At 40.4% G+C, this 72,089-nt stretch overlaps 2 protein-coding genes across 3 annotated transcripts; both read left to right on the top strand.

Moving 5' to 3' along the window:
* Window positions 1–16,636: 16,636 nt before the first annotated feature.
* LOC127374551 (shaker-related potassium channel tsha2) lies at window positions 16,637–35,333 on the top strand. Of its 2 annotated transcripts, XM_051420012.1 has the most exons (3): window positions 16,637–16,808; window positions 17,157–21,369; window positions 29,070–35,333. In XM_051420012.1, the coding sequence occupies exon 2, from the start codon at window positions 17,471–17,473 to the stop codon at window positions 18,911–18,913; it is 1,443 nt and encodes a 480-aa protein (XP_051275972.1). In that variant the 5' UTR covers window positions 16,637–16,808; window positions 17,157–17,470; the 3' UTR covers window positions 18,914–21,369; window positions 29,070–35,333. The 2 variants fall into 2 exon arrangements, with proteins under 2 accessions (XP_051275972.1, XP_051275971.1); XM_051420011.1 differs by lacking the exon at window positions 16,637–16,808 and having other exon boundaries at window positions 17,110–21,369.
* A 17,170-nt stretch (window positions 35,334–52,503) lies between these two features.
* On the top strand, window positions 52,504–57,017 carry LOC127374548 (potassium voltage-gated channel subfamily A member 1-like). Its single transcript, XM_051420002.1, has 2 exons — window positions 52,504–53,427; window positions 53,729–57,017. Exon 2 carries the CDS (start codon window positions 53,918–53,920, stop codon window positions 55,406–55,408), a length of 1,491 nt encoding a protein of 496 aa, XP_051275962.1. The 5' UTR covers window positions 52,504–53,427; window positions 53,729–53,917; the 3' UTR covers window positions 55,409–57,017.
* The last annotated feature ends 15,072 nt before the right edge of the window (window positions 57,018–72,089 follow it).

The following is a 72,089-nucleotide window of genomic DNA, read 5'->3' as shown; positions in this document are numbered from 1 at the left end:
AATAAATTAATAATAAAAGTTGTTAATAAAAGAAACTCTGCAGTTGAGGTGACATTAAAGTTTGTCAGGTAGAAACTCTAAAATCTTTTAACCTTGTTCAACTTCACTCTGCGATGTCCCGGCCGTACATTTCAGCTGATTTCATTATCCGTCCATTAATTAACATTACAGTAAGTCGTCCCGAGAGAACGCAGCTTTAGAGGTTCAGTGAAGTCCATCGCACACGCTGACTTACTGAATCTGGAGCCGTCATCTGTCCACTGCAGCACATCAGCAGCTTCCTCACAGGATACACACAGCAACAGTTTTTAAAGTTAAGTGGGATTGAACGCCAGTAACACTCCCTAAGAGTTGACACTAAAATCATTTCCACTGTCAGTTTTTATCCCAGACTTGTGAAACCGCACTCACCCAGAAACTGTTTCATTCCTATCACTCTCCACCAGACTCCAGAGACAAAAACGCAAATTTTACCTCACGTAACATCGTAACTTCATTCAAAGTGGCCAGAAACAGAATAAAACTCATTAAAAGTGTCTCTGTTAGTGTTTCCAACAATCACCAACTCTGGTTTGGTGGAAATAAATCCTTAATTCACCGACGTAGATGATAAAAACAGCAGTTTCAGTCGGAGCAGACCGGCTATGGAAACAAACCACAGAGAGGCTGCGATACAACACAGGCAGAGGGAGAGAGACACCATGTGACTCTCTATATATTAATGTTTAAAATCTCCTATATATAACCTTTAATTATATAGTTTATGTTTGATTAACTGACGTTCTCATTCCCGCACTGTCAGGTATTCATCAGGAAGACTAAATGACTTCATACTGACCAGTGAAAACATATTAGGGCCTTTTCTTTCTCCTTCCCTGCTGGCGGTCGGTCTCGCAGCCTCTCTGCTTTGCATAATGAGCAGCAGAGAATACAATTATTGCAATTACCCACAGTGAGATGACCCCAATCAAGCCATTCAAGAGAAGCAATTAAAATGAGCTGCCAGCCACATGAAACTGAAATTTCAACACCAGCGACACATGTGACTGCAAATACTGAGGAGGAGAGAGAAGGCGAGTTTAAGACCTTTATCAGTGTAATTTAAGACTCGTGTTCATACTGGCAAAAAAACGGAAGAAACGAAAGAATATGAAGGAAAATCATATTTTAAAGTTATAATATGTAACATTTCCTCATTAAAATGTCTATAACTGTTAACAATGGCGTCATATCCCCTTTGTGCCTGCGTCAGCGTTGTGGTTGTCTGCCAGAAGCTGTCATACATTGACTGTTGATCCAGTCTGAAGCCACATTGTTACCATCCACTGTTTAGATCTTGGTGCTTTTTAACTCTAGATTTGAACCGGATGAAGGATTTTAGTCATCGGACGTCTGGATCTTAAGTTATCAGAGAAACAAGCTGAGCTAACGTTAGCAGCAGCTCGGCTCGCAGCCCCTCCGGGACGTCCTTTGTCTGTCCAACAGCGTGGGAGAAGCAGTGATTGTTAAGGTGTTATTCACTATTTCTATTTAATATTGTATGTTTAATACATTTTAAGGCCTAAAATTCAGATTGATTCTCATCATGTTCCTGTTTGTGAAGCGCCTGCTGACTACAGGTGGACGTCTGTGTGATCAGACCGGAGAGCAGAAACACTCTGACGGACGGCCTGTGAGCTCTGTGCGAATGTATTCAGTGTGTGATGGGATGTGACAGGTCAGTCTCTGCATCCCGCTGCTGCTGGGAGGCAGAGAGGACCGTCCCAGGTTGCCACGGATACCAACAGTCTGGCATGGCAGGTGAGCACCCCCCCCCCCAACCCGGGGATGAGAAACTGAATTAATTCTGCTTTAGAGCCTGTTTCCTCCTCCACGGCGGCTGCAGATGGAGGCGATAAGGCGGCCTTAGTTCATTCAGACGAGGCGACATGCTGGGGCTCCGCAGGGTGGAGGTTTTTATTATCGGTGCCGTTTAACAGCCCTGTTAATGTTAATGTTAAAGTTATTATGCATTCATATGTGATTATTCGGTGGTATATGAGGCGAGGCTGGCGCCGCAGTGTCAGGCCCGTTCACCTCCATGTATGACCGCTGGGATGAGTAATGGCCACAAGCTTCATTTGTGTTCTTTATTTCAGCTCACCTTGCGGCGTCCTGCTCCACCTGGCTGAACCACGCGCAGATAAAACGCCTTCATTGTGTTCAACAAGGACACTCACGGATATTAAACGCCTGAATGTCATCCAACAGCCGCAGTTACTCGCCTGCAGTCTGCGGTTAGAACGCGGCACCCGCAGGCAGGAACAGTAACAGTTTGTATCGCCCACTCTCTGATCTGCTACGTCTGCTGTTAACATCTGGTTAAATTCAGACAGCTGATCTGTTTCCACTGCAGGAACTCCCTGAATCGTAATGTAAGTTGTAGCTATCGTTTGGTAGTTCCAAGTTCCTGGAAAACTAAATTTGGGCTCTGCTAAATCCAGGTCCAGGTACTTTCAGAGACTGAAGGTCGGTGGTCGACACTTCATTTACTCCAGAACTGTACTTAAGTACTAATTCGAGTTACTCGTACTTTACTTGGATATTTAATGCAACTTGAAATATTTACTCCATCATCTCACCAAAAGAGTTCCCTGGTAGCTACTGGGGTTACTGAACTAGCCTTATTTCTACAGTTAACATGATATTAATGAAGTATTTAATGAAGTAGTATTTTATTTTGAAGAAAGAAAAATCTCAGATATGTCTGAATCCTGCTTCCTGCTAAAATAAAGTCAAAGCACAGAACCAGACAGACTGTTTGAGAGGCAGGAGCCAGAAGCATAAAAAAGACAGCTTAGTCAGGGTTAGGATCAGCACCTTAGAGGGCACTTCCTTATGTTTTGTCCACTGGAAGGACACCATGGAGGGCATTTTATCATGTTTTATCTACTGTACGAGCATCCAGGCATCGATTAAGCTCCTGCAATAGAAACAGGGCTCTGAAATACTCTGAAATAATAATGGAGCACTGTACTACGTCTACGTATGAGTCTTCTGAGAGATGACGATGCAAATATAAAACCTCTCACTCTAACAAAAGTTCTAGTATATCCAGATATTTTCCAGTGAAATGCATCCACCCAAACACAGAATCCATTTTTTGTGTTTTTGATGAATAACAGAACTGTTTTTACGGAGGTGAGCTGGACTGAGTCAGTCCTGATTCAGCAGAGTCATCGTTCTGTCGCCAGTTACTTCCTGTACAGACCAGCCCGTCCTCGCCACATGGCCCGAAGCTGGCACAGGTCTGCAGGCCGCCACCGGGCACCGTGTGTTCGTCCAGCCGTTATGTAATCACCTCCATCACTGGGTCTGAGGTTTCACCACAACAATCTGCCTGCTGCCTCCTCTCATATTGTCACTGTACAGCCACTGACCCCCGCACGCCGCAGTCATGCTTAATACTCATTCAGCACTGTTTGTACATCCAGGACTTCAAATAGAAGCCAAACTATTAGACTAAGGAGTTCCCAGCGCTGTAAAATTAATTTTTTTTATGATGCAAAAGGTAAACAGTCACAAAGGTTTTTACCTTCCACAGTCTGACCTCTGTAAACCTGAGAGGATCGATCACGTCAACAACAGTTAAAGTCATAGAGACAAGAAAATAAACAGACGCAGAAGTACAGAAGATCAGCATCACGTGTGAGAATGAAAAGGGAAAAAACTGTAGAAAAACGTCCAGAAAATATTGTATAATTAAAGTAAAGTGTATTAAGTTAAAGCCTCTACGGAAGTCAAAAACGGCTCTGCTTGCAGTTATGTTTTATTACCTTTAGATCAGAAGTGAGATTTATTTTGTCGTCTTAAGAAAACAAAAGACCAATTTCTCGAGACGAGATATATTCCAGAGGTGTGGACTTGAGTCAGACTCGACTTGACAAAATTAATAAAAGACTTAACTTGAAAATACTCTACACCTTCTTCCCAAACCCAAAGATATGTTATTTGAAAAGTGCACCACAAATCATTTAATTTCCTGCATCAACTAACGATGACGCTATTTATCTCCAGCGGGTCAACACTAAATCCCTCAGATCCAGTTTGTTTGAGCCAATCAGGTTGCAGGAGGGAACCATAAAGAACCATCGTTACGTTACTGAGCGCCAGTTGGAAAAAACAATACCAAAGATAATTTAGTGTTTTTTGTTAAAGTGGCCATTACATTGGGCTGATGAGTGCATTGATTTATTAAATTTAGTTATTTTCCTGGCTCTGGGTTGATTTCAGTCAGTATAAAAATCAATATTAACTGTTTTAGAATATTTGTGTCCTTTGTTATTTATTCATTATTATGTTTTTCTCCTTGTCTTTAAATAATTACTTATTATATTTAATGTCACGTTTGTTTCTCTTTTCACTGAGAATATTGTGTTATTGGGGATTCTTTTAATAAACGTTTGTTTTGTTTATTCAAAATATAAGAATAAACATATTAAAAGATATTGAAAAAAAAGGAAACAACCTTTTGTTTCCTTGAGAAAACAAGATTAATTAACTTCCGATTTTAACAGCATTAAAAAATAACTGCAAGCACCTCCATTCTTGGCTTGCGTACTTATCTTGTGCATCGCAATAAAACTCATTATGTTATATTACTTTAATTAAAATAATTTACATATGATAAATTGAATGATTCATGAATTAATGAGCAGATAGATGAACCTGATAAGAATACCCAAGCAATGAGATTCAGGAACAATCCTGTTTTTCTTGCTGTAAATATAAAAATAATGGATGCAGTGTTGCTGATTGTTGTGTGAGTCTCTTACACCTGAGCTCATTAACTGCGGGAATAAAGAGCAACCTGCAGAGCGACCATTAACTGCAGAGGTGAAAATGAACTGGACCTTTGTTGCTCCGTGCAGAAAAATCAATAGACTCTCAGTGTTTGTGGATCCATCAGCGAGGAGGGAGGAGAGTGGAAATGTGGTCTGAGCAGAGAGCCGAGAGCCAAGAGGGACTCTGAGGACGAGACCGACCCACCGGCGTCGCTGCCAGGAAGAACAGCTCGCCTCCAAAATAAAAACATTACAGAATACCACAATGGAAAAATAATCATTCACACAAATAAAAGTCTTTTTTATGAGCAGTACGATCCAAAGTTAAAGTTCACTATTCAAGTATGTTTTATACGTTCATTAAAGGTAAATATTGTATCTCCAGTTTCAGGGATTTCAGGTAAAAAAGGAAAACAGGAACAAAGAAGGTGAGAAAGAAAGAAATATCAGAAAAGAGGAAAGAAGTGTGAATATGAAGACGTTTAAGGTGCCATATTTTATGTATTAATCACTTTTTATTGACAGTGAGTCAATAAACAGGTTGTAACTTACTCAAGTTAAATAATTAGGGACGGAATTCATCGTTAACCATCATAGTTCACAATGTTTTCATATTGTGAAGAACCACCATGACTTATTGTAAAATGTGTTTGAGACACAGCAAGTTTCTATCAGTGTTTTCTTCAAACTATAAAAAGGAAAGAAGGAATGCATGCTGGGAAGTCCGCCAACAACCTAATTTATTGAGTTGATTCAACTCTGTACAATACATTTACTCAGCTCATCGTATTATCTTGGAATTAAATGTTTTATTACTATTTGTTTGTGTTAATGAAGAAGGAAGGTGGATTGATTCATGCACTAGCATAAGTCAGTGCTAATGATGCTAATAAACAAACAAATAATTTCAAATTCTCAAAGTTGGTCTGAAAATAAAACTAGAAATGTTAAGTTTAATTAACCTGAAATAAGTTGATTCCACTAAATTCCTGTTTGAATAATACAGTAAATGTAGAGTCAGAGGCTACTGAGCTTTATAGCTTCACGTTTTTATTTAATTCTGTAGATTAAAGACTTTTTAATGTAAATTCTGCTCTATAAAACATCATATCTTCATAAAACTAACATAACTTAATCCCCCCAAAAACTGTGGAGTCACTCAAGCTGAAGAATTAAAGCCAAATCAAAAAACAGTTAAAGTAATAACTGAGTTGTTTGAGTGAACTTTGCTGATTTAATTCCAGTTATTTTCTTTAAGTTATTAAAGACATTATTATTTATTATATTATTGTACACATACATTTTTAATGATGTCCAAAGTGTAAAGATTGGATTTTTCTCATATAGAAAACAAGGAAGCTAACAACTTAATTAAATCAATAACAATTAGTTGATCCACACAAAATTAATTGGCTGCTGCTTTAATAATCAATTAATTGTTCATCACTCTGTTTTCACTCTTTAATGTTCTCTGCCTGCTGTCGTTGTGTCCCCACATACATTGATTGGTCCAGATTTCCCCACAGGGACAATAAAGTGTGTATCGATCTGAATCTAATGTAATAATAATGTAATAATTGGCTTTAGTGGAAGTAAAGAAACTGAGTAAATTCAACTCGGTGAAGATGCATTTAAGTGACTTTATTCAGATATTCACACATTTTAAATAAGTTTGGAGAAATGCTGCATATGAGAGTAACTTTAATGAACTAAATGTAATTAGTACAATCAGATTAATTTACCTCAACAATGAGTACTGCTTCATTTATTTGAGTTTGAGTTTCCTTTAGTGAGTTTGAGTTGAGCTAACATATCTGGTTTTACAGTGTGGAACTATAAAGTAACAACAGATTAATCACATTAATCACATTAATCACATTAATAGAGTGAAAAGTCTCCTGAAACTAAAATACTATAAAAGTAAAGTAAACTAGAACTAAGTACTCCTCTGGTATCCAGAACTTGAAGCGTTCTTTTGGACAGTCGAAGTGGAAACGTGGTCTTGGCCAGTCGGGCCTCTCTGGCACAATGAGCTGTTTTCTGATCCCAGCGTTCCCAGAACGTTTGGACGGCGCTGCCCCAGTGATTGATGGAGCTATTCTTATTACTGTGACCCGTTACGTAAAAACACAGTCAGGCCCTAAAAATACGAGCAGGCTTTTCAGGACAATCATTGTTTGCTTTAGTACAGGAGCAGGAATCTGGATCCATCCGTCAACCCCCCCCCCGACTGCCTCCAAATTAGTCACATTAGCGTCGGCCGCGTGCAGCTGTGGATAAAAGTTATTGATGAGCGTCTGCTGGCTGATGTGGGGAGAGAAGGGGGGGGGGGAGTTATCTGCTCTGAGTGAAATGTATGAGCAGAAATAGAAAGCGGGAGATTTCCAGTAGAAAGTAAATAAACGTGGTCGAGTTCACATCGCCTGCTGGAAGTGTCCCATATCTGGATTCTGCTCTCACATCTGATGGTTCAGATCACTAGATAATATTATAATGCTGGTTACTGTTAGCACTAAAACAACATTCGGGGACAAATTCATCTCTTCTTACTTGGACCCTTTTAAAGCTGCAGTAGGTCATTTTTTTATAAAAATAACTTTTGTAATATTTGCGGAAACTTTCACTTTATCCTGACAGTAGAACATGAGACAGATAATCTGTGAAAAAATCTGGTTCCTGTGGCTGGTTCTAGTGCCCCTAACGGTACTTGTAAGAATCCACTGGACCCGAACAAAAACAACCAGAGTTGAGACAGATAGTTGATTGTAGAGTGTTAAACACAAACACTTTTTGACCTGGGAATGAGACAAGCCTCCAACCCAAAGCATCGCTTTATTGTTCTCTGCTCAGATTGGCTGCTTTCGTTCGGGCCTGCTGGATTCTTGCAAATGCCATTAGGGGCACTAGAACCAGCCAGAGGAACCAGTTTTTTTCACAGATTATCTATTTTGTGTGCTACAGTAAGGATAAAGTGAAAGTGTCTGCAAGTATGACAAAAAGTTATTTTCATGCTGCAGCTTTAATGTTCGCTTCGACAATAGAACAACTGAACACCGACAACAAAAGAGATAACCTCATCACTTTAAGTCCTATCACTCCGCCAGTCTTAACCATGATTAACATTACGGGCAAGGTGCACCATGTAATGTAGTTTCTCGTCTCAATCAAACAACAGAATACAAATATATGTAGTTACTAATAATTAACGTTTGCTACACAGATTAACTGGCAGTCGGTCAAATTTACTTCACTTATTATTTAGTTTACTTTATTTATCTTTCATTTGGGCCTCAAAATCAATCAATTCTGATACAGGAAATATCTGTATGGGAGGTTTTTTAAAAAGTTGACAGAAAAAGTGCTCTGAATACACATTAATATTACATATATCATTTATTTACAATATGATTTGTCATGACAAGAAGGTATGGAGGCTGTATTCTCCACCTGGCCTCTACTGAGTTTCAATATTAAGTGCTTTACAATAAGAGAACAAAAACCAGTAAACAGTAAAAAATAAAGTGAGAAAAGGGAACGAGACTAATAAAATACCAGGAACAAAGATAATAATAAAACAACGGTTTGTACACTTGCACTTAACTTAAAAAATCTTTCAGTTCCCGAAGTTCACTTCCTTAACACGAAGCATTAAACTGTACAAGGATCTTTATTGCAGCTGTAAAACACTAAATATCATAAACTGATCCAGTGCGGCTGACGGGGCCCTCAAACATACAATATTCATTCAGAGTCTTAAATTTACTTCTACATTAACTTACATACTTGCATATTTAGATATTTACTCACATATTTACTTACATATTTTCACATTATACTTCAATACTTACATATTTATTATGTACTTGTGCATTAACTTACATATTTACATACACATCTACTTATGTACTTTAATATTATTTTCTATTATATTCACATAAAATGGACGTCCACAATCAGAGAGCGATGAGAGTAAATCATATAAACTAATGTGATGTGATGGATTCTGCATTGACTGTGTAATTACGTTCGTCTGTCCATGAGCTCTAATGTACTCGTCGTTATTCTCTGGCTGTATTTGTGTTGGTGTTGGGGGGCGAGGGGTTGTTATTCAGAGCCGTGTGTGTGTGTGTGTGATAGTTTCATCAACCATGCTAATAGAGTCTGGAGAGAGGTCACGGCTGCACATGCCTGCAGATGAAAATAACCGTGTGTGAAACTGCTGTTTGCTTTTTATAAGATCAGCACATAAAGTGAAACAACAAACCTGAGAGGAAGCGTCCCCACAGACCTGCTAACACGCCTGTTTACAGTAAATACAAGGACACTCTGCAGAAAACACATCTAAACATGTTGTTTTGTCTTTGTGTCAGTTAATGAGTCCAAACTGTCCTATTAATTAGGAAATTTTTTTCAAGAAAATAGGAAATAAAATCTGCAAATGTAGTTGTACGGAAGCCAAGAGCAGCCGAGGTTGCTGAGGAACAAAATGTTCATGTTCAGCAAATTTACCTTGAAAACCAGTAATTAATATAACAGTTAACCAGACCAAGAGGGCCAGACTACATAATGTTACGTTATTTATTCCATTATCTCAGTCGTTTTCTCCAAATAATAGTTAATTAATTACTGTATCTTGAGAAAAAAAGGCGGTTAGTATATTGTATAAGAGGAAGATATTTTGAGGTAATTAAATATTTATTCATAAGTTAATCTAAACGTCATCGGCACCAGAGGCAAATTAAACCTGCATTACTTTTTACAAAGAGAAAGTGTTGCTCATATTACTGAACTCACTGTGAATCACCACCTTTACACCTTTCTAACTAATCATGTTGATTATTTCCTCACTTTATTAATTACTTGTTTTGCCTAGAAAACCCAAAGATATTATGTTACATTACAAAGAAATTGCCTTATTTAGCAGTTGCTAACAGGTGGTGTGTGTGTGGCTTTACGATATAATGGCTGATGCAGTTTATCAGGGTGGAGTGGAAATATTACCTTCTGTATCCTGTTAGCAGCCAGCTGCCAGATGACTGAACATTAATCTTGACCTTTGGCAAATATTTGTGAAGCAGGAGGGTTTTATATATAACTTTACTATCGGCAGTGTTCCTATATTTTATTTGGACCATTAGCTTCATGCTACTAACTAGCTCGCAACCAAAGCCAGACCCACACCGGTGGACAACCCCAGCTTACAGTTAGTTAGCTGGATGCCCCTCCCTCGCATCACTCTTGGCTAATAGAAAGCTATCGTTAGCTTTGTACTGCTACATCAATTATTGTTGGCTAAAATCAGAATACGTAAGTTAGTATCACCAACTAACATATCCACTAAGATTGTATTTTCCGAGGGATAGCGAGCAAACAAGCTAAGGTTAGCCAGCCACATCTAGCTTTGACTTTGGGCTAGTTTTTACTGAAGAAGAAGTATTGTTTTATTGATATTCTGCTCTGCTGCAGGTGTGATTGTGCCGTACGACAGCTGACATTTAAGGCCCATCACCGTTAACCAAGTTCAGACTGCTGTGGTTTGTTGTGGAGGGGCGGACGCAGCAGGAAATGAATTCATCACTTTGCATGCTGAGACCCTGGTAGTGAACCATGTAATCTCCTAATGCATCCCCAGGAGACGAGTGGTTCCTGACATCAGTAATATCTGAAGACAGTCATGTCCTCTGCAGCCTGAGAGTCACTCACATTACCGGAGCAGCCACCTTGACCCTGCTGGCAGCTCTGCAGAGTAAACAAACAAACAAATATCGGGTTGTTTGTATCTGGATTCATACATTATATAGTAAGAAGTCAATACTGAATGTTTTCTGATTGTAGCTGATTGAATGTATGGATGTCAGCAAACTGAGAAACAAGCACATAACCCATCTATCTATTGCTGAGAGGTTTTATTATGAAGGGCTGTGTGACCTTTCATTGAAAGAGAAAGTGTTGCTCATACTGCTGAACCCACTGTAAATCAACACCTCTACAGGCTACAGCTAATCACATTAATCACTTCTGTTGATTAACTGATTCCTTGTTGGGCTTATAAAACCTGCAGAGTAAACAAACAAACAAATATCGGGTTGTTTGTTGAGAAACAAGCACACAACCCGTCTATCTTGTGCTGAGGGGTTTTATTTTGAAGGGCTGACCTTATGCATTATGCTCATACCTGTATACGCATCCTAACTGCATGTTATTATTTTATTTGTGGTGTGTGACAGTCGTTTTATTTTGTTTCTGTTATTTGTAACATTAATTGTTGAGGAGTTATTGAGTAACACTGAATGTAATCAAGTAAATTAGATAAAGCAGGAAGTAGACTAATACTTCCAAACAATAAGTCATCAGTCATAAGACGAAAACACTTTGTTCTCCTCCAACCTTTGCTCCTGAAACTGATAAGTGGAATTTTCTTTTTTTTTGACTCGTTAGTTTTATTGCAGTGCAGTTAATAATTATAACGAGGGTTACAAAGGTCCTTAACGAATCCAGACATTTCATTGACTTCCATTAAAGATTAATGTCAGGAGGAGACGGGGCTTTTCTCTCCTGCTGAGATAACGGCAAATCCTCCTGATGCACTGAACCAATTACTCTCCGCAGATACAAACGTCTTTAAACTGCGACTAAAGCCCCGCATTACACAGAAAATGGCACAAAGGAAGCCCAGAAATATGAGTAAAATGTCTGAAAATAGACCAGCATTTCTCTCTTGAAGTTGAAACCAGTTTGTTCGTCTGTGTGAGGTCTGACAGAGAAAGTCTTTCTGTGGATTCCCACATGGCAAAAGTTCCCCAGAGATTCCCATCAGCTCCCTGAAACATTAACCCAGTTTCTGTTGATTTCCCCATCAGGACCTGGAACCAGGATGACCTTCAGTATTCAATCAGTACTCGTTTCCGCTTTCAGAGCACACAGAGTTTAACTGTCGGGTTTGTTCCTGCGAGGCTGTTACAGGTTGAAGTCCAGTTTTATATACTTTACATTCTCATGAAACTATTTTAAATTAAAACCAAAGTGGACCCAGTCTCACTCCCTGTGCTACACCTCTCAAGGCTCGTTTGTAGTAACATTTTTGGCCTATATTCGTCCCTTTGGATAATAAAACAAGACCCCCCAGTGAGATTCTACTCTTGGAAAGCCACAAACAAATTTAGAATTAATCAAACTCCCAGACATGAAGTGAACATTGGGGCTTTTGGGGTTGTTGGGGCAGTGGACCAAAGCGACAAACACACCAACATTACCATCCATAAGCCATCTAATGTCCTATTGCTCTTAATACTTCAAACACATCAAATATAGTAAAACACTGTCAGGGAGCATTTTACTGAACAATGACTGCTTTTACTTTTCATACATTTTGCTGATAATATTTACATATTTTTACTTAAAGGACCAGTGAAGGGTTTAGTGGCATCTCGCAGCGAGATTGCAGATTTGCAACCAACTTGAAACCAAGCATGCAGGAGAAACTACGGTCTGGTCTGGTTTGGTTTGTCTGTTCTGGGCTACTGTAGAAACCTGGTTCGACATGGCGGACTCCGCCAGAAGAGTGACCCGCTCCGTCTGCAGATAAAAACGTTAACGGTAAACGGTAGTTCATGAATGTTTATGGCTGTTATGGCTTAGATGTGGCGTCTATTGCGTGCACAGTTACATTAATGCTGAAGGGAGATGACGAGTGCACTCAAAACCTGAAAGTGAAGCTTTGGGTTTAAGGGTGAAAGCGGCACCTGAACGGCCCCTAATGTAGCTAAAAGGCTAACACGGTCTGTTGTAGCATCTTTAAGTTTTATCCTGATTAAACACTTCCTCGCCGACTGAAGGACAGCAGCTGTCTCTCAGCCCACTTACCGCCATCAACACAGTCAGCTGTCACAACACAATGTAATTTCATCTAATAGATTCATTTAATTACACAGGACGTTAAAGGGAGAAGAGGCGCTGATCCTGGACCAGTTTATAGACACCCAGCAGATAAATACGATTAAATCACGGCTGCTTCCATGCGTCCATGACGAATAACCAGCCAACGTTTAATGTAAGTCGACACTGTTGGGACGTGTCCTACATTATGAGACTGTGTCGTGTGTTCATTTCATGCCCGAGGTAATCATCATCATCATCCTAATTCCACACCACCTTTCTAATCCGAAGCAGGTTTGGAGCAGCATGTATGTATGTATGTATGTATGTATGTATGTTATTAAGTTGTCTTCAATTAAGATTCTTCACACAGTTTCTCTCGAAAATATTTGAGCAGGGTACCTTGCACTTTTGGACATCCTTCACCCTCCTGTGTTTGTATGACGATCAGCTAACTGCATTGAGTGGGAACTATCCGCACAAAATCGAGTAAAGTACCTGGTAGCAAAAGTGAGCCGAGCCGAGCCGAGCCGTACCATGCAGTGGATCAATCAGCAGATAGAAGTTAATTCTGTGTCTCTTATATAACAGCTAACATGTTGCTCGGGCTCGTCAGACTCTACGTGACGTATTTCCCCTCTGATGTTCGGAGCGACCCGGCGGCCTCCAGGACTTCAGCCATTTTTCATGTCAGACTTTTGTAAGTTTTCCAGAACCGTATGTTCGCTGACATAAATTATAATGACAGCAAAAGGCTTCAGAGGGTGGGAAAAATCCTCCTTACACTTAGTGTATATTTAAAGTAGATGACAGAGTGTAATGGTCAGTGGTTGATGGGACTCAGTGTGTCCCAGCGGTGCTCACATGTCAGCTCTCAGTGAACCATTCATAAGCAACAAACACTGGTGTCCAAAAACAACCCGCTGCGCCAACATAATCCGAGAAGTCACAGAAAACCTGAACTACGACTCCCAGAGTGCATTTCTCCAACCGACCTGCTCTACCTCCTGAGCCACAGCCGCCACAAACAAATTAGCATGTTGTCCTCTGCTAATCGACTCTCTATCGATTACAATTAACACGTGCTGCCTGAGCGAGTGTACGGCCGCCACCCTGCGAGGAACACGACCTCCGAGTGGACGTCAGAAAGTATGTAGAATAAAAAGAAATACTACTGAACCGTTGTGTCTGCAGCGGTCCGTATGTTTGGGAGAATATTATTACATTTGTCCAAAACGGTAGAATCACATAATTTTACAATAACTGAGCACTGTGTCATCAAATTTGATATTGTTTCTTTTTAATTGAAATTATATGTTTATAAAGTTTAATAAGGTGACAAAGATCAAAAGATTAAGATGAATAAATAACTAATATAATATCTTGAGGTTCACAACATCACAAATTTCCATAAAATAAAAGCGACAAATTACTTAAAGTTGGTTTTAAATTAAATTTAAACAGTTTTATTTGTCCCTAAAGACAGAAGAACACACTTTCAGTTCACTTACACAATTACACTAACACACACTACACTAATGTATAAATACACAAAAACAAAGATTCTTGGCTTTCATAAACCTTTTTCACAACTTTATAAGTTTTCCATCATATAAATACAGAACTCTGAGTAATAATAACAGCAGTATAACCTCCTGTTTAATGTGTGTAAGAGCCACAGACTGATGTAATGTGTAAACCAATAGCACGGATTTATAGAGAAAAGAAAAATGGAGGCAGCGATGATTTCTACTTCAGACTTTAATCTGTGGTTTCATTAACCACAACTCTGCTTCATGTTGATTTATTTTAGGAATGAACGGAACATTTTGCAGATATATTAAATTTCAATTTGAACGTTAAACCAAATGTTTGCATATTTGTCTCCTGAAACCAGACGAGATTATTTTAGAGAAACAAAACTAAAAACTATAAACTTGCCCTTTCACTGATGATCTTTTGAAATCCAGACTTTGTCGCATTAATGTGACATTTAAGGTTTAACTGTGACTGCGTGAGGCGACCTCATCGCAGACATTATGGAGCGTCTCTGTGCTCGAGGCCAACAGGAAACAGAAACCTGGACAGAAACAGAGAATCCACCAGAGAACCGGAGTGACATTTAAGCAACATGTGGACGCCAGTGTGAGGCTAGCAACTTGTGTGTGTGTGTGTGTGTGTGTGTGTGTGTGTGTGTGTGATGAGCTCACATGATACAGGAAATGAGGTATTGCCAGACTGCAGAGGTCAGCTGCAGGCAGCTGAAGACAGATTTCAGCATGAGTCAGACCATCAGGGTGTGAGTAAGAGACGTTTTGGAAATGTTGCATCATTAAATGTTTCGAACTTGTCCTCCCGCTGCCCTCTGATTGGATAATAATCCTTCCGAACCAGGACATTTAACTACTTTATGCAACAGGTTTATTGGACAACATATGTCTTCTGTTCTGTTCACAAGAAGAATGAAGGTTTCTGAATCTGAAAGCTGGGTTTTAATCCGGCTGCAGTTCCTCTAAGGGCCACTAGAGACTGGCTCCAGCAGTGAGTCTCCATAAGGCTCCATATTAAAATGTTTCTTTGTTTACAGACTTTTGGTCTCTAGAGCTGATTTACCCGCTCATGACGACTAAGGTGACACAGATGAATGGACTTAATTAACAAACAAAAAAAAATCAAACAAAATGTGACGTTCTGAGGTTCACAACATTATGAATTTCCATAAAACAACAACAGAAACAAATGACTTAAAGTCTGATGCAATAATTTTGTTTCCACACCTTTATTTATAAGTTTTCCATCACAGAAAAACAGATTATGCATCCAAAAATCCCCAAAGTATATATATATATATATATATATATATATATATACAGTAAAATAGATTGTTAGATAGACAAATGTATACTACTAAAAGCAAAGAGATTACAAATAAATACATCTAATTTCTAAAAATGAAGCAATATTTTCAGTTAAATGTAAGTAAAGTGAAAAATGTACATGAATATTTTCAGGATGCAAACAAGACTATAAGGTTAACGCTGCAGGTGGCCGACCCTTTAAATTGTATGTAATTGAAATAAGTTAAGTAACTTCCAGACTGGGACTGAATGCAGCATCTGATGCTGACGGAGGACAGTTTGATTACATTAAAGTAGTAAACTAGTTACAGCTAACATTACTGTGTATAAAATATAAACCAGTTTCACCCAAATCACTGATAAAGTTGTGTTTTTGTAAATGTTTTCGTAATAAATAGTTAAATAAGGGAACAATATAACTGAGGATGTGATCTTAAAGGGTTAAAATGACGTTTTATCTGTTCAGGTTAAAAGTTGAGGTTCATAAGTTTATTTGAGTAAAATATTTTGGCCAGAATTCAAATGTAAATTTATATTTTGAGTTTTTATTGTGTTATAAATGTTTGTATTGTGCTTTGTGTGAACTTTCAGAGTGAATCCTCTCTATTGTAATTTCTGAATGACATTCTCATGCAAATCTGTTTTTTCCTTTTCATGTCATCTCTCTCTCTCTCTCTCTCTCTCTCTCTCTCTCTCTTCTTATTTTTTCCTCCATTTTCCCCCTCGCAGCTCCCTCGGGCCATTCCATGGGAAAAGAAACTTTTCCTGCAGGCCCTGGGAGAAATCCAGCTATTTTAGGAAAACACGTCATTGCTTTGAGCTGCAGCCCAGAAACTCTCCTTCTTCTCCTTCTTCTCCTTCTTTCCATCCAGCTTTGCCCCCCCCTTCCTCTGTCTCTTTTACTTGTTGCACAGCGCGGCGGTGTTTACCTTCCATCCTTTGCACTCTAACTCTCCCAGAGAAAGCGGGAGAGAAGCGGGAGAAAGGGAGAGGGAAGCTCTCGGTGTCGGTCTGGGTTTTGCGTGCACTGCAGCGCGCCCGCCGCAGACACCATGACGGATCCTGCAAGTCGTGCACAACTTGTGGAGCAGCTCGGCGGCGTTCAGGGCTGTTGTGGAAACCTCAGCGAGGTTTCGTGTTGAAGCGGCTGCGGCGTGACATTGCAGAGCCTCTTTCTGCCCCCCCCCCCCCCCCTCCATGTGTGTGGATGAGAGGATGGGTAGACGGAGGAGGACGGACCCCTGAGCCACAGGTATTCATTTAGACCAAAATCATGAATGAAAATCGCATGTTTATTTGCATGAAATCTGTTTCCAAAACGCGTCTTTTGCCCCATTAACCTGTCTGCGCTCACACGCATGCTCATATGTGCAAACATCACATCACATTTCACCATAAACAACAACTCCATGGTAACCTTGAGCCCGCGCCACGCTGGAGACAACAGGTTCATTACGCAGCGCACCCTCTGTCTCCAGATCCCTCTCTCTCTCTCTCTCTCACCAGCTCACTGTGCATGTTGGTTCCTGGGTCGCTGGATCACACTCATCACGAGCATATGTGCGTGCGTGTGTGTTTTTATTTCCCCCCTTTTTTTTAGTGAGAGAGCGTGCACACACACACGTCAGCTCGGGGAGGGTTTGCCTGTTTAAGATGCAGCGAATGTGACAGCAGCAGAGCCGAGAGTCCAGACTACAGCGGCGCGTGGACGGGAAAGGTGAGCGTGGTGGTTGGAGGGGGGGGGACCACAAAAATGCCAGCGGAACCAGCTCACCCGCAGACGTGACGCCGACACACGGAGGGGAGAAAGGGGGACACGCGGAGACGCTCAGCTGGTTTCCAAAATACGCGCAGGGGAGGGGGGTCAGAGAGGACTGAGGTGCGGGAAGCGTCGCCCTTGTCTGGGGGGGAAAGATGACAGTGGTGCCCGGAGAGAACCTGGATGAGACTGTGGCACTGGCCGCGCTGTCAGCCCAGGATGTGTACGACCCGGAGAGAGTCGAGAACCAGGAGTGCTGCGAGCGGGTCGTCATCAACATCTCCGGGCTGCGCTTCGAGACGCAGCTGAAGACGCTCGCCCAGTTTCCCGCCACCCTGCTGGGGGACCCGCGCAAGAGGATGCGCTTCTTCGACCCGCTGAGGAACGAGTACTTCTTCGACAGGAACAGACCCAGCTTCGATGCCATCCTCTACTACTACCAGTCCGGGGGGCGGCTCCGGAGACCCGTCAACGTGCCCGTGGACATTTTCATGGAGGAGATTAAATTCTACGAACTGGGGGAGGAGGTGATAGAGAATTTTAAGGAGGATGAGGGGTTCATTAAGGAGGAAGAGCGCCCGCTGCCTGACAACGAGTTCCAGCGGCAGGTCTGGCTCCTGTTCGAGTACCCGGAGAGTTCTGGACCCGCCAGGGGGATCGCGATAGTGTCCGTGCTCGTCATCCTCATCTCCATTGTGATCTTCTGCCTGGAGACTCTACCGGAGTTCCGGGAGGAGGCCCGGACGTTTGACGAGCAGCTCGGGGTGAACGGAACCGCGCGCGCCAAGAAGCCCAACCCGTTCACGGACCCGTTCTTCATCGTGGAGACCCTCTGCATCATCTGGTTCTCCTTCGAGCTGCTGGTCCGGTTCCTCGCCTGCCCGAGCAAACCCGCCTTCTTCAAGAACATCATGAACACCATCGACATCGTGGCCATCATGCCGTACTTCATCACGCTGGGGCTCGAACTCGCGGAGCACCAGGGCAACGGGCAGCAGGCCATGTCGCTGGCCATCCTCAGGGTCATCCGCCTGGTCCGGGTCTTCCGGATCTTCAAGCTCTCCAGGCACTCCAAGGGGCTCCAGATCCTCGGGAAGACCCTGCAGGCCAGCATGAGGGAGCTGGGACTGCTCATCTTCTTCCTCTTCATCGGGGTCATCCTCTTCTCCAGCGCGGTGTACTTCGCGGAGACCGACGACCCGGAGTCGGGCTTCAGCAGCATCCCGGACGCGTTCTGGTGGGCGGTGGTCTCCATGACGACGGTGGGCTACGGGGACATGTGTCCGGTCACCATCGGCGGGAAGATCGTGGGCTCGCTGTGCGCCATCGCCGGTGTGCTCACCATCGCGCTCCCGGTGCCGGTCATCGTCTCCAACTTCAACTACTTCTACCACCGCGAGACGGAGCACGAGGAGCAGTTCCAGTACACGCACGTGACCTGCGGGCAGCAGCAGTCGCAGTTCGGTGAGTTCAAGAAGAGCGACAGCAAACCGTCTCTGTCCAAGTCCGACTACCTGGACAGCGAGGACGCGGACTCCATCAAATACACCAACTGCAGCCCGCACAAAGCGTACAGCGGGAAACTCACCGACGTTTGATTCCCAAATTACGCAGCAGTGCGCGCGCTGAGGGAACCTTTCAGTGCCATCCACACAAACAACCCCGCGCTCCGGTTTGAGCTCCTTATTTCTGCCATCACAGGGATTCATTAACAGCGGGAGGATTATAACAGAGTTCACTTTAATCAAACTGTCTTCCATTACGCGCGTCGGGGACTCAGAATCGATCCTGTATCCGGTTGTAGCACTTTAATGTTCTTAGTAATTTATTACCACAATAATGCAGGTTGAAAGTTTACATTCTTTTTTTCTGTTCACCAGAAGCAGAGACACAACACAGGACCAATGTAGTCTAAATTTACAGAGTGATGCAGGAGGCACATGGTGACACACACACACACACACACACACACACACACACACACACACACACACACACACACACACACCTGTTATTTCACCCTCATGTATTTTCCATTCAGGCTGGTTGGAGCTCAGTGGTGGATCAGATCATGTGCAGCAGGCTGGAAGAATCAATTATCCTAAAATTAAACGACAGTGATTCCAACCTCTGTTCTGTAACCAGCCGCCTGTGAGACAACAATCAGGGCTCAGAGAGTTCTGGGTTTCACCTGCAGCTGTAAAATAAAAAAGGCTCCAGGAGGTTAAACCCTCAGCAGCCTGCCTGGAAAGATATTATAAAATCAGCTGCAGCTTTTTTTTTTCTCCCCCAAACCGAGAGCGCCACCGTGTGGATGAACCGCAGCGCTGCGTCTCCTCGGCGGATGCAGTTTCTATAGCAACCTTCCAGACTTTTCTGCATTGTCTGCCACAGGAAGGGAAGGATGCTGCTGAAGCTGAAGAGACGAGGCAATCGGCGAGGCCAGAAAACCACCATGTTGTGGAAGCCTCCATGTTGTTTGAATGTGACACATCGATTCAACCTTTAACAGGACAATTGATCCAACGTGACGTATTTACAGCCAGATGTTTCACCTGCTGTCCACACACCTCCGAGAGGATCCAACCTGAGCTGCAACCAACCTTTATTCACATTGTTTCATATTTTAGGATTAAAATGTGGTTGAAATAGTTCCCAGAGCCCAAACTGAGGTTGTGAAATTGTCTATATTTGTAGGCAGAAAACCACAAAAGAGATTCGATATGATTTGATCTTTATAATAGAAAAATATAATATTTTGGATGTTCTAGAGCTCGACTGACACTGACGTCTGAGGCTGATTTATAGTAGAGGGGAAAAAAGCCAAAAACATCCCTCCTGATATTATATATTATGTCCTAAAACAGGATATTTTAGCATTAACAAGCAAAACTGACAATAACAACAAACCTGGAATTAACTCATATTATATAAACAAAACACAATGTGTTTAAAAAAGATTAATATGTAAAAAAATATGTAAGAATTTGGCCAAAAACAAATTTTTTTCTGCCACTTTTTGTTGCATATCAGCCAAGTATGGAAGCACAAAAAGACCAAAATTGGAAAATGGCATTTAAATTGAATAAAAAACCAACAACAATGAAATATTGAAATTTTAAAACCATTTCTAGTTGTTGTGTTTTTTAGGTTTCACAGATTCAGATAAGAAATTTAATCCATGTGTTGATGTAGAATATTTAATATGGTTGAAAGCTCCAACAGCTGCTAGATGAGATTCAGAACTCTTTTAAATGGAAAAAGTCACATGATCCAAGAAAGAAAAGTTTAGGAGCGACCCTGAAACACTTTAATTTAAAATTTTAAATATGTAATTCAAACCTCATAAACTCAGATTTGTTTTTTCAAAATAAAATATTGTGGTTTTTAAAGTTACTTGTATAATTAAAATAATTTTGGCACTTTTTTTGCTTCCATATGAAATGTTACTTCTGTGATATCAGCTCACAGTATAATAATAATAATAATAATTAAAAAAATAAGAATGATAAAATGAATCAGCCTGCTGATGTATCAGTCGAGTTCTGACGTTTTAACTTGAAAAACTACTTAAAAATGCAACACAACAAACACAAGAATGTCCCCGATTATTCTCATTCAATCAATATTTTATATTTCAATATTTCAATATTTCCTGATATTTGGAAACAAACTGATCAGTCCTTGTCAGACGAATAGAACGAACAGGTCTCCTGCTGTATTTTAAGGTTTCCATAATTAGCATTTAGCCATTATAGCACCTTACTCATCTGGACTCCAGGGACGAATCTTTCCACCAAACCTAATGGAAAAAACGGGGAATTTAACAGACTGAGGGAATAAAAACGGTCCCAGCAGACGTTCTCGCAGTGAAGTTCACCGTGCTGTTGGTTGGATTATCAGCTGATTGATCGATGGATGGAGGCCTGATGGAGTTTAACTGCTGAATCATCAACACAGACGGACGGATGGACGGATAAATGGACGTATGGACGACTCTTCAACTCAGACGACCATTGGATTAATAACAGCGGAGGGCCGGTCGCACAGAGAGGTGAGTTAAACAAGTTTATTCATTGTGTTAATATGTCGTTTCTGCAGGTTTCTTTAAATCAAACTGATTAAAACCACTAAACACACTGAATAAAGCAGTTCCACCTTAAACACACTGAATAAAGCAGTTCCACCTTAACAATCACTGCTTCTCCCACGCTGTTGGACAGACAAAGGACGTCCCGGAGGGGCTGCGAGCCGAGCTGCTGCTAACGTTAGCTCAGCTTGTTTCTCTGATAACTTAAGATCCAGACGTCCGATGACTAAAATCCTTCATCCGGTTCAAATCTAGAGTTAAAAGTCTGAATGAACTTTGTTTCTTGGCTCTGATTGGCTGTTTTCGTTCAGACCCAGTGGATCCTTTTATCAGAGGAAGCTGAGTTTTTCACAGATTATCCGTCTCATGTTCTACTCTCAGGATATAATGAAAGTTTCATCAAATATGAGAATAAATATTTGAATAGCTGCAGCTTTAATACACATCTAGAGGTGATTTTAGTAAAGATATATGCAGGTTTTTGTTTACTGCTGCTCTGTTCTTTGCCCATTAAACACAATGAAACCGTATTTCTTTAACTTCACTGAGAACGAGAGAACAACATGATCCCTCTGTTGTTGTTAGAAAGGCAGGATGCAGTACCGCTGTGAGCCTGCAGGTGGCGGCAGCTGCTGCAAGAAGTCAGCTGGACACCACAGCTGGATCTACAGTTCACTCTGCTGGCTCAGATATTACCCCCAACCCCCCCTTCAGCTGCAGCTGGATGAAAGAGAGACAGTACAGCATTCCCCTTCAAAATAAAACACTTCCTGTTTAGGCTGCGGTGCCTAATTATGGTCCAAAGTGTCCTCTAAGGCCAACGAGCCTCATTAGTAGAGTTTCCAACCCTGTCTGACAGACATATACAGTATGTGGCCAAAAGTATGTGGACACCACCATCTCGTTGTTTTGGTCTGAGATGTTTTAGTGTGACTTTCAGTGAGCTGATTATTTCCTGTGAATATTGATCAGAGATATTCCTGATATTTTTATACTTTATATTTCCCCCCCCCTCATTGTTCTTTCAGGTCTTTGGATGTTTTCTTTAATGCAGGACGAGGTTGTTTATCAGAGACTGAAGGTCTGTGAATGGAAAGTTTAGATCTTAAATAATAATATCAACATTAAAAAATGACTACTTTATTTAGTTTTCTTCACAGAAATGAATGAAATGCCACCATGTTCATGTTTACTTTCTTATTAAATGGTCTAAAATTGCCAAGTTATAAATCTGACATATTTTTCCTTACATGTGATATTTTTTCTTCATCTGGCAGCAACAGGCTTCCGTATAATATCAACCGATATCTGTTGACAACTTATTGATTAGTCTGTTACATTCTTGCTGCCTTTTAGTTTCTCCCGTTACCATAGCAACACCATGATATTTACACCAACATGCAGGTCTGACTGTAACAACCCCCCCGCTGTGAAGCTTTGGTGACCCCTATCTGGGGTCTCGACCTCCATGTTGGGAACCAGTAGGGTAAATAACAGAAGCAGCTCAGAGACTCTCAGGATTCAGCTGCTTTGTTTGTTTGTTTGTTTGTTTGTTTGTTTTCTCCGTCCCTCCATCGGAGTGTGAAGGTGACGTCGGGGGGAAATGAATCACGTTTCCAGTGCGTTGTGTTTACTCCCGCCACACCGTCCACCAGTTACGTAACGCAGCAGCTCACTGCGAGCAGGAGGCAGCTCGAACAAGCATCGAGCTGACTGACTGCGTCCCCCCCGGGAGGGTTTCTGGTCACAGTCTCTTCCTGTGAAGTCACCCCCTCCTCCCTCCCTCCTCCGACCTCCCTCCTCCTCCCTCCGCCCTGCATGTCCTCTCTGGACATATGCAGCCGGTGCTGGCGGAGGTAAACAGGTTTCCCCTTGGATGACACTGGGCAGGGTTTCACTCTGACAGCTATTGTTAGCGTCTATGTCACTGCTGAGGGAATCTGCCCCGAAGCCTCAAGTGGCCTGCAGTGAGTTACACCCCCCCACCTCCACCTCCACCCAGCCCACCCCCATTTCCACCTCATGAAAGACAAACAGATGAAAACAGCAGCATGGAGGTACAGATGGAGGGAGGTCAGGGGTTAACGCACAACCGACGACAGACTTTTAAACAGATGAAATTACAGCTGTCATCAGTTCTTAAAGTCCAGAAATTAAAAATGTCTTCTTAACCCTTTAAGATCACATCCTCGGTTATATTGTTCCCATATTTAACAATGTGTGACAGGAAATGTACAAAGTGTAACCAATAATATCCTGACATTCACCCGTCAATCACTCTTCAACTGATTACTGTACAAACACACTTCATCAGTGATTGGTGTGAAACTGGATCATATTCCAGCTGTTCTGGAGCTTTCAGTCAGACCACATGTTCCTCAGCAGCTGGAGTTGGTCCGGTTGTCATGGAAACGTTTAAGGAAGATCACGTGATGAGACCAAAAAGAACAGCTACTGAATGGACCAACAATGAACTTTAAATCAAGATTCAGAAAGAAAGAGTTCATTTTAATGTAATAATAAACCTGCAGATATCATTTAAGATCCTAAACTAACAATTATTTTCACGATAGATTAATCTATTGTTAATAAATAATCAATAAATAAATGAATCATTTAGTCTATAATATTTATATAATTATATATATAATATAATAACTTTATATTTAAAGCTCAATCCTGATGTGCAGCTGAAATCTTAAAGGTAACATCTGTCTCCATCTGGTGTGCAAACGTAACATCACACTGAGAGCTCAGAGTCTGCACAGTGCACTTCGTTTATGATGAGTTATTGATTAATGTTTGAGAGTTAGCTGTTATTGATTCAGTGCAGCAGCTGTGAGCAGCCGGAGGACGTCAGAGGGAAAACCAGGAAATATTTTCTCCATAAAATCTGATCCAGTTTCATTGAATTCAGTTATAAAGTTGAGCTAACTGGCTAATGTAGCTCTAGAGTGGGCCTTTGTAGAGTAATCAGTGAGGCTATAGATGTCTGTAACAACCTCAGAAGAGAGAAAGTGTCCCTTTCTTTTATTGATTTTCAGGAAAATACCATCAATAATACCTAAAGAGGACTTCCTGTCACGGTGGGACAGACACTGATCTGGACTTTCTGTTGAGCTGCCAGTTGGGCGTCTTTCATTCAGGTCGGAGGTCACCGTTATTTAAAGACACGTTTGTCACTTACACTTGACGAATGACAGTCACGAGACCTTGACACCGGCACGACATCAGACCGCCGGTGACAGCAGCTGCTGGGCTGCGGTCGCCACGGTGACGGGATCAACAACATCCACACACAACATCACGCTGCAGTGGCTTCGTGCTGTTTGTTGTTGTTGTTGTTGTTGTTGTTGTGATTCAGGGAACATGAGTCCAGGTTGTTGTTTTTTTTATATATATAAAAGCAGTGTCAGCAGGTGACAGTGATCACATAATGTACGGAGACTGTTACCATAGCAACAGGGAATACTGGCTTCTGACTGGCTGGACAGTTTGTATTATTTTTCTATCATGTAGAGGTTCATCCTGACAGCCCCCCCCCGAGGCTGCGGCTCCCCCTGCTGGTCGGAGGAGTTTACTCTGATTCCTCCAGGAGGCTCAGTCTCATTTACATCTCCTTACATTGAGGAGGATCTATTGACAGAAAGGTAATATAATAATCATAGGTATGTTTTCATTAGTGTTTAATCACCTGAATAAAAGAATATTTGTTTTATTAAACGCTGATGAAGGACGTTAATGTTAGGCCAACAGTTGCAGCGAGCTATCATGAGCCAACAGATTGTTTTTTGTCTGTTTGTTGATTGATTGTTAGCACTTAGTTCAACATTATCTGCATTTGTACAACCAAAATAGAAAAAATGAGAAGAAAATGCTGAATTTGTCAAGAAAGAAGCATGTTAAGTATGATTGATTGTTAAAATTATAAAAATACATAATACAGACTGAGAATTGTTGAAAAAGTTGCTAAAAATATCGTGAAAACTCATCTCTGATCAATATTCAAAGGAAATAATCTATCTGCAGTTATTGTTATTGTTGAATATAATATATAGAAATTTAGATAAAATATGTCACCGACAAGGTGCTCGTTAATACCTCTTTAAAACCGTCTTTATGATTCCTTCCAACAACTCTGGTTTGGTCAAAATAAAATCCTTAATTCACAGAATATTCATGAACAGCACTAACATAAGCTAATAACAGTTGTTGTTGTTTGTTCCACTAACAGTAGTTGTTGTTTGTTCCACTAACAGTTGTTGTTGTTGTTTGTTCCACTAACAGTAGTAGTTGTTTGTTCCACTAACAGTAGTTGTTGTTTGTTCCACTAACAGTAGTAGTTTGTTCCACTAACAGTAGTTGTTGTTTGTTCCACTAACAGTAGTTGTTGTTTGTTCCACTAACAGTAGTTGTTGTTTGTTCCACTAACAGTAGTTGTTGTTTGTTCCACTGACAGTAGTCGTTGTTTGTTCCACTAACAGTAGTTGTTATTTGTTCCACTAACAGTAGTTGTTTGTTCCACTGACAGACTCAGGTTGTTATTGTCAGTGTCTGACAGCATTATGGAAAGGATCCCTACAGAGATAGACCTTTAGTTTAACCACAAACAGCCGTAATATCACTATCACTCTCCACCAGACAAAAATTATAATTTTTTTAAAACATTAGCAGCTTATAAGAAAGAAAACATCCCAACTGTAATAAAAAAACTCTTAATTTAAAATGTGTAAAAAGAAATCAGACCTTTGTACAGTAAACTGACATCAGCAGATTCAACCTCCATCATTCCTGTTTTTGTGCTATGAATTATTACTTGATATCCCTCCACTTTCCCTTCCTGGAGGACAGTCTATTTCTAGCAGCTACTACATGGAAAATGTGCAGCCATGCTTAAAGATGCCAGCTGATAATACCTTGAATCTGCTGGAGTGAAGTGAAGCTCAACAAAGTGCAGAGAGCAGTTTCACTGGATTATTTTACAAACGACATGCAGCACACAGCTGGTTGGACCACTACTGTTTACGGTCCAACTCACCGCCTGCCTGCTTGTCTTCTCGCAGCTCGTCACGTCCTGTCTGGAGATTTTTTTTATTTTTTATGCCGTCTGTGGTCACAAATAGTTTCCCACCAGTGTCCATAGCTGACACAGATTAAACTGGGTCAATAAAGTGAGTTTCTGACTGGATTAAAACCTCCTGTGGCCCCTGGAGGTTTAATCTCAGAGGGCCACAGCTGGTAGCAGCTCAGTCTGTTACAGGTAAAGTATGGTTCCTGGTTTTTGTGCCACTTTCTATCAAACACTTACATAATCGCTTCTTTTAAAATGTTCATTTCTGGTCCAGCAACTCATGAACCTACGGAAGCCCTGAGTGGTGAGCGAGAAATACAAATATGGTGATTTTATTTATTTATTTAGTCTGATACAAATATTTTTTGTTTATGAATGAAAAAAGGTTTTGCCAGGATCATTTTTCCTAATTTTCCTTAATTTAGTTTTTTATCTGTGGAAAATAGGTGGAAAAAGGTGATTGTTGTTGTCAGTATCTTTTATTTTTAAATTAATGGAAATGAATGATTGTATTTTCTTCCCAGTATCTTCATTTCATTTTTTGTAACGTAAATTAAAATAAAATGTTCTTTCTTTCCTCATAACATTGCACACGTACAGTTATCGATCTGGACCATATTCCACTTTATTGTATCTAATGTGTATATATTCTTTATATTCTAGATTTTATTTAAACATTTACTTTTTCCACACTTGAATTTTTAAGGACCTTTTTTAGAAAGATTATCCACCTGTTCTTAAAGTCCAGCGTAATGGTTAGGAGGATCTGTTTTTTTTATTTAACTCACTTACCTGTCAGAGCTTCCGTATGAAAACATATGATTACATTTTTGTTCTCATATTTTTGGGAATTGGGAATTTTTTCTATGTTTTTATATACATTTAGTTTTTTTTGCACAACTGCTTTCAATGCCAACTCAGCAAATTAGGTCAAATTAAAGTTATCTTACTGCCCCCATATAGGAGGCAAATTAGGCAAACTGAGGGCAGGAGTCATTTTGAAGATATATTATTAATTCCAGTAATCAAATGAAGTCATTCGAGGGTACAAATAACCATTTTTAGGGAACAACTGAATAAACTGAGTTATTATTAGTAATAACTCAGTTTATTAGTTTAAAGGGAAGATTTCCACCCGTTGACCTTTCTCGCAGTGTGTATGAAAGCTATGAATCTGATTATAACTCAGTGACCCTTTAACGCTGAACATTAGTGAGGTCGATGCCGTCGTTAGCTCGGTCCTCGGCTGCTCTCTATGTGCACAACCAAGACAGAATAAACAGGAAGTGAAGGCTGCTGGTTTGTCCTGTCCTTGGCTCTGCTTCCTCAGCATGTGACTGTGGAGATGGCCTGGAGAGAGTGTGTGTGTGTGAGTGTGTGTGTGAGAGTGAGTGTGTGTGTGTGAGTGAGTGTGTGTGAGAGTGTGTGTTGAGTGTGTGAGTGTGTGTGTGAGAGTGGTGTGTGTGTGTGAGTGAGTGTGTGTGAGAGTGTGTGTGTGAGTGTGTGAGTGTGTGTGGAGTGAGTGTGTGTGTCTGTGTGTGTGTGTGTGTGTGTGTGTGTGTGAGTGTGTGATGAAGCGACTGGGGAAGGAAAAAGAGGCATATACAGACATCAGTTAGTGAGTGCTTTATCATCAGTGCAGCTTTCAGACCTTCCAGAATTGATCCTTCATAAGCCACGCCCCCTTTTGCTCCGTCCTCCAATAACAACAAGCCCTCACTCAACTTACTAAATTAAATTATGTTTCATGCAAGATGGAAAATGTACCGGTATGTCCCGGTGGTCCCTCCCCGTCCGCTACGTAGAGAGAATGGCGACCACAGAGGATGAGCAGTGTCCAACGTTCCTCACAGTGCATTTGACCACACTCGACACTTTACAGTGGTTAGTTTGAGTATGGAAGGATTCAAATTGAGACACACATCAAGTATTGACTACTTTTCTGGCAGACGAAGGTCGGAGCGTTGGCTACGGTTTTCCAAGTCGTCCACCAACTCCTCAGTAGCTGTTTTTATGACCGTAATCGGTGCTAGCAGCAGGGCAAAGCTTTCCATTCACCTTGTACTCCTTGTATCGCGTTTAACAGCTTCGTTGAAACTCACTACAAAATCTTTACCTTCATTGCTTGGACAGCGGTCAGGATTTGGTCCGGGCTGGCTGCCTCATTAGCTTCTGTAGCTTCTTTGATAGTGTTGCTGTTAGTTTGTTGTGCAGGGTTCAACGTGGAGGTTTTTGAGCGTTTGCCGGTTTCAGTGCCATTAGTCGCTTTGCTTTTAATTAAGAAAACGGTTGTTGTACGTTTCTAATTAAGATAGTTTAGTCGTTGAATTTTGGTTGGGCTCGGACAGCTCAGCACCACAACGCAACCAGACGTCTGTGGTTGGTTTCATTGGTGTTCATATGTAAAAACCCACAGACAGACGTTAAGGGAAACCAATAGCATTGATTTATGAAAGAAAATGTATAAGAATGATGAAATATGCAGAGTCATAGTTCCAGTTCCAGATGACTTCAGGGACCAACACGTCACGTTACTTCATGAACGTGACAAAATAATCCTGCATTTTCTAATAAAACTCTTTTTGTTTTCCAGGGGAAGAACGATGAGCGACTCCTCCACCTTCCTCGTCAAACCAAAAGAGTACGACATCCCCGCTTCCCACGACCCTCCTCCTCCTCCTCCTCTTTCTTCTTCCTCCGACGAAGGTGAAATAAAACACACTCTGGATTAAAAACACTGACACTCATAGGAAACTCGGAGCTATGAGACGCCTTTCCATTACAAGAGGACATCCCGACTGATTTTTTGCACAGAGCGAAGCTACAGTGGGACTCTGAGGTACGACAAACGTTACTTGAATCATCCGTATATTTACAACATGTCTGCTGGCTAACGGAGTCCTCCATATATTCAACGAATAGATGTTTTTTGGGGAGATTGCTCCTCTAGCTGTAGAGAAAAAAAAAAAGAACTTGTAAGTCCTGTCTGTACGTTGCATATCATATTCAAACCAAATCATATTATTGCATGCTTGGAAAAGTAGAGCATGTAAACAGAAGAAGTTTGACTTTTGTGTTGACGGCTCAACCCAGCACCGCTAATCTGTAATATGGGAACAACAACAACAACAGCTCATCGATATCACGTTTATTGAAATAATTCTGTTCGACCGGTGGAGTTAGTTGCTAAATCTCTATTTTTTAAAGTATCATACTGTATATGTTTTATATGGAGAGGAATTGGTGAATTATTTTGTAGATTTTTAACATTTTTGCTAATGTGTTTTAATTTTTTCATTTCTTTTTTATTATTATTATTATTATTATTATTATTATTATTATTATTTTTGCCTTTGTAAAAACAAAAGCAGCTCCAGTAGGCAGCTCTGATGAAAATGTCTGCCTGCCAAAAACACTTTAAAAAAAGAAGAAGATGAAACTGCCCATAATAAGAAGAATGTTTGTGTGGAAAAGTAAAAACAAAAAGACAGTTGAAATGCATTTAACGCAGACATTTGTACGGAAGCTCTTTTCCACTAATGTGACAGGAAGAAAAACAACATTCTGTAATTAATTATAATGAGAAACCTTCTCAGTGTTTTCGTTTAGTATCACAGTTGATATTTTGAGATACTAAATTAAATTATTGAGAAAGTTTCCCATTATAATGATTTACAGAATCCTTTTCCCCCCGTCACTTTGGCAGAAATGGGCTTCCATACATTTTGTCATCTGATTTTCTTTTGAATAATTTTGAATGTTTCTGATTGTGTTTTTGGGTTTTGATCAAAATGCTGTATATCTGTTATATCAATGACATCTACCTCAGTGTCCGCTCATTAACGACAGAAGCTTTAACACCTGAACGACGTTGGGAGTCCCTCGTTTATCTGACATCAGACCAGTTTTTAAACGCAATTAAATAAACCCAAACACTCTATAAACTGCCATTTAATAACTTAGAAAAGTCTAAAAACTGTTTAAGAACCTAGAGGAAATGTAAACCTACAAAACCATATTAACAACGGATAAAATATACAGTATATGAAGCCAATATTGGCCTTTTTAATATCAGATGTCATCCAGCCTGATTATAGCAAACAGCTTAGAGACATCACGATTTTCTTTGCACATTTTAATTTATTTGTGAAATTGTTTGTGTGACTGTTTTTTTTTAATTAAATGTTGATTTAAGGGCAATAACGTGCTGCAGAGGTTTTCTACCATTGAATAAATGGAGCCTGTCTTAAAAACTGCTAAACCTAAAAACAATATATTCGTTTGAGGTTTTAATGGAAAAGGAATTTTACGTCAGCCGAAGGTCTAAAATGTTTTTTTTTCCACCGCGACAAAGATTCAGTACCAGGAAGTACATTTCAGCCACAACATTGGTGACATTTATGGGAAATCCGGCTTTGTTTTTCTCCCAGACTCAGATATCAGTTTAACCTCCAGTACAGCGACAGGTCCAGGATGTGTTTAGCCTAGCTTAGCACAAAGACTGTAAGCGGGGGGAAACTCCTAGCCTAGCACTTCCAACCACCTCAAAGCTGCCTGGTTTGTATCGTTTTTAGCGCTGGAGCTATTTGGCGATAAACGGCAAACTGGAAGCGGGGGAAACTGCTAACTCAAATAGCCACAAAAGCTAGCATGACCAGGTTATGACGAACAGGTGTAAAGATAAAAATCTGAAAGCAAAATATTGTGTTTCAGAAGTAGTTAGCATTGGAGCTACTTACTGACCAACAACTGCTGGCATTTAAAAAAAAGCCCTCAGGGTTTGGGTAGCTAGTTGAAGCTTATTATTACTACATGTTGTAGGTATAAGAATCAGTTTTACCTTTGATAGAGCTAAGCTAACAGTTTCCCCCTGCTTCCAGTGTTTGTGCTAAGCTAAACACGTCCTGGACTTGTCACCGTAATGGAAATGATTGAATATCCTTTTTCTCTTCTGACTCTGGGGAAGATGACAAACAAAAAATATTTCCCAAAATGCTGAACTTATCATCATCATCATCATCATCATCATCGTCATCATCATAACACATTGCTACAAAACTTGCATCCATCAACGCTAGCATCAACTGCAGTTTGGTCTTATTGTAATTCTGCTTTGCTTGGACATAAAAAACAGCCTCGGGTGACTTCTGTTTGACGGCGGCAGTGATGAGCTGTGACTAGACATCAGTTATGATGATTAATGTATTCTGCATACTGTATGTGCAACAATAAGAATACAGTATTTCCCCTGCGAGTGCAGCATCGTCCTCATCGCCAAACTTTCACATATTTAACCATCACTTGATATTCACGACATGTAACATTTTCATGCTTCATTATCAGCTGCAGAGGTCAGTTCGGGCGGCAGAGGTCAGTTCGGGCTGCAGAGGTCAGTTCGGGCTGCAGAGTTCAGTTCTGGCTGCAGAGGTCAGTTCAGTCACCAAATTGTTTAATTTTCATGCAAAAATAAGAAAAAGCAATAGAGTGAGTGAATATTGTGCTCTGGGAACTTTGGTGTGAAAGCAAAATGCCTTTTGATTTTTCCTTCTTTCTGTTTTTTATTTCCAGTTTTTTTTGTCATGTTTACTTTGACAACCTTCAATTGTGATCTATTTTTGATAAAATAAATCTTTAATCATTATCAGCTTCAATCTTCATGTGTTTCAGACGACTGCACATGCAGACGTGTCATTTCTGTTCCGTGTTGGCACATTCAAACAGTTCATCAAACATCTGTCACATCTGTATCACCGTCGTCCGTCCTGAGGCCCTTCGGTTGGTGGAGAGGACGAGGCCGAACTTTAAAGTCCAACTGAAATTAGGACGTCATTTATGTCTGATCTGTAAATCACTGTGATTAATTTATAATTCACGGTTTCATGATGGCGCCCCCTACTGTTACATCCATCTACATAGAGGGAGGCCATCTTTTGTTACAGCCAATCTGATCTTACGTAAAGGTCAGTGTTGTGTCGGGGGCAGACAGACTCTAAACAACACATGAAACGTTTCCTGCACTTTAACTTGTTCAATCAAACGACACCAGGGAAAAGCGCACTGCTAATGACAGTTATCAGGCTCAGTTGCTAATTAGCTTCTCAGCTAATTAAGCACATTAAGCAAAACATAAACGTACCTGCTAATGTCACTGAAGAATTAGTTGCGGTTCTTACTCTTCACTAACACGCTGTCTGCTCATGACATTCAGTGCAACAACTCTCCGATTTAATAATAAAAAATCTATTATAACTATTATACTTTTACATTATATGAACCATAAACATACATTTAAAAACATACGGTTATTTCTGATTACAGAGAGGGATGAGTGGATGTGATTTCAGTTGGCCTTTAAAGTTCAGCCTCCAGAGGGAGAGCAGTGTGTCGTCAGTGGCTTTAATATATAACATACAACCAAAAGAGACTTCATCACTCTCATTTCATCAGTGGGTATTGACATCAGACGCTTATTGTATACTGAAGATACCAGTCAGTGTTGTTTCAAGGGAAAATGGAAAATACATTTTATTTTAGCCAAATCTGCTTGTTTCTCTATAGAGTTCAGTTACCTCTAATATATATGATCTTTTTAGGGTTCCCCCAACCCGGTTATTCCCCACTGATTATCTGAATACATAATTCTGTATCCACTATATCCATCCATATTGCTCATATTTTGATTTACATAAGACATTTGTAACCATAGAAGCTTTTAAATGCTAGAAATAATTAAATCTTTGTTGTCTCCCAGTTTTGAAGCCAAACTACAGCCTTGATAACTGTTCTTTAACATGCAAACCATTAACAGCGTTGACGTCTTCAGGGGTGAAGAGTTCGGAAGTCGTGATGTGAAAATACTTCGTAGGTTAAATCGAATATTTAACTGCAGACAGAAAACCAGCAGAGGTCAGTTAGAAAACATGCAGTAACCACAGTTATTCATCGATAAGCAATAATGCATGTAAAGTACAATATCATCAGCAAAGGTGGGTTCTCTGGTTGTTTGTATCCGTGCATAAAAAGTTAACAGTGCCTTAATCATAACCTGATTGAGTTAATAACCCTGTCAAATGCATCTGAAGTACCACAGAAGAAGAAAGTGTGTGTGTGTTAGCACTGTAGGGACGCAATCGACCGGTTGCACATAGAAATAATGTAAATTAATGTATTGAATGTACAGTAAGTTGTCTTCCTGGTTGCTGTTATGAGAGGAAACAAATGTGAAGAAGTGAAAAGAAAAATCTCCGCTATGGAAGCTCAAAGTGGACAAGACTATTCATATTTTTAGGCCTGTTATCTTGTAAAGTCAGTCATTGTCACATCCTACGGAAGACCTGAAAATCACTAAAAACCTTATTGAGAGCCAGTGTTCATTAATTAAATATACATTTTCAGGTGTTTGGGGAATCTGTAATGTCCAGATATATATGTTTGAGGTTCTTTTGCATGATTATCTAAACATTTTAATTTTGGCACCAAAAAACATGATTTGGTTTCCTAAAAAAAACGCCAAAATAATGTTTTCTTGTAAATTAAGTTGTGGTATTAGGATTATAGCCCTAAAAAAATATTCGAAACCATGTCCACTTTGTGCTTCCTTAGATTCATTTTCTGTTTTCGAATAATGACATTCCTCATATGTCTCACTTTAGTTTTTCTTTGGCAGCTCATGAAACTTTATCACGTTTTCATACAATCTGTTGTTTTTATTTTTACATTTGTATTATTTTGGTCTGGATGCTGAGTAATGGCCAAACATTATTGTTAATTTTATCTAAAATGAAGAGAAAGTGAATTAAAATGAATGTGAACATAACATTTTGCCTGCAATTAAACTGAGTTTATATATTTATTCTGTGTTTAAAATGAGCTGACGATAAAGTCATAAAGTTTAGGGGAAATATTTTAATAATTAACCCCAAAAGAGAAGAAAAGAAATAATGAAATGATACAAAATCTAACATAAATTTAAAGAAATGGGACTTAAATAACCTAAATCATAATATTTAGTTTTCATACGACCATAACTGTACCCTTTTTACAGTACTGCTAAAAAATGATGCATTATGTTTAAAAAATGACGTAAAAATTGAAGCATTCTGACGTCTGAATGACTTCTTGGGCTGATGTGAAAGGCTGTTGTTTTAATTATTAAATTAAAAATGTGATAAATTCCCATCAGAAAATGTCAGAAAATTATTTATTCTAATTAATATTTAGTTTGATTGACAATATAAAATTCATGTTAAATCGAAAATAATACTTTCCTTTTTTATAATGCTGTTAAAATTAAACAGAGAGAAACAAGACTGAGAGAAAAATACTAAAAAACAACAATCATCGATCCTTACCGGCATGAGTGTAACACAAGCAGTGTGTCTCTATGTGTTTGAGGTCGGTCCTGTATTCATTCACTGAACTGTGTGTTCGTCTCATGGTGTTTTCCCGCTTCTGCTAACAGCTGATTCAACAGTGACAAAAATAACTGTCTGCAAAACCTCAACTTGTGTCTTCAGTGTGTAAAATCTCAAATAATATTTTATTTTTGTTAACTTGAGTGTCTGTGTGTTTCACTGTATGGCAGGTATAAAGTTAAATAACATTAAAAAAAAAGAGAACAAGTCTTTCATAATGTAATATATGTATGGCTTGGGATCGTACATAATGTATATGCACAACAGAGTCATTCTGAATACTAGTTGTGACTAAGTTTAATGTGGCCTTTTCTTTCTCTTTAATGTACTGCAATGTTGTAAATGATTTGTATAATATGATATAATGTATATTAAAGTTAACAAGGCTTTATGTTTCTACCACCTATGTTTAATAAATAAATGAACTGTGCTCAACTGTATAACGTGCCTATTTTTTTAATACATCGTTCAGGTTAAAGTCCACATGAAACAAGAAACAGGAAGTTCGCTCTGTGTCGCTAAAAGTTTAAGATTGATTGACGGGTGAATGTCAGGATATTATTGAAATCCTGTTTCACAGGAAGAAAAGATTATTGGATTTTCATATAAAAATATAAAAAGGAATTCATTTTTTAGCATTTCATTTTAAAAGGTGAAGATCGCAGTTTCAGTGGCTTTTTTCTTGTTTTTCTGGCTTTATCTGGAGATTCAGTGGGGCTGCAACTCTGAGACAAATTTCCTCACAGGAACAATGCAGTCGTATCATATTCTAACTTTTTGACTCCTCTTTGCAAAGTCATGTAGATCCAGCAGATATCCTGCTTTCCTGCTACTCCAGCCACCCTAAGCCTCATTCAAAAGTAATGACTCTGAGTTGCAGGGAAACAGATCCATTACATAAGAGAGCCACTCTGAGGGAGTCAGCGGAGACTGCAAATGGAATAACCACAGCTGAACTCCATTAGCACTGCGACTGCTGAATCAGCAGGCATAATTGTTCCATCCATCCATTCCTTCACTGCAGCTTGCACGTCCAGGTTACAGTGGCAGCAGGATACGTTAGGTAGCGAATACATCCTCCTCTCGTCTCCACATCCTCCAGATGGGTGTAGTGGTCTATCACAGGGACTCCTCCCAGTCGCCCAAGACCAGAAAAACCTCTTAAAGACACTTTCTAACCACCGCAGCTGGCTCCTTTTGTCACAAATGAGCAACCTGTTTAATCTAATCTCCTTCAGGATGAGCCACCCTGCATAGGAAACTAATATTTGCTGCTTGTTTCCACAGTCATTCTTCCTGTCACAGCTTCTGACTGTAGGTCAGGGTTGAAACAGCTGCTGAACCGAGAGCTTGCATACTTATAACAAGGATCTGGGATGTTGAGGGAGCAGGTCTCTGTAAAGATGTGAGCACAACAGTCGCTGATTTCCTGTTGTTTAAGTCCGATTCAGACGGGACATTAGTCGCCTTAAGTTCCTATCCCGGTGCTCTTCCTCTCCTCTTGGGGCAGAACCTGCCATAGTGGGCTGGTTCAGCTGATCTGGCTGGATGCTCTGTAATCCAAAACCTACGCTTAGTTTTTGGATGACTGTAGGATATTTCTGTTGTATCTGCTGTTGCAATAAAGACGAAAAAATATCCAGATTCAACCTTAGATTGTCTTATTGCCACTGATGGGAGGAGGGTTTTCTAACATGTCGTTAATGTTGTGAAAACGTCTTTATAAACCAAGATATTGTCCCAGATCAAAGTGCAACAGAAAACTGAGGATAACTGAAAAAGAAACAAAAAATATAATGTGGATTTTGTTATCTTTCAAAGTTTCTCTCTCTCTTTATAAATATTTCCCATAAAGCACTGCACGCTCACCTCATTAGCATCACTTTTTGACTGCAGCAACATTTGATCGGTGGCTGTCTGACTGGCTGGACGGCCGGCTGAGAGACGAGATCACTTCGCCTTTTTGTGTTTGTGAAACTCAGCCCCGCTCCTCGTTAATAATTGATCGGTCCGAGGTGGTTTCACTGCTCCTCTCCCGGTGAGGTGAGCACTAACGGGAGGCCGGAGGTCTGAGTGGAGAAATCTGTGTGTTCATGTGTACAGTGACTGTCCTCCTCATGACCTGCATGAATCAGTGCTGATGGCCGCTCACTGAACCATGTGTTATGAAGCTGCTCTTAGCCTTGTTTATTAAGGTGGAAGTGTGTGGTGTTGTTTATTAAGGTGGAAGTGTGTGGTGTTGTTCCTTAAGGTGGAAGTGTGTGGTGTTGTTTATTAAGGTGGAAGTGTGTGGTGTTGTTTATTAAGGTGGAAGTGTGTGGTGTTGTTTATTAAGGTGGAAGTGTGTGGTGTTGTTCCTTAAGGTGGAAGTGTGTGGTGTTGTTTATTAAGGTGGAAGTGTGTGGTGTTGTTCCTTAAGGTGGAAGTGTGTGGTGTTGTTTTTTAAGGTGGAAGTGTGTGGTGTTGTTCCCTAAGGTGGAAGTGTGTGGTGTTGTTTTTAGTGTGTGTTTTTTAAGGTGGAAGTGTGTGGTGTTGTTTTTTAAGGTGGAAGTGTGTGGTGTTGTTCCTTAAGGTGGAAGTGTGTGGTGTTGTTCCTTAAGGTGGAAGTGTGTGGTGTTGTTCATCCTGGAATATTCTGCACTGTTATGTTTCCAGTGTGGTGCAGGAGATGTTTAAACTGGTGTTTGTGGTCCAGCAGCTGTAGCGGTCGTATTGATGCTGACAGAGAATATGGTACCGAGACGCCCCCCCGTTACGTCAGCATGCGTCACGTTTGTTTTGCAGGCAGACGAAACGATTAGATTTTGATATTAAAATACAAATAATTTTAGTTTTTTGTACATGTTTTGGCATACGGGGTTAAAAATGGATACATCAGATATACTTTAAGTTAGTGTGGGTCAAACTTCAGAAACTCTGGATCCTACGTTTCCCATAACAGTCAATGAACAGCTTATTTCACTCAAACAATCTGTTTAATCAGGATCAGCCGAGGGCCTGACCACAGCGAAGAGTTAACCAGAGGCCCTGTGTGATACAGCCATGTTTGTTAGAGGACTAATCTTTGCTTCACACAGCCATTACTCGGCTTTATCATGCCCCGAAAGTTCTCTCATCTCTCAAATCTCAACTGGGATTAGCCAGTAATCCAAGGACATTCCCGTCCATTTGAAGATGGCTAGTGGCCACGAGTCATTAATCTAGGCCACCGCCGGAGTCATCAGTCACATCAGTCACATGACCCTGTGGTCACCCCGTCCACCAGGGCTCGCTTGCTCTCTTTTGCCTCAGAGGAAGCATTTTGTTAGCTCACTTAGGGATCAGAAAATCCTCGCAGAAGCAGCACAGTCGCTCCTGACTGACAGAAATAATGTTTCAGTTTATTTAGAAACCTGGGACCAGTTAGCTTTAGCCTCAGTCTATTAACTGCTATCCAGTTTGAAGCCACATTTTTACCATCCACTGTTTAGATCTTGGTGGTTTTTAACCAGATGAAGAATTTTACTACTAGCTAGCTAAAGCTAAGTTACATTCAAATAGAAAATGTCAAAGAAATTAACATAAATATTGTAAAGAGTTGTTTGCAGTCGTGCTTGTTGTTGATTTACAGAAATAAAAACTCCTAAACTGACATATTTATTTCCATTAAAAATGCAAAAAATGTACGTTTGTAGGAAAAAAATCTGACTTAACATGTTTATTAACATTTATTTTAACATTAAAAATCCTAGATTGAAGATAAATATATAACCTAATAAAGGCCCCAGTATTACAGTCCCTGTTATCGAGGCTGTTGGAACAGAGCAGACATTATTCTGCAGGCTGAGGGCAAAAGCAAGGTCGCTTTCTCTCTCAGCAGAAAGTGAAGGGATTTCTTTTATTTTTATAATTTTTTTGGGTCATACCATCAGTGAAAAGAGCCACGGGGGGGTCGGCAAGAAAACACGTCACAGTACATGTCAGCCTGGTGATCGGCCACACACACACACACACACACACACACACACACACACAGACAGCAGTATCAGCTGATATCTCGCTCTGGTTTAATTACATAATCTGTCACACTGACGAGTTAACGGCTGCTTTTTCTCATTAACTGTGAACCATCAACCCCCCCTCGGGATGTTAAATGGTGCAGACGACCAGGACCCTCAGCAAAAATAGACTCCAGAATCCCCTCAAAGAAAGAGGATATAAATAGCTCACCACACACACACACACACACACACACACACACACACACACACACACACACACACACACACACACTTGCTTCATGCTGCATTCAGGGATTCCCTGAAGGTTGCTTTTGGTTCATCTTTATTATCAGATAAAATGTACAAATTCAGAATTAAAGGAAGGAAAACATTAACTGGTGACTTAGTATGTGTTTAAATTGAGAAATAATAATAATAATGATTGTTTAACACATCTCATGCAGCCCAAAGCAAACTGCATTCTCTGGTGAAGATGGTGAGATACAGTTGAAAGCCCGAAAAGCAGCAAGTAAGTGGAGCTTGTACTGAAGTAAGTGAACGCACCACCGTTCAAACGCACTTCATTACATACAGTAAGTACACTGATCAGCCCTAAAACAGTGAGCACTGACAGTGACACTGATTATCTGGTTATCAGGGCTCCTGTCAGGGGTGGGGGGGGGATATATCAGGCAGACAGTGAACATTTGGTCCTCAGAGTTGATCTGTTAGAAACAGGAAAAATGGTCAGCTTGAGGATCGGAGTGACTTTGACAAGAACCACATTGTGATGGACGAGTGGGTCAGAGCATCTCCAAACCTGCAGCTCTTGTGGGGGGTTCCCAGTCTGCAGAGGTCAGTTCCTCGGACCAAAAGTGGTCCGAGGAAGGAACAGAACCAGAGACAGGGTCATGGGGGGCTGAGGCTCATTGATGCAGGTGGGGAGTGAAGGCTGGCCCGTGTGGTCTGATCCAACAGACGAGCTACTGTAGCTCAAACTGCTGAAACAGTTAATGCTGGTTCTGGTAGAAAGGGGTCAGAACACACAGTGCAGCGCAGTCTGTTGGTCTGGTACCAGTCAAGAAACCCAGTGCTCATAATGTTAGTGCTGATTGGTGTAAGTGAATGCACCACCGTTAAGTTCAGTTTACAGATGAATTGTGGATTCGTTCTGCAGGTTGAAGGATGAAACTGTATAAAGTCGAATGTTCCCTTTATATCCTCCTAACCGTAAACTACATGTTAATGTTTAAATAATGCATCGTGTTGATTTGGTGAATTCTTGATCAAACCACTGGAGGCTTTTTATGCCTCGTGTTCTCTTGTTTAATGTAGATTTCTTCCCTTTAGACTCTCAGATATACGATGTTACATTTCAGGCTGTTCCTCCTCTCTGCGGTCCCACTAAGATCTGACCTGACTGTTACTCATCCTGAGCGCTGGGACGACGAGTCCGACTGTGTCAAACAGGGAAACGCCGTCCGTCCTCCTGCAGTACGACTTTGTACTTCTTGTATCGCAGACATCATTTATTCATGCGACAGAGCTTTTTACTCTCAGTCTGTTCGCTGCCGTTACTCTGGCTGCTGAAGATCTTCTTCCTCTCATGTGGATCCACATATGGTGAGTTCCTGCAGTAACTCAGCTGATCTTAGGGTTTCAACCTTGAGTCTCGGCCAAGACAACATGAAAGCACATCACTAAATAATTAAAATCTCTTTAAAGTCTTAGAGTTTTTTGTTTTAATTCAGTCATTACCGTCTAACTGATTTTTCCTTGTTGCTTAACCAGAATCTTCTTGCAACTCAGGATACACCTGGTCCACTGATGGAGGAAGTATTCAGATCCTTTACTCAAGTAAAAGTACCAATACCACATTGTAAAAATACTTCATTACAAGTTAAAGTCATGCATTTAAAATATTTCCTACTTATGAATGTAAAATCAATAAAATGTGCTTAAAGTAAAATACTGCAGCTGTAAATGCAGTGTTATATTAATATATGGAAGCTAAGAACGGCTTTTTAATGCCATTATCTCGAGATCACAAGTTAATTATTTTGATATCTTGAGAAAACAAGCTTTGTTATATCGAAAATAACCAAATAGTCGACCCGTAATCGCAAGAAAACACTACTATCACACTAGAGCACCAGCAGAAACAAAATAAAACTCACTAAAACCGTCTTTGATGGTTCTTCCAACAAATTTCAACTCTGGTTTGGTTGAAATAAAGGCCTAAATTCTCAGAGTTAGATGATAAAATAGCTGCGAAATGAGCTTAAAACTAGTTAATTATTTTATTATCTTCAGAAAACACACAAGTGCAAAAACAAGTGATGAAACTTTGAGCTCATTTAATGATTTATTTTGTCCGTATTGCTTCATATTGCCAGAAGAATAATATCTTAAACTAATTCTCAGATAATTATTAAAGGCTGAAATCAGATAAAATTAACTCATTTTCAAGTTCTCCAAAATTATCCCGCAATCAAAAAGTTCTTTTGATAATTTATAGAAATCTATCTCATTATCTTGAGAAATCTGCCTTTTCTTTTTTTGGGATCTTGAGATTGTAAAATGAATTTAAGTTGTCAGATAAATGAAGTGAATTAAAACAAAATAATGAAGTAAGAGTAACTCAAATTTGTTATTAAAAGTTCAGTATGTAGGATTTAGTATGTAGCCCTCGCCTCACCCTCATGTTACAAGCGTTTTAGGATATCCAACACCCCTATCTTGAACATACCTATGAATAACATAATAACATAAATAATAAATGTTACACACTGGACCATAATTATATCTCATATCTGTGTATTTTATTGACGTACCTTTTCCCGCCCTTTCTTCCTCCGGGGTCTGAAGACACTGATCGGTTGTCAAACCTGCCAACCCGACTCTCCTTCAGCTCCCTCAGAATCTCCTCTGGCATCAATATGTCACCGCGCTCGCTGACTGGCTGCCATCTCAAGTGTTCGTATTGATCGGCTCATTGACGATACGTCCCATTCAGGTCAACGTTATGATGATGAAACTGCCATTCGGACATTGACGTGGTCAGCAGATGTTTCTTTATTTACACTGAGGGGTGGATCATAAATTATTTCCTCCCCCGACAACGAAACATCCCACTGCTCCCCCGGGTCGGCACCGTCACAGTGACTTATAGTCACCGCTCGGATCCAGTGAACGGCAACCTGTTCCCATTTAAAACAGCTGACACCGGCCTTTAGCCTTAAAAGAGCTTCTTTAACACTGGTTGACCATATTGGATCACATTAAACAGATCTATATTGGTACTCGACTATTTCAGCATGCAAATAACATTAATGTGTGTGTCTGTATCTACATACTTAAAGGTTATATACACTAAATTCACTGCCACTTGATGTCGCACTAGAGCACCAGCATCTCAGACCAAAACAATGTGGCTACGAGACACCAGACTCCATTGACAAAACCAGTAACTTTACCTAGCAGATAACCGTAAAACAAGCTGGGCAGAAACAGAATAAAACTCACCAAAACTGTCTTTGTCTTTCAACAATCACCAACTCTGGTTTGGTCAAAATAAATCTTTATTTCATCAAATTAGATGAGAACATTTGCAGTATAGAAATTTGCTGTTTGCTGATATATTGTTTCCATTCTCAACTGACACACATTGATTATGCATTTATAATTTAACTGTATTGTCGAGATCGCGGCCGGAGAAAGCAGCAGTATCGCAGATTGCAGTCCCTGTGGTTAATTACAAATTTCCTATGTGCTGATGCACCAGAAGAGCCACAGGATATGTGCGGTAGCCATCATGAGCTTGTGAACGCATAATTAAGACCAAGATATTTAAGAGCTTTCAGTCCTGACATGAACAAATATTTGCACATTGCGGAGAACTCCACTTTAGTTCATGGCGTTCTTCATCTCTGCCTCGTCATTATCGTTTGGACCCGTTGCTGCTTTATGATGAAATCAGAGGTCAGTTAATGATGTCAGCAGCTGTTCTGAGACAAGAATACATTCATGAAGAAAGTTGAATGTAATATTTGCAGCCAGAAAACAATTTTCCACCAGACTCCATTGACAAAAATGGTACTTTTACCTTCAGCATCATCATTGTAGCTTCATTCAAAACTGAACTGAAACTGAAACAAAATAAAACTTACCAAAACTACCTTTGTTAGTTGGTTTTGGTCCTTAATTCACCAACATATCAGCGTATTACTACAGCCCCGCTACCTGAAAGTAAGTAATGATCTGTCTGTTTTCATTTATTTACCAGGACTGTGACTGTGTAGAGAACCTGGTGTGAGCCAGTGTGTTGTGTCAGCTTGCAAGCTAACAGTTAAAATTACTAAAAAAGGAGAAATTTTGTGATTTGTGTCTCAGATTTAAGCTTTACATAATTTCAACTTCTTGGACTCAATGGTTTTCTCCATACATCCCGGAAAACCTGGAAATTTAGAGTCTAGTTTTACAGTCCTGGAAACTGATTAAAATGACCAAATATCCTGGAAATAATCGGTGTTGTCCTGAAACATGTTTATTGTATTTTAGCCCGTCACTCTGATCAGATGTCAGTGTAGCTGGACGTGGAGTAGAACGGACTCACAGCGACGCAATGAACCTGAGACACTTCATGAAGTCAATGCTAGGACTAAAAATAAAGTAAAGTAAACTATGTGACTGTTTGTGAGCAAGTGCTGTCCTTAAATGTTAAGAAAAACTCCTGGAAAATGATTTTAGAAACAGTGTGAATAGTGTTTTTGCTCCAATGTCAGATTCCTTCCTTTTTTACTTACACCTTTCGCATCAATACCAGACGTACAAAGCATAAAAGGAACAAACCACGCACCAAAATAATAAATACCACAATAACTAAGACAACAGAGAAATAAAGTACAGTACAGAGCCTCACAATAAATTATCCATTTCATTATCATAGTGTACATGTGATCTAAATACCAACCCTAAATACCAAGTTTCAGGTATGTTTTTATCAGGCTGCACAGTAGTATTCTGTATTACATCATTTCAAAACTTTATGGTTTTTATTAAGGTTTAAAAAATTCAGATAACCACGCTTCTGGACGGTTTTTGGCTTACGGATTTTCCAATTTAGCAAAATCATAATTTTCCTATTTCATTTGTGACAGTAGATCCTCCTCAGTGTTACACACAGGAGCTCATTGATTGGTTCAAAGTGTTCGCTGTCCGTCTTTATTGGAAACAGAATCGCTGACTTCGATCTTTCCGCTCAAACCTGTTTTTCAACATGAACCTCATGACACCAGTGTTCCTCAGCCTCTCCTATACGTTCCCTCCATCGTCATCAGCAGCAGCAACCGTTGTCCCTTATCTGTTCCCTCCCCCCATCTGTCACTTCGCCTCCCTCTCTCCTCGCTCCGGCTCTCCCATGACGTGACTCTAATAATAGCTCCCTGAAGTCGGGGCCCGGCAGCCCCCAAGGGCCATGTGTTGGTCTTGAAGGGCACGGCATGAATTGGCCACGCTCTTTTCCCTGCATGCTACTGGGCTTATAAATAGCTCAGGAGAAAGAGGGGGGATCTGCATGGGCATTATATAAGCATCCCGTGTGTTTATGAATGGGGGGGGGTTGCTTGGTACATTCATAAGTCCTTGCTGCAGCTGCTGCTGTAAACACCCTCCTCCCACCGATCGCCCATCCATGTGTGAACTTATTGGAATTTTACATGAATAAACATGGAGAAGTTCTTTCGTTTATTCACCTCTACTGTAGGTTCCTGCAAACAGTGTGCAGGAATATACAGTATCTGACACCCTGAGAGAGACTTTAACCCGTTTGGTGGATGAAGATGACTTTACATTACTTGAAAAGGTCACAGAAGAAGACAGATTGGGCGAGATTTGGGAATTAAGTAAGATATAATCGCTATCTCACAACATACTCGATATGATCTTTCCCAACCTGAGTGTTAATAAAATTCGATTCTGTTCACCAATGAAATCATCCAAAGAGTGATAAAGTTTGGTCTGCACAGATAATCCTGCATGATTATGATGTTAATTACAGTTTATACTTTATTAGAAATATAGTGTTTGATCTAACCCTAATCCTAACCCAGGTCAGGTTCAGGTCTGACATTTCTGGATCTTTTTAGCTTCAGCCAATAATCTCTGGACTCGTGAAGACCTCTAAGTTGGGGCCGAGACGCACGCAGAACTGAGGAATGTCGGACCCAAATCCAGTAGATATACCTCTGCTCCATCTTGTAATAATAATAATAATAATAATAATAATAATAATAATAATAAGAGACAGATCTTCTTTAAAAAAACAACTACAGTCAAAGATAGAAATAGACTGAAATAGATGAGGCTGGATCATAAGTTGCTATATTTCTGAGCTAATATACGGAACAAGTTTTTAAAAAACCCATAAAAGTCGGTATATGGTTCGGAGATTGACACATTTTACTCGTTCATTATTTGTACCTGATGCTTGTTTCAGCCGAGTTCTCGCTCAACCCTCCTGTAAAGTGCTTTGAGTGGTCAGAAGGCTCTGTAAGTGCAGCACGCAGCCGATATAGTTCAATATTTATGACATTTTATATGAAACATTGAACGCGGTGGAGCACATTTCACCCACTGGTGCAATATGAATCTGGAGAAATACATTCACACTGATCAGTATCGTCTCTCTGTCAACCTACGATTGAGGAAATTATTAAACTAATATGTGAGACGTTGATGTTGTAACCTCATTTTAACTGGTTATAAAGAGACGTTCAGATTGAATATCACCCAAAATCAACATTGAAATCCTGGTTGTTTCTCACTGGGTCAGAATCATACTGTAAAAACCTGGTTTGCTTTAAATTTCCTAAAACGTTAGGCTCCATATTTCCGTCATTTCACTGGCTGCTATTTGCGTAATGACCTTGTCTGAAGTATCCTGAGCTAGCTTTAGCATTTACATTTAATCCGCTACCGTCTTCACCTTCCTCTCTCCGTCTCTTGAGGTTTTCATGGTGAGGCGAGTGCGAGGCGATAAGAGGGATGTAGGACGAGATGATGGCTGTGGAGAGAGTAAAAGGAGGGGGGGGGATGGAGAGAGCGATGAAGAGCCCTGTGGAAAAAGAGGAAGGCTTAATGAGTACGTTGCCCCTGATTCGGGCACGAGCGCGAGGCAGGAGATGACAGGACTGTGTGTTGCCACGGGGGATGCAGCGTCGGTCTGCATGAAGCAGAGGCATCCCTCCTCCTCTTCCTCCTCCTCTCTGCTCATCATATGAAGAACACAAGAGTACAAAGCTCAGCCACTGACGCTGGAGCAGCCGGGCTTCATAGGTCTGAAGATTTATAACGACAATCTCACCTGAACTCTTATAGAAACACAGAGGTCATCGCTTTGTCTCACTCACTTCTCCCGATATAATAACCTTGGGTTAGCATGCTAACAGCTATAATATGTGATGTTTCTGCATTAAATCTTAAGTTGAGTTCTTCCATTATCCCAAATGTTTCCAACAATGTTCAAACTCAGAGAAATCTGTCATTTTATTCAGGTAACGCTGCGTTTCACCGGTCGCCTGTCGATGGCGTCATATCCCCTTTGTGCCTGCGTCAGCGTTGTGGTTGTCTGCCAGAAGCTGTCATACATTGACTGTTGATCCAGTGTGAAGCCACATTGTTACCATCCACTGTTTAGATCTTGGTGCTTTTTAACTCTAGATTTGAACCGGATGAAGGATTTTAGTCATCGGACGTCTGGATCTTAAGTTATCAGAGAAACAAGCTGAGCTAACGTTAGCAGCAGCTCGGCTCGCAGCCCCTCCGGGACGTCCTTTGTCTGTCCAACAGCGTGGGAGAAGCAGTGATTGTTAAGGTGGAACTGCTTTATTCAGTGTGTTTAGTGGTTTTAATCAGAGGATGTGAAATAGGATTGTGTACTGTGCTAAGGGGTACCTTGTGTGTCTGTATGAGATGCTGAGAAACACTTTATGTCTAACAAAGAACATTTCTTCAGGTGACATTTTTGCACCTCTCTCCAAAAAAAAAAACAATGCAAAGTTGTTGCTTATGAAAATAATTGTGTAGTGAGTTCAGTATCTGTTTCAGTTCCAGTAAATGCTCCTGGTTTACTCACAGTCTGAAGTTATCTGTCCTCATAACCAGCAGCAGATCTGTGAGAAGGTTATACAGTCTGTCAATGGATGACTAACAAGGTTGCTTTCAAAATAATACCCTGCAGTTTGGAGTGTAAATTAAGAAACTAATCCTAACCAATCGCTGCTTCCCAGTAGAGGAAACTGGGGCCTACAGGAGATTAGCGACCGCAAACATCAGCTGCTGATTGGCTGAGCAGCAGATGGAGGAGAGGGGTAAGAGTTCAAGTGCACATTAAACTTTCCACTTGCTTTGAGAAGAGATTTTCGGCACTCCGCTGTCTTCCATCTTCAGTTTCAGCGCTGGTGAAGCAGCTGTAATCCGACACTCGGCCGGTTATAGCAGCGGCAGCAGCCTCTCCTTTGTGCCGCGGCAGCACTGCGAGTATCATCTAACACAAGATAAAACACGGTCAGGGCGGCGCTGCGTTTCAGAGAGCGCAGGAGGGATGAAGTCATCATCTGTGCTCTTGAGTCAATGTGTGAAAATGTCTTCGCTATTCGCCTGTTTCAGCTTCTTCAGGCTCGAGTTCTCGGCCGTTCTCCTCGTCAGGTCTTCATGCCTCCACAACAACAACAGTCGTGAGTCCGTCCATTAATCCTTCTGGAGGACGAAGACGTTCGTTAATCGCTGAGTTTTTGTTTCACCTGAAAGGGAAAGTTTGTTGTTAAAGCTTCAGTGAAACGTTCAGGAAGATCTGTTGGTTTTTATTGGTGTTTGAACCTGAAAACACTAGAAAGTCCCGAATCAAGTCCCATGTGAAGTCCTGGGTCAAGATGGTTGATTCCAGAGTCAAGTCCTTGACACCCAAAAGCTTGAGTGCTCTAAAGGACAGTTTACTATGAATATCTTCAGTAACGACACGATAAAAACACAAAAAATAATGATTTGATGAACCAAACTGAGCAGGAACAGCGTTACCAAGGCAACGGTACTATAATCTCACACCATAAGTTTGGGGACTTTAAGAGACGAAAGTAAAAATAAACTGACTTTAAGTCCATTTTATGGGCCAAACTCCCCGAACACTGGATCCTACATTTCCCATAATGCAACTGAGTAACATCTCTTCATACACCCCCTACATATGACATCACTATGACGTCACCAGGATGGCATCTTGAATAAAACTGGATCCGTATCTGCGCAACCTCCTCCCTCCAGTGACTCCACAAAGCCTCAAATGAAGTCAAACTGGATTATAAACCGGCCCTTTAAATCTCCCGAGGTCAAAGGTCACGGCAGCATATGGATCGAGGCTCATCGTAAGTCATTCGCCGTGTGTGCAGATTGGCTGCACGCGCCTGACTGAACACAAAGCCACGCTCAGCGCAGGACGTGTCTGATTCAGCAGCTTATTTACTGTTCAGGAATTAAAGGAACTCCGGAAGGTTGTGAATGAATCTAAATTTAGTTTTCAGGAATTCACTGATGCAACATTTGGTTCGAGCAGCCGTGCAGGAAGTCATCCGGCTGTCGGTTACAAACCAACACTGTAACTCACAAATATAGTTCAGAATAACCTTCATCCACACACAAGGACAACCCCCCCCCCGCTTCAGATTCACTGAGATTCTGTGATAAATGCTTTTATTGTGAAGCACTTCTATTTTGAAAAACACTCCTTATTTACTTTTCACCGAACCCACAGCTCTGCAGGGTTGTGTGGAATTCAAGGGGATTGTGTTACTTAATGCAACTGCCTGATTTCTTACACTACCTATGTATATACAACTTTGTGATGCCTTCCCCATCCTAGGATATAGACAATCAGAGGATTTAGAAGTGGGTACAACCAATACTGACTGATCAATAAGTGGGTATACTCCTGCGTCTACCTGTACTACACCACTGCACTGTAAAAACATGGAAATATTAATAAACTTACAAAAATATCCTGTGAATTTATGTTTAATGTAAAATAATCTGTAACAATCATAAAATTGTTAAAAAAGTTAAAATACATTTAGCGAATTGATTGTTTTCTACAGATATTTACTGTTTATTTAATAGATTAAACTGTTAAATTCAAGTTTATTACTGTTGATACATTTATAAAATTATTTTAAATTAGTAACAATTAACAGGTAATTTCACAGAAGACTTTTATTACAATTCTATAACCTTTAAAACATAAAACTTTATGTAAATTTAGGCCTGATTATCGGTATTATAGCAGTGTCCGTCTGTATTTATAGATAATGTTATTATTTTTACATGTGTAAATATTTTTAATTAAACATTAAAAAGACAAAACTTAACTTTTAAAAAGATTTTATGTACAATTTAAGCAAAAACTATTACTATTAATAACCATTTTAATTACAGACAATTGCTGTATTTTAACATTATTTTACTGCATTTTAACATATTTTCTATTATTTTACTGTATTTTTTGTTGCTCCAGCTGCAAGAGTGTTACCTTTTCTTTATATTTATTTGTTTTACAGTGTGGTTCCTGCCCATCACTGGTGGTTAAATCACAGATGTATTAAGGGAGTTCTGTCTCATAGGAATTACATTTACGTACAACTTATTTGCAGCAAACAGCAGACGTGTTAATGCTGATCGAATTAAATTTTTTATTAAAATAAAGAGAAAATGTCGTTTTAATTAACGTAAGTTGCTAAAAGAAAGTTTCAGTAAAATGTTTATTGACATATTTCATTGAGAATCACTGTTTTTTGTCTTTCATTTGATTCTCTCCTTGATGTTTCTTTGTTCAGTGTAACTGGGACCGGTTCCAGCTCCACAGCCAGCTGATCCTCCACCTTCCTGCCCACTGCTGGGTCCGTCTGCCGGGCTTTCTCTCCTGCTGCCTCCACCAATCTGCTGGAGAAACAGTGAATGACTAATATCATAAAAGAAGCAAAACAACAACACAATAAAGAAGAATAAAGTTTAAAGACACTGTAAAATATTTCAGATTTTATGGTGAAAAACTGTCAAACAACGACAGTAAAAGACTGTAAACTTTAAATATGTTAAATACAGTCATATCTCAAAGCAAAACATTTATTTTATTTTAAGATAATTCATATGGAATAAAGTAGTTTATTTATATTACAGACTGTTTATGCACAGAAAACTACAGCATTCATATTATATAGCATTCATCATGTGGCAAAACTGCTTATTATGATATGTAAAAACGTGTATTTATATATTAAAATATAGAATAAAACTCCAACTTTAACCGTACAATCTAAACTAACTAAACTAACTTCCTTTTACCGTAATAGTAGAATAAGTATTTATTACGGTAAAGTTCGAGCAACCACGGCTGCCGGTGGCGCTCTCCGTGGTGCTGAACCTCAGACGTCTAAAAGGGATTTGACAAACTAATAAAATTATTGATCTTCACATTCAGACTCAAACCAACAGTGAATGAATCAAGTATTTTGTGTGTGTGAAGGTTTGATTTATCTTCCTCCTTTGTGCTGTAGAGCCTCATTATGTCCATTAAATGTATGAGATGGTGGCGGACCCTGCCAGCGCCACCAACACAGACTCTTTCAGTCACTTCCTTCCGGCAGGAGGTTTCGGTCCATAAGCACTGAAACCACAAGAACAGTTTTTTCCATCTGCAGCCTCATCAAGACCCCGACTAACCCTGAAACCCACCTTCAATATTACATTAATGCACTTCATGTACTCTTCACTCATTTATTTCAGCCATCTTGTTGATATCGTCTCTATTTTTATCTTTATTTATATTTTTTTAAACCTTCTTGGTTATTATTTACTGGCTTACACATAATGTTTGGACCGTATTAAGGTTAAAACATTAGGATGAAATTAAATGAGGACATACGAGATACCTGATTGGTAACAGCACGCTTTAAAGTCCAAAAACAATCAATTAATGCGAGTGTATGGGACTGAAATTAAAGATGTTGTTCAGACTTTATATGAGAGAGTGACCAGGAAGAAATATGTGTAAATAATAGAAATACTGCAGATTTCTGCACTGTGTTTCTTTGTCTCCAGTTTGACTGAATTATTATAAACCGAGTGATAAGTCCTCCACACATTGAAGCTAACGTCGTCTTTTTTTAGGCTTTTATTCCACCGACTCATCTGACCTTCCTCGCCACAGAGGTGAGACGACCTCCGGTGAATTCAGCCTCCAGATAAAGTCAAAATTAAGCCTCAAAGTAATTCCAGCCTCGAGGTTTGAGCTCATAATTTATTCCAAACGAACTAAATCCTTCATCCGTTATCTCGGTTATCAGCATGTGTAGCTTAAAGCTTAATGAAGGTCGTCTTCTTTTACACACACACTGAAAATATCTGTCGTATTTGGCCTCATTGGTTGCAGGTGTGTCTGTTTGTACATCAACAATCATTACACTGAGACTAAGAGAGAAAACTTTATTATCAGTAAATTCTGGGGAGAAAACACAACTCAAAAATAGTCCAAAAATAATCTAAATAAATAAAATTGCTGATTATTTTTGGCAATAAAATAGGAAGTGGAGGAAAAATTAGAAGTAATAAACAAAATTCTGATGTACGATCAATACTTTTGATATTTTTGGGCTTATACATTTAATATTGTTCATTTTCTATCTTAAAATTTTGACTTGTTACATTCTGAGATCATGATTGACTCTTGATTTCTAATTAAACTTTCCTAATTTGTGCTGTAAAAGTTCAGCATTTGACTTAATATTTCATCATTTTGAGACTCATAATTGTGACTGATTATTTTTTAGGACTAAATTGTCCCTTTTAATGTACAACCCCGTCATTTGAGATAATAAATGTCATACTTTTGATTTTGAAAACTGTGTTGACTTTCTTTCTTGGCTCTGATTGGTTGTTTTCGTTCAGACTCAAAAACACCATCAGGAGCACCAGGATGAATCAGAGGAACCTGATTTATTCACAGATGATCTGTCTCATGTTCTACTGTCATGATATAATTAAAGTTTGAGCAAATATGATAAAAATATTTGTATAAAAATTACCTACTGCAGCTTTAAATAAAAAAAAAATGTTCACACCTAGTTTAGTTTTGATAAACTATAATAACCTTACTTACCATGACTGTATTTATTATTCCTAATGCGTCTTTTTTTCTATCTGGCATTAACAGGCTTCCATATAGGCTGACAACCTATTGATCAGTTTATATGGAAGTCATTATAATGAGAAACTTTATTTTAAAATATTGACTTAGTATCTCAATATTTTGAATTAGTATCTGAAAATAATGTAAAAGTTTCTAATTAATAATTATAATAATATTGGCAGAAATGGTCTTCCATAGCCAGAAGCATGTTACAGTCTCTCTATCATGTAGTTTCACACTGGACAGTCGCTCTGCTGCTGGTTTTCTCCCTGTTACCATAGCAACACCGGGATATTTACACCAACATGCGGGCCTGACTGTCGCAAACAGCTCCGGAGCCAATTATAGGAAACGGTTCGAGTCGCTTCCTGCTGCGGATTCCTCCGGATAAACCTGCAAAAAACCAAAAACAAACCTGCGTGATCTCTTCTGCGTTTGACAGCAGCAGAAATATATCGATCACATTTGGTTACATCACAGGACGCAGAGATGAATTTATTGGCTTTTATTTTATAATAACTTTTTTTTTTTAAATGTGTTTTGGGGGTCTGGATCGTGCAGCTCGGCCCGGACCTGCTGCTGGTTTTGCAGATACTGTAGTGCCAACTGTGTTTTACAGTCTGTCTGCATTGCGTCGAAACCCCCCTCCTCCTCTCCTCTCTCTCTCTCTCTCTCAAACACACACACTCCCCTCACTCACTCACTCTCTCCTAACCCCTCCCTCCCTCCTTCACTTCACTTCTCCTTTTTTTTTCCTCCTCTACATGAAATCCTGCAATATGCTTCCAAATTACCGGGGACGCATCCTCCGTCCGCTGCGCCGGTTCACTGCGGGATCCCCGCTAACACCGGGTTTCATTTAAAAGCCTCCGCTATCTTTCTGCCGTTTATTTTTTATTTTCTACCGCAGCTAAAAAAAAAAAAAAGAAACAGCCCAGGAGAGAGGAGTCGCTTTCTGCTGATGCTGCAGTGTCCAGTCCTCCCAGTCCTCCCAGTCCTCCCCATCAGACTGGATCCAGCTGTTTATTTCTCGTATCTTTCCGCCTCTTTTATTTCCAGCATGATTTTAACAAATCGTCAGTCAGGATTTTTGCTGCTGAGCCGCGGTTCAAAGCCGTCTGAAGCCTCCTCCTCCTCCTCCTCCTGCGGGCTGCTCCGATCGACGCTGAAAACCTACACCAAGAGGATACGGATGTTAACCAAGACAACATAGTCTATTAATTTTTCAGACATACTGTAAAACGATATCAGCATTAAAAAGCCAAGTTGTGTTAAGGTGCGCAGGGTGAGGACATTCCTTCCATCTGCTGCAGCTCGTCAGCACAGGTACATTTTTATTGATCATATTCTTCCCTTAGAGGTTATTTTAACATGCAGGAGGTGTTTCATTTGTTAATTTTGAATGTGTGAGATGTTTATCTGATGGGTGAGGTGAAACTGAGAGTGCGCAGAGAGGAAGCGCAGCAGGACTGCAAACTTGAATACTGATGTATGCGGTAAAAATACAGCAAATGCAGCACAGGCTCCTGTTCTGTACTGCAGGAGCTGTTTGTCTCCTCGTATACAGACGGGAGGTGGAGGGACGTCTGTGAGCTCTGTAAGACTTGTTTGTTTCACCCTCCTGCAGGTGAAGGACAAAGTGTTACCGAGAGAAGGAAGATGTTCAGCTCGGAGACGACGACGACGATGAAGATGATGATGATGGAGAGGGAGGCTCTGCACAGCTACCGGCCTCAGTAGAGGCTCCTTTTGCTCCGACCTGCTGCTCCTCACCTTCACGCCGCTTCCTCTTCCTGCCCTCCGCCCACCAGGAAGGATGACCGTGGTGTCCACGGAGAACATGGACGAGACCTCCACCCTGCCGGGACACCCGCAGGACCCCTACCCACCCGACGATGACCACGACGACCATGATTGCTGCGAGCGGGTGGTCATCAACATCTCGGGGCTGCGCTTCGAGACCCAGTTGAAGACTCTCGCCCAGTTCCCGGAGACTCTCCTCGGGAACCCAAAGAAGAGGATGCGCTACTTCGACCCCTTAAGAAACGAGTATTTCTTTGACCGGAATCGCCCGAGTTTCGATGCCATCTTGTATTATTACCAATCCGGGGGACGGCTAAGAAGGCCAGTCAACGTGCCCCTGGATATGTTCTCAGAGGAGATAAAGTTTTACGAACTCGGCGTGGAGGCCATGGAGAAGTTTCGAGAGGACGAGGGATTTATCCGGGAGGAGGAACGTCCACTGCCGGAGAAGGAGTTCCAGCGGCAGATCTGGCTCCTCTTTGAGCACCCGGAGAGTTCGGGGCCCGCCCGGGGGATCGCCATCGTCTCAGTGATGGTTATTCTTATTTCAATAGTAATATTTTGTTTGGAGACATTACCAGAACTGAAGGAGGATCCCAGCGTGCGGATTCAGATTGTGGGGAACGTCACCGTGTATTACAAACCAAATTTCCTCACAGACCCTTTCTTCGTGGTGGAGACGCTCTGCATCATCTGGTTTTCCTTTGAGTTGATAGTCCGTTTTTTCGCGTGTCCCAGCAAGGCGGCATTCTTTAAAAACATGATGAACTCTATTGACATTGTGGCTATAATCCCGTACTTCATCACTCTTGGAACAGAGCTGGCTGACGACCCAGACAACAAGGAGGGGAAAGGAGGAGGGGAACAGGCCACGTCTCTGGCTATTCTCAGGGTAATCCGCCTGGTGAGGGTGTTCAGGATCTTTAAACTGTCGCGACACTCGAAGGGGCTCCAGATTTTGGGGCAAACTCTGAAGGCGAGCATGCGGGAGCTGGGCTTGCTCATCTTCTTCCTCTTCATTGGCGTGATATTGTTCTCCAGTGCCGTCTACTTCGCCGAGGCCGAGGAGAAGGAGTCGTTCTTCACCAGTATCCCGGATGCTTTCTGGTGGGCCGTGGTGTCCATGACGACCGTCGGCTACGGGGATATGTACCCCGTGACCATCGGAGGGAAGATCGTGGGCTCGCTGTGCGCCATCGCTGGAGTGTTAACCATCGCGCTCCCGGTGCCCGTCATCGTGTCCAATTTCAACTACTTCTACCACCGCGAGACGGAGGGCGAGGAGCAGGCGCAGCTGCTCAACGTCAGCAACCAGAACTTGGCGTCGGACAGCAACTCAAGCCGCCGCAGCTCCTCGGTGGTCAGCAAGTCGGAGTACATGGAGATAGACGAGGACATGAACAACAGCATCGATAACTTTAGGGAAGCGAACCTTAGGACTGCCAACTGCACGGCTCCCAGTCAGAACTGTGTGAACAAGGGGAAGCTGCTCACCGACGTGTGAGGCAGCGTCGGGCTCACCGGTGTAAATATTGTAGAAATATCTGGATGCTTTATCTCCATTGGTGCATTTTATTCTTCTTTTGCATTGATTCATTCAAACATGTGTGAATACTTACAGAGTTTAAAGGCGCACATGGTACATTTATAAAGGTGGAGGCTCAAAAAGAGTGGAGTCGTTTGGCAATAGTTCAAAGATCAGCAGGTGTCGGGGGAACATTTTTTGATAAAGTATTCGCTAATTTTAGAAACTCGTCCCGTTAAATTACTCACTTTATTCCCTCAAGTTGAAGGGGAACTCCAACAATTCTACACAAGAAGATTAGTTTACTGATATATAATGTGTTTGCAGAAGCCTGAGAACATCCGATAGGGATGTCATTAGGGTTATCTTGGCACAGATTTGTTATCTTTGACGTCTCTTAAATGTATTATAGAATTAAAGCTTGTTTTAGATTAACTTGGATAATTTGTTAAGGAAATCTTGTTCTTGTTGGAGCTTTTCATGGATACAGACGGATGCACAAGCAAGAAGGAAACAAAGTCGTCTGAGAGGAAGATTTAGTACATTTGAGGGAATTTCCCTCAAGAGGAGTTTGTTTGTGTTGCACCTTTTCAGCAACAAGTGCTGCACTCGAGACATAAACAGTCCCGAATTCAATGTAATGGAAGTCAGCTGCAAACAGAAAAGTTTGAGGATTGAATATAGAGATTCAAACTAGCTTGAGGGAATAATTTGCAATTTGAGGGCACAAGAGTTTATCAAAAATCTCCCCGACACCTACCAGGCTTTGTGCAATAGACTCAACTTTCAGGATAAAAGAAAAAACAAAACAACGAAGCCCAAGTGAGATTCGAAGAACACGTCGGAGGACGACTCGCTCCCCGAAGAAACGCTCGGAGTGGATTACAGTTGAAGTTCGGGGCGTGTTTTTTCTGCGGCACATCCAGGGACATTTTTTGGAAAACTCGACGCCAGATGTCGGTCGACGTTTTTCAGGCACCTTATCAGAAACAATCAGGAAGTGTGCCGAGCCTTGTGGAGGATTATCTGCACTGCTGCTGCTGCTACAGGTCGGCTGGAGGTTCCCTGTATGATGCCATGCAACACTCCTTTATATAAAAGCATGTGGAGACTCTCTTCTCTCTTATATCGGCATGCACAAGACGTTACCTCATGTTTAATTTTTACATTTTTGTTTTTCCTTCTTCGACCCTCATCTTCTTCTCCTGGAATTTTTTCTCTCATTTGTTTTCACCAAAAGTGCACTGGCTATTTATTATAAGTTATTTTAAAGCATTTTAAGTGTTGAATGTTAAAAGCATTAAGGGAACAGGAACACTTCTTTTTCGAAGATCATGGCATGTCAAAATACTAAAGCATTATGGCCTAATTAGCTATGGTATAGCTATGTATACTCAATGCATGACTACAGTATTAAATTGCTTGCAGTTGTGGAGGGACCTCGGGAGCTGGGGGATGATGATGATGATTCTCCTCATTATTGTCGAGCTAACGACAGGATACGGTGCATGACGGAGCAAACTGCTGAAGGGGACAAATCTGCTGAAAAAACAAAAAAACAAAAACAAGAAAAAAAAATATCAGAAGAGACACATCCGGTGATCTCTTTTAAAAAAATGACATTTCAGAAATTACATCCTCCTTTTTCAGTTCTTTAAAGCTTTGATCTTTGACGACAGAGTGCATGGGATCATTTTATGTGATTTGTGACCCCATTTTTATTTTCTTGCATTTGACTTTTAAACAGTTTCAAGAAGGGAAAGCAGTAATATTTAACAAATTTCATAGATATATCTAAAATTAGTTTCTTAGTGCCTTGAACCCCGTCTCATTATAGAATTGACTGAAGTGCCTCCCGTTACAATAGACAGCAAAGAGCTTACTATGTGCAGCTTATCTTCTCCTGCCATAAAGATGCACTACTCCCTGCACATCTGGAAGAGGGTTTCAGACCAACAGGTTTTGATCAAGATGTGAAAATGATCCTGATTCTGGGGCCAGATCTTTGGGCCTACATGAACTCACATTTATCCTGGTTGATGACACATGGCTGCTAGTGAACAGTTAGCGTGACAAAGAGGTTAAAATGTGGATTGTTTGCATTGACTGGTCGTATATTTGGACTTTCTAAAATCTCAAGTTGAGGCGGTTATTTGCAAAATTAGCTTGAAAATGAGTCAGAATTACCACAATTATGAGAATAAGACAGAAAAATATCTTTATTTGTCTTTATAAGCAAAGCAGACAGATAACTGACACCGATATCGATCATAAGGCTCATTATTTTCAATTATAGACAAAAATACAGATTAAAATTTGATCATATTAATACATTTGCAGACAGGGACGTAGCTCGTCTTTAACGTGTTTTTAGGATAAGAAGTGTCACTATCATGTACTTCTATCTATATTTCCAGACACGTTTTTAAAGGTGACGAAAACAAATACTATTGTTTTAAATGTCTGTTGATACTTTATATTTTTCTTATTGTCAAAGAATCCCACGTGCAGACACATCCAAACAATGTGTTAGCCTGTCTGTTAATACTAAAGCTGTAGATATTTAAAACATAAATATAGATATATAAGGGTTAATGTGTACATTCACTGTTGGTTTGAGTCTGCACATGAGATTTAATGACGAGATGAAAATATAGAAACCACCAGACTTATTATATATTTAAAGCTACGGCTCTGACTGCAGCCCTTAACATTTCAAAGGACTCTTGCAGAATAATCAGCAGGTTTTTCTGTCACTTTCTATCAACTGCCACCGTCCGGAGCCTGTTTCCAGTGAACTCAGCTGAACAGCGCCCTCTGGCTGCATAAAACACTGCCGCTCTGTTTTCTGGGACCAAAAACAAAAACCTGCTGAAAACCAGATCTGCTGTCCTTTATAAAGAAATGTGTAAAACAATGAGCCTTACACGTCCTCTGCTTTGCTTCCTGACGTCGGTTTCTCTCACTGTGGTCGTTTTTTCCTGCATCTCAACAACAGCATTACGACTGTTTTTCTGTGCTCAAGTTGAGGCTTACATCTCCCAGCGCATCCTCAGTGTTCGGACAGTTGGTCCAGGCTCAAGAAATTAGAGGGGAAATAAATGTTTTGTACGCCTGCGAGTGCCCGGTTGTGGATGCTGCTGCAGAGAGATAATGATGAATGTGACCTCAGTGGAAGCGGTTTCCTCTGCAGAGAACTCAGCATTCATGTGAACATTACCACAGGCATTAGTCACTCTGCATGCCAGCAAAATGGCGCTGCTGCTGCTGCTGCTGCTGTGTTGTTTTGTGGAGGAAGCACATGGCTGTGTGAGGTTATCTTTTCAGGAGGACAACGTGTGATTTAATGAATCTGGATGATGTTAAAAGGAGAGTGTCGACCAGAATAAACTCACTGTTGATGCTGCAAAGATCGACTGTGAGGAGACGCTGGACGAGATGTGTGGAAGAAAATATTTCATAATAATATCAAGAATTTCAATATAAAGTAGAGCTGATATGTGACTTTTACTACACTTCATATGATTTACTGTAGATTCACCACCTTAACACCAGTGCCTGGTTGCAGAAAACAACTAAAGTTGCCCTTAAATTTTCATCTAAGGAAGAAAAAACTGAGTTGCATAAAACCACCATAAGGATTTCCTTCGGGAAAACTGTTTAATCTCAGCTGTTTGTACTTCACCGCGATGCTTTAAGGTCTTTAAGACAATTCAAATGTTCTGAGGTTGTGGTTATGATGTTTAATCTGCGTAACATAAGACAGTGGCTGATATTGAGACAAATGGCTGCATGATTATGGCCAAAATGATAATTATTTTCATCAATATTGAGATCACAGAAACATTACAGATGCCCGGATCTGGTTTTATTCTGCACAGGGCAGAATTAATGTGAAGCTGCAAGCAGACGGAAATGTTGTAGGCGATCACGTTCATTTATTAGGGGAAGTTAAAGTCATGATTGCGATTCATATTCGATTAATTGTGCAGCCTTACCAGGATGCATTTTTCGGATTCTCTGAGTGATGTGCAACTTGCACTTGAGTTTAGACTTTCAGTTAATGCTAGCAGCTCTGTAGCTAGTTAGCCAAACGTTAACAACTCAGTCTCATATTTTAACATCAGCGATATCGTTTTCTGTGAAACTTTCATATTTTTTCACTATTTTATTGTTTAACAGCAAGATTTGTTCAACTCTACTTTGGATTACGTGCTTGTGGAGAACATTCATTAGTGTAGTTAGATCTTAGAGAGGTAGCAAGCACAGATTGGCAGGAAAAAGTTGACTAATCTCGATTACTCCAATTTATTTTGGCTGTGTCAGAAAAATATGCTAAGTTTCAGCCTCATGGCCTTCATCAGACATTCATTAGTGTGTTAGGGTAGTAACCCTTAAGGTACGAGTCCACAGGATCAGTCATTACCACACTTTCCCTTCGTTGTTTATACGAGCAGCCGTGCAATGCATACTGGTAGTGCCGCATGTGTTTCAAGAAATGGAGCATCACGTTGGTAGCGTGACTCTGGAAACGTCTGTGTGGACACGTACCATCAGTCTAAACACCTGGCAGAGAGACAACCTGAGACACTTTATGCAACGCTGCAAACATAGGGAAATGTTTTGCATAAGGGACAAACTTTAGTCTGAAAATTAAGGTAGTTTCTGCAGCCGGGCACTGGGAAATGAGTTGGTTGAAGGTCATTGAATGCACCACTGATACTCAGAGGACAAAATGAGTCACCAGTTGGGTCCAAATTCAGACAAAACAAAAGGTTGTTTCTCTGTTAAATCTAAAAATGTGAACTTCTCAGGCTTCAGCCCCTGAAATGGAGGCGTTATTGTGTTATGTCACCAAAACAAAAATACTTAAGATCAACACTTCAGAGAAAACTGGACTCATGTTGAATCCCTCTCACCGCCATGTGCAGCAGCCAGCGACGGTTGTATACGACAATATCCCCCCGATATCGTTAATATCAGCTTCTTCTGACGCTGTCGTCTGTGATGTGTCACTGTTGGCGGCATTAAGAGTGTGGTTTAGTTCTCGGGGTCGGTTGCAGGAACAAACTCGTCCTCGCAAGCATCGACAGTATTATTATTAGACTGCCTTCCTTTGTGAGATAACTGATCAGACTCTGAGGAGAAACGCAACTTTTTGTTGAGCAGTTAAACAGCCGATCGGAGCCTCGTCTGAGTCAGTGGATTCGGTTACGTAAGAGTCTGCAGGTTGTTTTTATTCCAACCAAACAACTTAAACATGAAGTCAGCTGCAGGAGGATCAGTTCGGATGAAAAGCTGCAGACTCATCCGACACTTTTACTCTTCAAACTGTTTCTGGCAACTTTTGGAGCTGAATCTCATCCGAGCTGATGTGTGTGTATGATGTAATAGACCTTTTTTACAGCAGCCACTCTGAGTATAAACAATAGGGTAAACACAGGTGTTACCAATGATGCATTCAGGTCAAACAGAGCCAGGGTGCTGTTGTCTTACACTGGAAATACTACACTAAAACAGACAGAACCTTAATTGGTATCATTGGGAACACCTGTCTTTACCCTACTATTTTATGTCAAAGTGGCTGCTGTGAAAAAGCTCTATTGAAAACACTTGTTTGGGTGAGCAGGGCCTTTTAAAACCACACTCTGACGTAGTTACAGTGCAACAACACAATAGACCTTTTTCGCAGCAGCCGTTCTGACAGGAAACAGTAGGGTAAAGACAGATGATACTAATGATACCAATTAAGGTTCTGTTACATTACATTTAGCCGTAATTTCTCCATATAATATGATCCAGTTTCACAAAAAATCAAAAATGTAGTTTATAACTAAATGAGCTAGTTAGCTAGTGTTTTGCTCTGTAGCTAAATGCTAGGTAACTAGCTAGCTAATCTACGACTACGATCTATGACCTCACTGATTATTGTACAAAAACACAACTTTATAACTTATTATTTTTTACTGTATTCAGTGATTTTGGTGAAACTGGATCAGATTTTATGGAGATTATTCCTGGTTCTGCTCATGGACAACTGCTAACTGTATCTGCCGTTAGTGGGCTACAGAACCGGGCTTGAACACATCCTCAGAGACCAACAGGGAATAACGTTACAGCACCGACGTCATTTACGGAGTTTCCTGATGGAAAGATTGACGAGTTGCCAACCGCTAACTGCCATTAGCTCGGTCAGCCGTGCAGCTAAGCGAACTGACTCGGCCGTGACTCGGGAACCAAACTGAGTAAGAAAACCACCTCGGTGCTCAGACCGGCACCGTCGGTCTCTGAGATTGAGTTCGGTCCCGAGTCCGGAAGGAAGACGCTGATGGTAGCTCATAGTGCTAACACACACTCAGCACTATAGGCTGCTGGAAGCTAACAGCTTTAAAGTCCTGAAAGATTATATTTATATTTTTTAAATCTTATTTAATCTTGTGTGGACAAGATTATAATTTTTTTTGCACTAAAAATAAGTTATTAACAAGGTCGTTTGGGAGCATAAATAAATAATTTGTGCTTTCAAGATAATAAAATCCGTATTTTATGTGACAAGATAATAATTTATTTAATATTTTATGTGGATCAGCTGTGTGTCATCAACCAGTAATTTTAAGGCCCGTTTTATTAACTGCTGAAGAACAAATGAAGAAAATAATCCCTTTAATTAAGCTTTCAGTCAGATTTAAGAAAAAAAAAAGATCGAAGGTGCTACGTGTTAAACATGCAGTCGGTCCGAGGGAGCAAAATTACAAATTTCAGCTTTTTTTAAGGATAAAATCACATTAAAAAAAAGAAGTTCTGTATTTTCTTGACAGATATGTGAAATTAGTGATTACAAGCAACATCAGGGTAGTTGATAGTGTTGTGGTTTTAAATTCTGTTTTGTTCATGTAGTGTTTTAGGCCAAAGTTTGAGACATATCTGCACCACCGAAGGGACCAAATGAAGTTTTATAGTTTTTCATGTCATCAGAGCAGCTGAACAGACGGATGAAGCACACACACACACACACACCACACACACACACACACACACACACAAAACATTTTCTACATTATGGGTCATCATCTTTACTGTGTGTTGTTGTTATTAATCTTTGGGAAACACCAATCCTTTCAAAATAAAATCCAGTTTTTGCAGTTAATAGGATTTATAAGCTTCCAACTGCCGAGTCCATAAGAAGCTATTTGGGAAAATATTTTGGTTTAATTCTCGTATTTGACTGCCGACATAAGCCATCAATGCAGAGTTTCTCAACTTTTTTGGATATTTTTAGCACATATTGACCTTTGTTTGATGGGTTCATCGATTTGAGCTTTCACATCACACATTTATTCCACTGTTAATATAATAATATAGTGATGATGTGCAGCTTTAAAGACAAATATTGCATGATTTCTCTCCACTTGGACCAGCATCTGTGCCCTTTAAAACAGAGTACGAAAGAATAAAATGCACATTTTTCTATCTGAATCAAAGAGTCTGATACTGATTTGTTGCCAATTTTTGAAAATCCATCAATGATTGTGTCATTAATTAAGTAAATTTAACCAATATTTGCTAATATATCTTAAATTGAACGACAGACATAATGAGCTGTTTAGAGACATGAAATTGTGTATTATAGTCATTATTGGTAATTATTAAAAGGCTAACTGATCATTTTTGGAATAGAAAATATAGTTCATTGGTAAAGACAAATATGTTTGTATTGCACAGTCAATTTGTGAGGCAGTTTCAAAGTTTACATACATTTAAACTTTAAAAAGAGAGAATTATAGAACAATTAGATGTAAAAAGTCCCATTAATTAGCCTTTTACTCAAATTCTGGGACCTAAAGTGAGTAATTGAGCCTGAAACCTCTAGAAAAAGATAGTGATAGTAATTGAGTAATCAATTGTTGATTAGTAGGTCCCAAAATGTTAGTAAGACGATAATTAATGGGACCTTTTACATCTGACTATGAGTGAATGCATCTAGAACATCTAGAAAAAGCTAGTAAGTGGACTTTAATCAGCTTTCATCTTCAATTACTGATATTTAGGTCCAATAATGTGAGTTAGACAGTAATTATTGGGAGTATTTACATACTGTATGAGTGAATAAAAGGAAATTATGGACTAATAGGATGTAAAAATTCTGATTAATCACCATTTTACTCAAAGTCTGGGACCTAAAAGTGAAAAACTGAGCTTGGGAAATGGTTAAACATCTAGATAAGATAGTCAGTGGACTTTAATGAGCTTTCATCTTCAATTATTGACTTTTAGGTTCCAAAATGTGACTAATATTTACATTTATTACATTACAGTTGCATTTCTGATCACAAAAAACGATCAGTTTGCCTTTTACACAATTAAAATAACGATTTCATGAGCTCTCAAAGTCTAATTCGCTTCGCCCTGAAACTATTTTTACTGTTCGAAGATCTCAAAGGATTCCAGCTGACAAAGTACGTGTGGAACCAAAGTCGAGCTAAAAATAAACGGGTTGAGAGACTCTGCATTAGCTTCACAAGTGTTCACAGGCCACGACACAAGTGATGATGAGGATGATGATGATGATGCTCTAAGGAGTTTGAAGTGAAAACATGAAGCATCATCGTGCGGCAGTGATCAGAGAGAGACTGAGGCACTTGAGAAGTTCAGATAAATTCATACATTATTGCTCATTATTATTATTAATAGTAATAAAACGTTCCATCCTCAGCTGTCTCGACCCGACCACGATGGCTGAAAGACGCCATTTAAAAGAATAATAATAATAATAAATGCTCGTTGACTGTCCTCTGGGACGATCGCACCACTTCTTTGTTATTTTCATCTCATTTTTCATCTCACTGCAGTATGCAATGTCTGTCGTTAGTGGGTGAGGCATAGTCTGTAACCTATGCAAGGTTAGTCGACGATATCTGTCCATTCTGATTTCATCATATTACGACAGTTTCAATAAATTTTGAAAGATACGAAAGTGTTGTTTGTTCATTTTTAATGTGCGATGAATCTCATAGTGTGACTGTGAGGTTAAAGCTCTAATCTGTAACATTTCAATAATCTATAATCATCAGTGTATAAACTGCCGTCATATCCCCTTTGTGCCAGAAGCTGTCATACATTGACTGTTGATCCAGTCTGAAGCCACATTGTTACACATTTTTTAATGAAAAACGACAGAAAATAAAAAAAAATCTTCATGTTAAATCAAAATTATGAGATAAAAAAAATCCTAATTATCTTATAATTATTACTGTATCTATTTACTTTTTATGTAATAATTATTTGATCTATTTATTACTTTATCTAATAATGTTGACTTATTTTTGGTATTTTATGGTTTGGGATTATGGTAATCATCAGTTTATGTTGCTTGTTCGCTGTCATGTAGCTAACTATTTTATTCTTATAACATTAAGTGATAATATGAAATGTGAAACAATACATTTATCGGTGACATATTGAAACGTTTTTATTGTTTATTTTCTGTGATCAGTGATGGTTTTTGTTATTTTCCGGCTGTCATTGTCAGTAAGGTGGATTTGTTTGCTTCTCCCTTTCTCGTCCTCTCTCTGTTCACCTGCTCGCCGCCTCAATCCGAGCACACCTGTCTGCTATCAAATCTTCAGCTCACCTCTATGAGAACCTGGTGCTGACATCCAGTCTCTGCCAGAGCTGCACACAGATCACCTGTCTGCCAGCTCTCATTCACAGTCAGTACGCTATGACGGGGAGCTTTAACCCTCTCTCTTTCCTCTGCTTGTTTTCTGTGTTAGAAATAATCATTCACAGGAAATCAGAGCGATTTCAGGAGACCAGCAAGACTTTTATTCCCCAGTTTTCTACCTCCCTGTGAGCTCAGGAGCAAAGTCAAACTCCAGGAACAAACAAATGTTGCAGTACGACGGCGGCACGTTGAGATGTGACCTCTCTAAAATAGTCCGGCATGTGAAGCAGCTCAGAGTGTCAGAAGACCTGCAGAACAACGTGAACAACAGGAACATCTCTGACTGACACAGACAGACACACTGGAGTTCATTAGTGCACTTACTTAATGGTTTAATAGCACTCATTATACTGTCTCTAAATCCACTGTAACATAGAGCTCTTTGTTAGGACTAATTAAGATAAGAAAGCTCTTCACAGTAAAGGAGAAGAGAGAAATAAAAACAAGAAGGAAGGAAAGTAAAAGAAATAAAACAGAAAACAAAGGAAAGAAGAAGTGTAAAATGGAAAGTAAGTGAGGCAAAGTTAAAGGAATAAAAACAATAAATCAAATTAAAAAGGACTGAAATGTAATCAGTGAGGTTATAGATGTCTGTAACACATGCAGTTGATCATCAATCATCAACTACTTTTATTGTTGTTCAGGAAACTCTAAAATACCTTTAAGAATACCTGAAAATACATATATGGTTAAAAACATCAATGTTGACTTCATGAGGACTTTAAGAAGCAGGAAGGGAGGCAAAGGAAATCTGTGAGGAGGAGAATGGAAACAGAAAGCAAACAGGAAGTTAAGGAAACCAAGTAAAATATATCTGAGGACCTTTTACTGCTGAAGTACACAGATATATAAAGTGTGCTGCAGTATAGAGTCCATACTCCTCATGTGGAGCTGCTCTGTGGGCTGCAGTGAACAATCTGAGTCAGAGAGGAGCTATTCTTACCCAGCTAAGAATACGACTCACAGCAGCGTCTGTAACAGCTCCAACAACACACTCTGTCGTACTACACGACCACAACAACGCCGACACTGAGCGCCGAGAGCCCTCGTACCAGATAACAGCCGTACGGGCAGCTGCATTATGTCCTCAGAGGTGTCATCTAAAACATCTCCATACGAGCTAATGTATACTCAGCTCTCCTCTACGCCGGCCTGATGTAACACAGTGACTAACTCACAGATAATGTCGGGATCAGACTACCAGATATAATTCGGTGTTAGCAGGTTGTTTTGGTGCATTAAGCCTGGTTGAACTGCTGTTAAAAATGTTTTGTCCTTTCATGGTTTAATTCTCTGATATTATTCATTAGAACGGTTTCAGTGGCCGCACAGAAATGTCTGTAAAATTGGGATCACTCACCACCAGACTCCAGAGACAAAAACACAAATTCTACCTTGCAGATCAACGTAACTTCTTTGTTAGTCTTTCCAACAATCACCAACTCTAGTTTGGTCAAAACAAAATCCTTAATTCACTGACGCAGATGAGAAAATGTCTGTGAAAAAAGGTCACAATGCAAGCTAACATTAGTCCTTGGGAGCAAATGCTGCCATTAAAGTGTCCACTGACAGTAGTTGTTGTTTGTTCCACTAACAGTAGTTGTTGTTAGTGTTGTTTGTTCCACTAACAGTAGTTGTTGTTTGTTCCACTAACAGTAGTTGTTGTTTGTTCCACTAACAGTAGTTGTTGTTTGTTCCACTAACAGTAGTTGTTGTTTGTTCCACTAACAGTAGTAGTTGTTTGTTCCACTAACAGTAGTTGTTGTTTGTTCCACTAACAGTAGTTGTTGTTTGTTCCACTGACAGACTCAGGTTGTTATTGTCAGTGTCTGACAGCATTATGGAAAGGATCCCTACAGAGATAGACCTTTAGTTTAACCACAAACAGCCGTAATATCACTATCACTCTCCACCAGACTCCAGAGACACAAACACTCATTTTACCTTCAGATCATTGTAACTTTATTAAAGTGGACAGAAACAGAATCAAACTCATTAAAAGCGTCTCTGTTAGTGTTTCCAACAATCACCAACTCTGGTTTGGTGGAAATAAATCCTTAATTCACCGACGTAGATGATAAAAACAGCAGTTTCAGTCGGAGCAGACCGGCTATGGAAACAAACCACAGAGAGGCTGCGATACAACACAGGCAGAGGGAGAGAGACACCATGTGTCCGTATATAGAGAATAGCTGTTAGCTGATATATTAATGTTTTAAATCTTATATATATAAAAACTTTTGGACAAACTTAACATTTCCCCTGAATGTCGAACTGCTCCTTTAACAGACAGTTACTCATCCGCTCTTCGTCTCCTCAGGATGTAAATCCTGTTGCTTTTTTCTGACACTAATTCCAACACTGTTTTTATACGTTTTATGTTTTTTTTTTTTTTGCATGAATCATACCGAGGCTGGAGACCACTGCGGCATACAGTAAACGTTAGTGTGTGTGTTTGAAAATGAGAAGAGCTGCTTCTGTATATATGGAGACAGAGCGAGGGAGCCTGGGGCAGAGTGCATGTTAGGTTAGTGTGGGTGGACGCAGAGGGAGATCCAGAGGAGGGGAAAAACAAAGACAAACAGAAGGAAAGGAGGTAGACGTCGAATGCTGAGAGGTCTGCTATTTGAGGAGAGATGAGAGATGGAGATAAAGAGATGGGAAAGAGAGAGAGTTTGAAAATGGATGCTGGGAAATTGACGTCTTTAGGAGATTTTCCAGTGTCAGGACTTTAACAAATGTTTTTAGAAGCACAACCTTTTCCAAAACAGGAAGTGTTAAATTTAGCGAGATGTAATCACTGACATGAATTCTTTCTAATGGCCAGCAGGGGGAGCTCCACTGGTTGCAATAACACACCGATACCATTGAGTCTTATGGAGAAATGAGTCGACTTCTCAGTTGATTTATGAGCTCAGTAAACAGTTTCCTGATGAGTTTCTGGTCTCAGTCTCTAGTTTCAGTCTTCTTCCATACAGCATGATGTTCATTTAGTAACTGATGGTCCCATTTAGAGTAAAACAGACCATAAAGCAGGGTATGCTTTAGGGCGGGGCTACCTTGTGATTGACAGCTCATTCTCACTGAGTCCGTCCAGCTCAACCAAACTCAGATCAAACTGTCAAACAGTGCTGATCAGATATGGATCCAGATTCTGTTGTTGACATTTCTCTCCTCAAATCTGTTCACAAACAGATTTTACTGTTTATCCGGAATATCAGATCCTGTGTGAGCAGACGAGCTGCCATTATTTCCTGCTACGCTGAACTACACCAAACTGTCCAGGGTTCCCACTCGCTTTAAGAAATCCTTTTCCAGAAGATTTTCTTCACAGTCATATAATCTTACATTGTGCTGCTCTATATAAACTGAAGAAACGATGGACTGCACTGGTGGTTGCAGTCGCCAGCGATGGACGGACCTCCAGGGCTACAGCTCTCCACTGCCTCTCCCTATATATATACTGTATATATAATATATAGCACTGTAGCATGAAATGTTGGATGGTTAAATGCACAGACGGCTGGCTGAGTGGATGATGAATGGATGGATGATGGGGGGGATGTAGAGCCCCTCTCTCTCTGCAGTCCCACGCTGGTTGTGTAACGTCCACTGGAGCCGAGTGCCGAGCTGCAGGGTCGAGCTCTGCTCAATTATTGAGAGTCTCTCTATTGTTGGAGTGGAAATCTGCCAGCAGGCTGATCTCACTGAAACCTGAATCGCTGTAAATATACAGAGTTCCTCCACCGCTGCCTGTATTTAAGGGAAACTGTTCTTTTTTAAAAGAAGAGAGGAAGATCGAGTGGGTCAGAGAACAGGTAGAGAAAATATAACTAGAATCTCACCAGCTCAGTTCTCACTATGAGTCTAGCCAACGTCGAGTTTTAGGAACTCGTCTGCAGCTTTTCCAGCCGATTGAGCGCGTTGAATCAGCAGCGGAGGCCATCGTTGAGAGAAAACGCTCTGATTGGCTGTTCAGGTAAAGCGAATCAGTGCAGAAGAAGAGAAACGGAGGTGAGCAGAGCATGAAAAGGATCGTCTTCATCTCACCTGATCTTCCCTCCATAATACAGACTACTGCTGGTACGGGGAGTTATTACCTGTCAGTCGGTGCGCCGTGTTTAGTGTCAGAGAACTTATGTTTAAATATCAGGACCTTGAAACTACAGTGTGTGTTTATGGTAATGAACATGTGACCCAGTGTAACACTGGAGCTCATTAATGTGTTTTAATAGTTTTTGAGCAATAATGAAGCTCAGTGTCACAGAGGAAAATCAGGCTTTGATACACACACACACACACACACACACACACACACACACACACACAATACTTATAATCACCGGACGTTAATGTGCAGCTTTCTATTAAACTGAAGAGTAAAATGAATGTGCTGTGCAGGGCGTCGGTGAGATCTCTCACAGCTGAATCCACTGAAACTCAGCGACCTTGGAGAGCTGATGTATAATGTGGTCGGCACAAGCTGCAAACACCCACTCACATCCACCCACATGCACCGTCTCTCTCTCTCTTATGCAGACATACAGACACGGCTAACCTAATAGCCCGCCTGTCTCCTCGAGTTTCATTTTCCACTGGAGCGTTCCAGCTCTTACCTGTACCGGCATCAGTCCATTCAGGCAGAGAGGGGTGGGCGGGGGGGGAGCCGAGCCAGGCCGGGCCGGGCCGGGCGTCTTCCTTCAACACTAAACTCCAGACAGCCTGACAAACAGTTGGCTCATTGGGTTTCATCTCTTCCTCTGTCTGCTGACACAGAGCGTCCATATGGGCTCGCAGCAGCACGGGGAGACCAGAACCAGCATTAGTTCTGCTGGTCGCGCCGCATCAGTGTGTCTGAGGAGATTCACTCTATTAATCGTATGTTGGAGCTAATGTTTGGGTTTGAATGAGGGTACGTTCTCAAGAAGAATGACATCAAACATGAAGCTGTTGTCAGTCACCACCCACCACCTGTTCTGTTTATAGAAATATGAAAATTTAAGAAAAAGAAGCTAAATCTGATCTCATGTTTGAGTAGAGTAACTTAAACCTTTATTTTGAAAAGAATCCAGATGTTAGCATAATATAAAGTTAATATAGTTAGTTAATATAAAATAAAGTAATAAATGTCTAAAACAAAAGAGAGGGTCCAAAACATTAGTTCATAATGCCGGACTTGCATTAGTTAACACTGATGTTTCCGTGTTTTTATCACATACTTTCAGGTATTCTTGGTGATATTTAAGAGTTTCTTTATAATTAATAAAAGTAGTTGATGACTCTGCGGGCCGATGTGTTACAGACATCTATAACCTCACTGATTACTGTACAAACCGGACCGGGCTCGAACACGGCCTCCGAGACCGACAGGGAATAACCTTACAGAACCGTGCAGCTAACCTCACTGACTGATTGTCATTTTACAAGGCAGGGTTGTGTGATGTCATTCAGGGTGGAGTTCCCTTTATGCTAGTGGTAAAAACTAAAATATATATCCAGTAAAACTGATTAACAAAGTCATTAAAAACCGTCACTGAGAAGGTTTGTCAACCAAAGTTAATATTCTAACCCAACATCAATGAGTAGATGGAAGTAAATATTAAATATTATTATTATTATTATTATATTATATTATATTATATTATATACTGATTGTCTGCAGCTCTGTGAGGTTTGAGATCAATGCTAACATCAGAATACTAACATGCGGATGTTTAGCATTAAAGCACAGCTGATGGGAATGTCTATAGTTGTTCCAGGTATTTGGTCATAAATCAAAGTATTGGACACATTAAGAAATATTTTCCCGACCAAAGTGGTGTACAGACCATAAAGGATAAGAGGATCTGCTCTTCGAACCTCGAAGCTCACAGCAGAGTCACTGAACGCGTTAATCAATTTCCACACTTTGTAAGAACCTGTAGCTTCGCCGTCTTAACTGCTAATGGAGGCAAAGTGGTGGAAGGAGCTCCTCTTAGTCTGGTGTCCTGTTTCCCTTCTTGTATCATATTAAGTTATAAAATATTCACATCTGTACTTTCTTGCGTGCGGCCTCTACTGTACAAGTTGTCTGTAAGAGGAGACGAGGCCACGCTATCAGAAGATCAACCACGGAGACCGCTGAGCTTCACCTGGCGTTTACTTCCTGTTAACTTTACAGTAACATTAAACCTTTTTATCCTTCAGTTAGTTCACTTCTCAAAGTTAACGTTGTAGATACTGTGAATAGTAGTTTATTTATAGTGTTCTTAACATGTTCTTTGTTGAGTTTATCAAACAGACGATGGATCTTAGATGTTCTTAGCAGGAAAGCATTGCTTACGGGAAACTAAACTGAACCTTTATATGACATAAACACGTTTTCTTGTCGGCGGCCTTTCTAAAACGAGCACGAGTGGAAATTATATTCAGTTATGATCAGCGTTAGTATTAGTATACAACGTATTATTGATTGTTGACAATAAGAAACACTAGTTCAGCGTCATTATCAGCTGTTTCACAGATTAAAGCTGATTCTTCCCAACACATTCGTCTCAATATGAACAGATTAAAGGTTAAAACGTCTAACATGGAGCTGCTTGTTAGCACACTGGTGTCTGTCTGTCTGCTCTGTCTGTCTGTCTGTCTGTCTGTCAGTAGTTAGCACGTCAGTCGGAGCCAGCGGTGGCGGCTCATCATCACCTGTCCCAGCATGTGATGTTCACAGTAACATACCCTGCTAACTTTTTCCATAGGCCTGATCTTTACGAGTCTGTCTCTCCTGCACCTGTCTATTGTCAGCCATGTGAGGAAGGACGGGACCACAGACTCCTCCTCCTCCTCCTCCTCCTCCTCCTCCACCTCTCCTTATTCACACCATCTTTCCTTGTTGTTTGGCCCACAAGATGTTTTCACTGTTTTTTTTAAAAACCACCCGTTTCATGCTATGCACTTATG

The sequence above is a fragment of the Dicentrarchus labrax genome, unplaced genomic scaffold (assembly GCF_905237075.1).
Source record: "Dicentrarchus labrax unplaced genomic scaffold, dlabrax2021, whole genome shotgun sequence".
Lineage (NCBI taxonomy): Eukaryota > Metazoa > Chordata > Actinopteri > Moronidae > Dicentrarchus > Dicentrarchus labrax.
Note: the sequence above shows the minus strand (reverse complement) of the source record. Positions and strands in the feature narration are given on the sequence as shown.

What these genes read in the sequence shown, in the direction of transcription:
- LOC127374551 (XM_051420012.1), top strand. Translation starts at nt 17,471, where the DNA reads ATGACAGTGGTGCCCGGAGAGAACCTGGATGAGACTGTGGCACTGGCC.
- LOC127374548 (XM_051420002.1), top strand. Translation starts at nt 53,918, where the DNA reads ATGACCGTGGTGTCCACGGAGAACATGGACGAGACCTCCACCCTGCCG.